General features: G+C 47.0%; 1 protein-coding gene across 1 annotated transcript; it reads right to left on the reverse strand.

The window, feature by feature from the left end:
- Positions 1-54750: 54750 nt before the first annotated feature.
- On the reverse strand, positions 54751-57600 carry MCFD2 (multiple coagulation factor deficiency 2, ER cargo receptor complex subunit; the record flags this gene model as incomplete). The annotated part of the gene is made up of 3 exons (XM_084235655.1): positions 54751-54882; positions 56545-56704; positions 57452-57600. The coding sequence occupies 3 exons, from the start codon at positions 57598-57600 to the stop codon at positions 54751-54753; spliced, it is 441 nt and encodes a 146-aa protein (XP_084091781.1).
- Between the last annotated feature and the right edge of the window lie 14489 nt (positions 57601-72089).

Below are 72089 nucleotides of genomic sequence, written 5' to 3' on the forward strand. Positions count from 1 at the left end.
AGCTAAAGGCAAACAGTGCAGCCAGGTGAGCCTGCCTGGCAGGCCTCAAGTGAGAGGGGTAGATGGAGGCCTCTGGCCCTGTCTTAGAGAACAAAGCTATCCAACACCAAGGAAGACACCAAAGCCCCGCTGGAGGGAGGGGCCAATCCTTGGGCTCTAGAGGACTCATGGGGGCTCCCTCTAACACCTACTCCCCAACACACACAGAGTGGCCCTCAGCTTGACCCAGGGCCAGGTGAGGGGGGAGGGGCGCTGATCGTCCAGCAGTAACAACACAGATGACTGATCTCAGAGCTCTTTCTCCAGTTTGGTCCCTCAACAACTCATTGGAGGAGGTAGGTTGGCAAATTTTGTCCTGGTTTATAGGTGTGGAAACTGAGGCCAGAGAGTTCATATTGTTAGGGGGAAAAGGATGTCCCAAAGCTAATTCCATATAGGCTTTGTGGACTCCACCCCCACCCCAGGCCAAAGCCAAAGACACTGGGACCCACAGCCAGGAACCCGTTTAATATCGGGGCTGCTCTATAACAATATGACTTCCAGGGCAACACAGTGAATGAGGCTCAGGTGCGGGAACTCTGGCTCCTAAACACTGGACTTTTCCACTGTGCCATGCCCACCTCTCCCTGTGTCCACTCTGGCATGATTAACTGGGGGACAGCTGCAGAGGCACAGATGGGAACAAGTAAGCTCATCAAAGGGTGGCAAGGAAAGCAGTCGATTGATGGATGGATGGATGGATGGATGGATGGATGGATGGATGGATGGATGGGTGGAAGTATTGAGACCTCATCTCTCTGAGTCTCCATCAGGCTCTTGCACCTCTCTCCTAAATAATAAACCACTGGGGGATAAGTGGAGCAACCAGGCCAGCCCAGCTTACCCTCTCCGTTGCCTTCCCCTTCGGGGAACCCTTTGAATAGGAGGAGCCCGGATCTGTGCTGTAGTTCCCACCCAGGGCGAGGTTGAAACACTTATGGTTCCTATTTAAAGCCATACCTCATTCATCATTTCAGCACCAAGCAACAATTAAACGTGATTCAATCAAGCACTGACAACTAATTTAAACCGGGCCTTGCACTTGGCCCTGTCACTGGCTATTTAAAACCCTATCCTGGCCTCTGGGGCCCTTCAAAACCAGGACTGTTTGTCCTGCCAAGAGCAAAGCCCCGCCTGCTGCGTCCCAGGACATATGTAGTGTGTAGGGTCTGTTTTAGCGTCTCTGTTCTCCTGTGACCCAGGGCCCTGGCTATCCCTGCCTGCCCAGCCCTGGGTTGCTCCCAGACAGGCCTAAGAGAGGGTTCTTTCAAGGGGTCAGAATGCCAGGAGGAGGGCACAAAGGGAAGAAAAGAAAATGCCAGAATCCCCTTAAGGGGACAAATGTCTGGTGTTTTGTTGGGTTTATTCAGGACACGCACAAATGAGGCCACCAGGGATTATGGACAGCATCAGAGCATGGGGTTGAGTCCTGCTTCTGCAATTGACTAGTCTTGTGACATTGGCTAGGTCTCTTGGCCTTTCTCAGCCTCGCTTTACTCACCAGTATAGTAGGAATACAAAAAGCTCTCCCCTGACCATCTCCCTGGGTATCTAAAAGATTCCTAATAAGCACTTGGAAAATGACAAATCCGAAGATACAGATGTTATGAGTGAAGCAAGCTTGAGTTTGTCCTGGATCTGGTGCTATGGGGGCAGCATGGGATGGTAATAGCCATGCCTGGCATATGCATGATTCTCGAGGATTCCAGGGACACGCCAAAGTTCACCAAGTACAGATTCTGACACCTCCTGGGTGAGGACTCAGTCCAGATGGGTGTAATCAGGGAGGTCTTACTGGAAGTGGTGGACTAGAGCTGAGCATTAAGGGCTGGGCGAGACTCAACTAAGCCCAGAGTAGGAGGGAAGCCAAAGTAGGTACAGTCCCTAAAAGCTGGCAAAGTGTCCCCACAGCCGATTTACTATTTAATCCTCACAACCATCCCCATATTACAGTGAGGCCACTGTATGGACAGCGTCAGAGGTATGATGCCACTAGAGAGATTAAGACAGCCAGGTACTGACTTGCAGCTCCTGGCTCCAGATGCCTGGTCCTATTCTGCCCAACCCACAGAAAAGAGTATAGCAGAGGTGGGAGTGGGGAAACTGAGAGAACAGGAAGGCCGAAGGCCACCCCGCCCCAGGCAGGCTCATTCTTCTAGGATGCCTAGTGCATATCCTTAAAGGAAGAAAAGGACAAAAGATGAAGTCTGGAGACTGAGAGGCTATGGCTAGATTGAGGAGGGGTGCTGGGTCTGTGCTGTGGAGCCTGGGGGCCTGGCACTCCCCCCTCCTTGTCTTGGAGGGGAGTATGAGCTCTCCTGACGGGGGAGAAAGGGCCTTGGGTCTCCAGGTTTTCATGTGTGAGAGGAAACAATAACCTCTTCTCTGGGCCCCTGGGTGGGTGAGGAGCAGTGAGGTTATGTCTGAGGGAAGGGGTAGGGACACAGGATGTGAGCAGGCTCCCAGGGGACTGAGGAGCAGGGCCTTGCAAGCAGCTGCTTCCCTCCCCAAAGTCCCCCTCTGCCTCCGCCCCTGTGTCCCCCGCTTCTCTAGGTTTTGGGCCATAGCCAGAACTGACTCTTCCAGGAATTTTCAGAGGCCTCACACACACAACCAGACTGCAAGCCCCTCAAGGGCAAGTCCACGGTGTTGAACTGTAGTGAAAAGTTCAGCTTTGGAGCAGGACAGTGACCTGAGGCAAACTCCAGTCCCGCTACTCACCAGCTGTGTGATTTTAAGCCTGTCTCTCAAACCTCTTTGAGATTCTCCTGTTCGGTAAAGCTAAAAATAGGGCCTATCTCATGAGGTCGTCATGAAAATTAAATGAGTTCATCAGAGTAAGTGCTTACTAAAAATATCTCCATTTGTTGTGCTCCAGAGGGCTGCACCGGTCCTGATATAGAGCAGGGACTCGCCCGAGACTGGTGCCAGTCAGGACAGCAGCACAGCTCAGGTGAGAGGAACTCTCCGGGCAGCAGCTATCTGGGGGGACTTCTTTCCTGTGAGGACTTGGGAACAGGGCAGTCCCCCACCTCAGTCTTGCCGAGGATCTCAGGCCCCCATTTTCTCAGCAAATCAGGGGCTTCCAGACCTTCCTAGGGTTTCCTTGGGGTCTTGGCCCCTGCCTCCAGGTGGTGGGACAAGGCACCCAGGGACAGAGTCACCCTCCTCTGGCTGCAGCTTGGCAGCCAAACGCTTGGGATGGACTCTGGCTCCTGAAGGGAACAGCGAAGGACAGATCCTCTCATTGACGACCCAGCAGAAGATTAGAAAAGATGCCCCACATCTCTCTCAAGCTTTCTATGAAGGACAGTTTTTAAAATATCTAATCTATCACAGATCCATACTTTTGTAAAATACAACCAAAAAAGGAATTGCTAGGGAAAAAAAGATCATCCATTTGGATACTGTGACCATATCAAATTGCTCTAAAAATGCATATTTATTCTCAATGTTTAGGTTTATCTCATAGAACTGGTGCTCTGCAGCTTGTACTAGAGGACAAATCCACTGCGCTTGGAGCAGACACTGAATAGAGGCAGATGTCCTTTCTTTCCTCCTCCAATCTTACCTCTTCCTTGACTGGATGGGGAGGGGGTTCTGACACCCCTCACCATGTGGTTAGAACCCTCTCCCCATCTTCCCTGGTCATCTCATTTTTCTACGACAGTCCTGATTGTTTATATTCTGTTCGTGACAATGTGTTCTGACTACTTAAAATACTGCCCTACAAAGCTGAGTATAAATTCTGCGTTTGTTGCAAAGGAAGATGAGCAGAAGTGGGCCCTGGGGCAGCAACGCCCTCCCAGGGGCTGAGTGTGGACAGGGTGCCCGTCTCATTGGACATGAGCACTAGCTTCCACTTGTAACTAGAACAGCAGTTTTTTTCTTTGGAGCACCTAAAATTTGCCAGAGCCTGAACTCCATAAGCAATGACAATGCCGCAAGGTAGATGTTATTTTGCCTGATTTCAAATGAGGCATCTTGGCTTGGGAGTTCCCAGAAGGAGCACTGGGGGTGTGACGCAGCCTCAGAGGGTGTTTAAACAGCGCTCCAGATGCCGCTCGGCTGACTGGCTTCAGGGCAGCCTGAGTGGCTTTTTACAAATATACGCTTTCTGGCCCTAGATCCTAGATTCCAAGGACAGAATTCTAGTCTGATGCAGGAAGCCTGGGTGATGCCCAGGGTCCCAAAGATTCTGAGATTCAGACACCAACTTGCCAAGACCTGGAGTCAAGTGGCCACCACAAAGAGCCGCTGTGTTTTAGCCCTTAAAAGTGAAGAATTTGTAACCACATGTTAAGAGAACAAAGCAGGTAACACATGTGTATATATGTATGTGTCTACACACTCACACAAAAAAGTACACGTTAAAAAAATTAGAAGGAAAAATGCAAAATGTTGACTTCATTGATCTCCATATGAAGGGATAACGAGTGATTTAATTTTCTCTACACTTTTATGCAGAGCACATGTTACCTTTATAGACAGAAAAGCAACGGGCACTGTTTGCAAAAGAGAGTCTCCCTGCCGCTGCACCACCCCAACCAGCACAAGTCAACTTCAACATTCTGGGTTTAGCCAGAAAGTGCTGGCATTTTGTTTTCTTCTCCTCTTCTGAGGGCAGGAAATACCTATCCCCCTGGGTTTCCTGTTGGAGATGGAGAAAAATTCTGGTTGAAGACTCACGACAGGTATAAAAGCACAGGACTGGAGAGGCCCTTTGTGAGCGGCGCCTGCGTCTGTCCACAGTCTTGCCTCTCTCCACCCGCTGCTGTGGGAGCCACTTCTGCAAGTACCACTGTTCCTTTGCCTCAAGGCCTTGGCCTTTGCTCTCCTTAAACCTGGAAGCCTCATCCCTATCACCCGCCCCCTCACTGAACAAGCATCTTCAACCATCATCTTAGCTGTCCATGTTCTATGAAGAGCTTCCCTGACCCCCCAAACTGTGTGAAACCCCTCTTGAACACCCTTTCCCTCCCTTATTTTCTGGTTCACAGTACTGTAATTGTGGCTGTAATTGTGGCTTTCCAAATGGCCTTTAAGTTCCGTGAGGGTTGGGGCTCTGTTTTCCCAGCCTGGCACATAGTAAGTACCAAACAAATATTAACTGAATAAATGAAGGAACCCTGCCTTTGAGATCCTGATTGCCGGGTGTCACCCTGGGCAGTACTGGGTATCTGCCTCTCCCAGAGACCCTTGGAGGAAAATTAACCCAAATAGTTTTTTCTGCATAACGTTGTTATGGCTAATGCCGAGCAATTGGCCAAACCGCCTCCTGCACCCACTGCAGAGGCTGGCAGGGGAAGGCCAGCTTCCTCTTGACAGCTTGCCCAGAGGCTCTGCCAGATACGGGACTCTGTATGGGGTGGTGGTGAGCAGACCCATCAGATAACTTGTTGGAAGAGGATCATTGCCCTGAAGTGTTTCCCTGAATTGATGTCCTGGATTTCACTCAGACTTTCCAGGCTGAGCCCCCATCCACCTTCCTGTACCTCGGGATGGAAGACATGTGCATCTGTCTTTACCATGAGTCATAGCAGAGGATGACAGCCATGCTGTGTCTCTCTCTCTGGCTGCTCATTGGCTACCCTTTTGGCCGCTCCTGTAGGGGCTCCTCCTTCTCGAGCCTGGCGAGTAGGGATTGAGGGGTTGGGGTGCTGCTATCTGTGCCAGGGTGCTGGCCCAGGTGGCCTTGCACAGGGTGTGATCTGATGCCCACGAGGCCAAGAAGGCACATTTGCAATTGGTTGATATGTTTAGGGTCCTGCCAGTCTGTCTGCCCAGTCTCCGCCTGCCGGGGAGTGGGGGGAATAGGAAAATGTGACTGCCCCTGCTTCACACAGCGCATCTTGGGACAGGGGGAGGGAAGCATTTGGCACACAGGCTCACTTTGGAGGGTGGAATGAGCTGCACAAGGGAGACTGGGAGAAAAACAGGAAAATGTTGCTGATGCTGCAGAAAATGCTGGGAGCAGGGGTCCAGAGAGGGCGGGTAGGGGGGTAGGGGGTGCCTTCCAGGGTGTGGGGGGAATCGACCCATGCTTGTTGCAGTCAACGACCTTCCTGGGCAGCCCTCAGTGAGTTGGGAATTATGCCAGGTTCCTCTTGTCCCCACCCGCCACCTTCCCCTCCCCCTCTTCAGGGAACCAGTGCCCTCATCCTTCTGGAAGCCACATGTTCAGATTTAAATATTCTCAGTCCCCATCAGACCATGTGTCACTGTGCCGTGTTCCCCAGAGCCTCCTGTCCAGCACAGTGGCTGACACACTCACCCACACCAAGGAGCCGAGGTAACTGGGGCAGAGCATGAGGAATTGGGGGCAAGATTTCAAGGTGTAATTCTACCAAGAAATGAATCTCTTAGACTGGCATGGGCCAGCCAGTCAGGGACACGGAGTACAGGCTCCACTCAGAGGTAGCCGCCCTCTCCGCCCACGCAAGTTGTTTCTCCCACCCTGTCTCTCTCTGACCTGGTTGGCACACTTCTGTCCCATCTGTCTCTCTCTGACCTTCCCTCTCACTCATCATCTTGGGCTTTGTAACCCACTTTGCAGTCATCTTATGAAGAAGAAAAAAGAAACAGCACTGGTTGGCTTTCATCAGAGTGATGAAACCCTGGGGGTCCCCAAGCACAGCTGTGGGGGCTGCCTGCTGCCTGCTGCCACCCTCACTCCACCACCATGGCCTGTGCAAGCAGACCCCCAAGCCCATCTCGCCTGGCTCCTCTCTCAGGCCAGAGCACCATGCATGCACTGAAGGCACAGCCATGCCTGGGGAGAGAGTGGGACCCCACAGGGCCCACCTTTCACAGCCCAGCTCATGACCCACCTCCACCTGAAGGGCCACCATTACTGTTAAGAACAAGCCTCCCTAGAATCCACAGTGCACTTGGAATCCTCACCGTGGAGTTTAGCTCTTGTGGCAGATCCAGCTGTTTGTCCCTCTACAGTCACGTTCCCCTTCTGCCCCAGGAGTAGAACTTCTGAATTTGAGTGGGGCATGTAGGTGAAAGATTGTATTTCCCAGTCTCCATGTGGCTAGATGTAGGCAGGTTCTAGTCAATGAGATAGAAGCAGAATGTCGTATATGACTTTTGGAAGTATTCATAAAAGGAGGGGTGTCCTCTCTAACTCCTGCCAACTGGAATGTGAATATGATGTCTGGAGCTCCAGCAGCCATTTGGGATGGCAGAGTAGCATGACTAATAGAACTTGAGACCCTGATCATCATGCAGCTGCCCTGCCATCCCTGGGCTATTTACTCCTGTGCTTTGTTTATCCGAAGGGAATTTTAATTTCAATGTTATTAATTTTGGTGTTCTCTCACTTCAGCCAAATATGGTCCTTCCTGGTTGAAAAATAGCCACCAACATTTAACTGCAAGTAAGTTCTGTTCTTTGTGCCAAGAACAGAATAAGACAGGACTTTTTTTTTTTTTTTAAAGATTTATTTATTTATTTATACAATCGCTGGGTACAGCCAGAAGCGCGGGAGGGTGAGAGAATTCACCAGGGCCAGAGCGGGGAGCAGAGCAGGCAGAAGGACTGAAGCACACTGCTGAGGGGAGCAGCGGGCGGCAGGAGAGGTCTGCGCACCACGTAGGACCCTCGCTGGTGGCCAGGGATCGACCTGGCGCTGCAGAGGCTGCAGGCAGCTTCACAGCCCAGCGCTCAACCGCTGGGCTACCAGGGGAGGCCCTAAGACAGGACTTTTAAGGCTGTTCTTTGTCATCTGTACAGCAACAGTTAAGTGGGTGTTAATATTAATTAATTTGAGCCCCATGTCCCAAATGGGTTTTGTTCATTCTGCATTCTATCTCCCTCTTACTTCATGGCAGACATTGGGTAAAGCTTCGCCAATTCAGCAGGGAGTAAGACAAACACCTTTCCTTCAAAATATTGACAGTCTAGTGGGGGAGACGTACACATAAATGAAAAATAACAATGTAATGTGATGATAATACTACTATATCATCATTTTAAGATCCCATCAATTGTAAGATACACAGTTTTTTAAATGTACCATCAAGAAAAATAATACTGCCATTAAAGTGAGCCATGATCCCTTAATAATAATCCCATGTGATACACGAACCCGTCACACCAACCTCCCATTGCTTTGAAATTTTTTATTATCTATTCCAAGGGATTTTACATTTTCTCTGGGCTTCCATTACCTTGCTTCAGCTGTGACAGGCCATCTTTTTAGACGTAGCTCAATAATAAAATCTACACAGCTTCCCCTATTTATATCTTCCTTTCCTGCCCCATAAAGCATGTGGTCGTGGCTTTAGAAGAAGCAAGACTCTGGTTATTGCTCTGATGATGAAGAGCTATTTCATTATCACAGTTATATCCTGTCACTCTGTTTCATGTCCTTCCTTAGACTCCCCAAGTTTTCATTTCTTTGCCGAAGCATAGCATTCTTGAAAGCAGTATGAATAGCAATTCAACTCAGCAACTGAAATACCTAAGAATGCACAGAACTCCACTGAAGACCTACGGCCAGGTCTGTGCCCTGCTAGCAGTGACAGCAGTGGGCACCACCTGGGAACCTGGCTATAGGGCGTTTTTTTATGGTGAGTGCCGCTCCATCTCAGGTTGCCTTGCTGAGCTTCATTTTCTTCATCATAAATGGAGATAAAATGCTAACAATTATACGGCCCAAATTTCCCAGCACCATTGTCAGAATTAAATGCTTTGGGGGCAAAGGGAAGAAACCCCTTCCCCCCTTTTTTCTTCTCAGGCTGGAAGAGTAATCAAAACAGCATCAGACAGGTTAGCAAAGGAAAAACAACCAACTTAATGACATGCTACAATGACTATGCTAATCCCAACATTGATTCATGAGAAAGGGGTTTCAATTTTCTGTTGAGGGACCCAAGGCACCCAAGGGGCGTGGGGATAACTTCACCCTTACTCTCTAAGAGTAAAGGAGTATAGGGTAAAGAAAATGTCAGGCTTTTCTGCCCTTCCGCCATCAGGATAGATGATGGATCCTTGTCCTGAATGCATGCCTGATGGCGGGCACCTGGAATAGGGTGTGGGCATAGGTAGATGGGATTCAGCTGAGCTAAGACTGTGCTTTTAAGGGCGGCGTCATGGGGACGCCAGCAGCAGCAGAAGCCGAAAGAGAAGAAGCCTGAAGCAGAAGCAGAGTACACCAGAGAGCCCAGATAGAGTGAAGATTTGCTGGGGGCTGGGAGGACTACCAGCCTCCCAGCCCCCCAGCACCCCTGCCTGCCATGTACCTGCTGAACCCCATTAAAAAACCTGCAAAACCACTGAGGACTGACTCTTCCTTTACCCGGTCTGCATGGGATCAGAAAACCTGCACTGTGTCCATTCCTGCCCTACAAGGAGGTTCTGGAATCAAGAGCACATGTTTACTGATAAATGACAACTGGAGGATACCCCAAACCGCACTGTTCTAGATCATAAAAGGAGCAGTGGTTGCTGTTTGACTAGGAAAAGGGGAGAAGTTTAGGATGTAATGATCTCTTCTTAGATTAGGGAGGGCAAGGACTTCCAGAAGCTTCTCCTCAGTCTCAAAGGATTCCTTTGCTCTTAGGTCAAAATATTCCTCTTGAGGAGACCGGTTCTCAGAATCTTGGGGTGGTCTCACTTGGGCACTTTCCATTTACTGAGTGTGACCCAAGTGGACTGAGTGAATTCATCCAGCTCTCAGACAAGTCTTCAGTGAAGCCTCCTGCACTGCCCAGGGCTGGGGGCCTTGCCCTCAGACAGCTTACCATCTAGTGGGGCAGAGCAGAGTATGCACGTGGCTGAAAACAGAAATGACTGTGACAGCCACAGAGAAGATTCACCAGCGGCCATGCTGCCAAGTCCCATAGGTGGCACAGTGTGGCCTCCATTGGGATTTGGAGGAAAAAATAACCCTGGTTTGGGGCAGCCACTTAGAGGATGTAGGTCTTGGGCAGGAGCTTGAGAGTAGGATTAACTTATAGGTGAAGGACAGGGAAAGAGGAATGAAATCTCTCCTTATGATGTCCCTCTGAAGAAAGCTAGGACAAGCGTGCCCGGTGAACCAAATTATACATTTGTGCCACATGTTTGCGTATTTTAGATCCACAAACCAGCTGGCAAAATAACGCAGGGACTGGTGGTTCTCAGCGTTGGCTGCTCTTTAGAATTACCTGGGTGCTTTAAGAAATACTGATGCAGGGTCCTGCCCAGAGAGACTCCCAAATAATTGGTTTGAAGTTCTGTTTGGACATCAGACTAAAGCATCCCCGGGATTCTAATGTGCAGCCAGGGTCGAAAACCATTGCTAACCTCTCAAAGCAGCATGGCGTCTGTTTAAAAAGAAAAGTTCTAAAAGTGAAAGCAACTTTATTTTTAAATGCCAAACTGCCAGGATGGGGGGAGGGTGTCAGATTTCTGCACCACCTTTGCCTGCCTCCAGCCACTGCCCCCACATTCTTCCAACTGCTCCCATAAAACCAAACTCTTGCTCAGAACGCTTCCTTCCCTTCCTGGAAAATTCTATTCCCAGAAAACTCCCTCCTGACTGCGGGGGCAACTCGATCTTAGTGTTTTGCCATGCTTGTCAAAGAGCTTTGATCCTGCAACATAATTCAGTTTTGCTCAAATATCACCAGATTGCAAGGAATTTTCCAGAAGGGTCATAGGAACCCTTCCTAACTAAGGAGACCACTGCAGCAGCAGAGGCAGAGTGGAAAGCATTCTGGATTTGGGAAGCAGGATCTTTCAGCTCAAGTTCAGACACTTCACTAACTGGCTTCCCCCTCTGGCTGGACCTGAATTTCCACATCTGTGAAATGGGGGTGGCCCAGGTGATCCCAAGTTCCTCCTCACCCTGGCCCTCTGAGACTTGGAAGCTGCTCCGAGTTGAAAACAACTGGGCTTGAGTGTGGCTCCCCTCCAGGCTCTGCTTCCTGGGGCCTCAGCCAAACCCTGGGCTTCCTGATTGGTAAGCCAGGGGCACAAGGGGCCTTCTCAGAGCCTCCCAGTGGTTTTCCTGGGGAGCAGGGACTGGAGGCAGGGAGCCTGGCAGAGCTAACACAAGGCTTCATCTGTGTCCAAGCTGAGGGAGGCGGTACAGACCAGCCCGTGGGGACTCTACCTTGCCTCTGGATTTTTCCATGACCTTTCTCAGAGCCTTTCATTTGGGCATCAAATGACCCCTCAGCAGCCGAGACTGGTAAGGACAATTAGCTCCATTTCACATATGAAGTGGCTGAGTAGCTGAGCTGCAGGGAGGCAAAGAGATGCTGGAGATACCACAATAGTGATGACCATCTAATATTCTGCCATTTAACCTTGTCAAGCCTCAGTTTTTTCACCTGAAAAAAGTAATACTCAACTTGCTCTGTAACTCAACATAGCCCTGCCTATGCTCTGTGATGAGAGAGGCTCAGGGTCACCAGAGGCTTTGAGCACCAGGAAGGACAAGAGGAACGAAATCAGTGTAAAGGCAAAGCCCCAAGAGACTCCTAAGGGGCCATGCATTGTTCTAGAACTTACTATACTTTATCTCTCCTAACATCTTCAAAACACCTGGGCATCCTTTGCCTCATTTTGCAGAGTTCAGGGGTCAAACCAATTTTTTCTGTACTCCTCTGTGCTGCCCCCAACGGGGTTTAGCTCTGAAGAGTTAAAAGGAAAATTCTGATAGCAAGTTCTGTGCTATTCCCTCTCTCCCTATGGAAAAAATGGCAGCAGGCCATGGTCAGACCTGGGGGCTCCAGGCACTAACGCAGGCAAGGAAACCAGGGAAAGGAAATCACTGAGTTGAAGTTTATGCTTTTAAATCATCCCCTCTCTCAAACCAGAGGGATTTTTTTTTTTTTTTGACAGAGAAATTTATAGGGATTAAAAAGTTAGATACTTTTTAAAACCTCGGAAAATTAGACTAGAGACTTAAACATTCATCAAATCTCTGGAGGAAGAGTGTCTTATTAAACTTGGAAATCATCAAAGAAATCACAAAGGAAACATTAGCAGAAAAATGTAAATTTTTTGCATTTGAAAAAATGAGCAAGGGCAAGCAGAGAGAAAGTGGTGGCAAATAGGAAGATCAAAGATATGTTTTTATTTATTTATACTCTGCCTCCTCCCTAAAAAGTTCTGAGGAAGTGATAGTATGTAAACGGCTCTTACAAATTGATCATCTAAAAACACACACCCTTATCTATAAATAGGCAAAGGGCAGGGAAAAGCAATTCACATAAAATAAACTGTAACTAGTAAACAGAATTATACAAAAATGTCCAACCTCGCTAACCACCAAAGAAACAAAATTAAATAGAAAAGTCATTTCAGTTGACAGCTGCAGGTGAGACACCTAACATTCCACCTTATGACTCTAAGGAAGATAAATAATGATATAGATGTTGAAAACTACAGATACTTGTTCTCTAAGAGTCATTTTACTACTGGAGATTTATGCCAAAGATTCTAAAAATGTAGATGCCCAAAGATGCCCATCTCAGCGTTTAAAACAAAACAAAAGCTGAAAATTGAAAAGGACCTAAATGTCTTCAAGTAGAAGAAATGGTTCACTAAAGTCCGCCCTATCCACTCAGCAGAACAAAAGGCAGCTTTGGTAAAAGAAGTTCACAAAGACTGATGGCAAACAGAAACACCTATAACAAAATATTAAGTTTAAAAAGCAAGGTATTTAATAATGTTGTGTGAAAAAATACATACATGTAAGTATGAGAATGCAGGGGTACAGATGGAGAGCACCATAACTTAAATATTGAATAAATAATCCTTATTAAATATGTATGAAATTAATTTAATAAGTCATAATTTAAATTAATATAAATTAAATGTATTACTTTTTAAATTAAAATTTGTTAAATATTAACTTATTAAATATTCAGACTAACAAATTATCAAATAGAATGTGAAATATCTCCTACCTGTGTGTGGTAAAATGTATATTATAATCCCTAGAGCAACCACTAAGAAAATAACTCAACAAATATAGCTTAAAAACAAATTAAAATAATCTGCTAGGAGAATATATAACACAAAAGAAGGCAGTAAAGGAGAAGCAAAGGAACAAAAACAAATAGCAAAATAATAGAGGTAAACCCGATTGTGTCCATAATTACTGTTATAAGCTGAATATTTTACCACCCCACCTCCCATCCCACCCCCACCCCACCCCCAACCCCCCCCCCCCCCCCGCAAATTCATGGTGAATCCCTAACCCCTGTGTGATGGCATTTGGGGGTGGTACCTTTGGGAGGTTATTAGGTTTAGATGAGGTCATGAGAGTAGAGTCCCCATGATGGAATTAGTAGTTTTATTATTTTTACAATTTTTTGATTTGTCTATTGTTTACATAACTGCGTGATTTGGGGAGTACAACTTCACCCCCTCCCTATGAGCACATGCTTCTCTCACCCTCCCCCAGAGCTCTAGTGCCAAGGCCCTGCCTCCTTCCCTCCCCTCTGCTAACCAGTATATTTTTTCAGAGTCTAAGAATTCTTTTTACTGTGCTTTGCTGGTTTGTTTTCTTTGGTTATTTATATTTCAGAAGTGAGTGAAACCATCCAGTAACTGTCTTTCACTTTCCACGTTCTGGCTTATTTTATTTCACACAATCACCTCTAGATCCAGCCATATTATGGGATTAGTATCTTTATGAGAAGAGAAATAGAGTGGTCTGGTCTCTCTGTCCTGTGAGGACACAGCAAGAGGCTGCAGTCTCCAAGCCACGATTGCTGCCACCAGGGACCTAACCTGCCGGCATCTGGGTCTCTGGACTTCTCTGTCTTCAGAACTGTAAGAACTAACCGTTTGTTTTTTAAGCCACCCAGTATATGGTGTTTTGTTATAGCAGTCTAAGCTGACAAAGACAATTACACTGACTCATAGCAGGATTATTCATAATAGCTCCAAACTAGAAATAACCCAAATGTCCATCAACTGGTGAATGCCTAAATAATGGAATACTAGCCAGCAATTAAAAAGGAATGAACTACTGATCTCTGCTATACATGGATGAACTTCAAAAATGTAATGCTTAGTGAAAGAAGCCAGACATTTAAAAAAACACATATTGCATAAACCCTGTCCAAAACAGGCAAATCTATGGTGGCTGGCTTGGACTGGCAATGTAACAGGAATTGACTGCAGAGATTTATTTTGTTTTATTTGTTTATTTTGGAGAGGTTGATGGAAATGTTCTAAAACTAAATTATTATAATGGTTATAATGATGCATAATACTATAAATTTCCTGAAACAACATTGAATAAAGCACTTAAAATGGATGAAATTTATGGTATGCAAATTATACCTCAATAAAACTTTAATATGTGAAAGATAAAAGAAATTGTACTGTAAGTAATACCCTCAATAAAGTGAAAAGACAACCCACAAGATAGGATAAATATTTGCCAGTCAAATATCTGATAAGGGACTGGTATCAGAATATATAAACGACTGATAATTCAGTAATAAAAAGATAAAGAGAGGGGCCTCCCTGGGGGCCCAGGGGTTAAAGACAGTGCTGTCAAGCTATCGCCAGCCACTGCAACATGAGTTCAATCCCCAGCCAGGGAGCTAACCCACATGGTGCAGCAGACCTCTCCTGTCTTTCCTGCTGCTCCCCTCCGCAGTGTATTTCAGTAGATCTGCCTGTTCTGCTCTCCACTGTGTCTCTGATGAATCCTCTTGCCCCCCACACCTCTGGCCTATACCCCAGTTTTTGTATGCTTAAATAAATCTTTTTTTAAAAAAGATAAATAGTCCAATATAAAATGGACAAAATATCAAAACAGATAATTCTCTAAAGGTGATGAGTACTTGAAAAGATGCTCAGTATCATTAATATTATTTGCATTATGGAAATGCAAATCAAAGCCACAAGATACTACTTGATAGCCACTAGGATGGATATGATCAAAGAGACAGGTAACCATGTATGAGCAAAGAAGTGGAACCTCACACACTGCTGGAAGAAATGTAAGACCATATAGTTACTTTGAAAACCCTTTGTTAGTGCCTCAAGTTCTTAAACATAGAGTTCCCATGCAACCCAGCAATTCTACGTGAGTACATACTCAAGGGATCTGGAAGCAGATGGCCAAGGAAAGACTCGTGCATGAATGGTCATAACTGCAATATTCCTAACTACTGCAAAGTGCAAATGACCCAAATGTCCATCAACTGATGAATGGGTAAAAAAGTGTGGTGTGTCTATACCATGGAGTATCACTCACAATAAAAAGGAATGAAGTACTGATATATGTCACAACCTGGGTGAACCTTCAAAACATTGCTACGTGCAGTAGCCAATCACAAAGGATCAAATATTGATCAGGCATATCTCTAGAGATAGAAAGTAGCCTAGGCCTGGGGGGTTTGGAGGACAAGGAGGAGTTTGGAGGACAATGGGGCTGCTAATGAGTGCAGGGTTTTGAAAGTGGCAAAAATGTGAGTGGCAAAAATATGCTAAAATTGATTGCAGGAATGGTACAGAACTCTGTTAACGTACTACGAACTATTGAATTGTATGGTTTAAATAAATGAACTATATGGTATATGAATTATCTCTCAATAAAGGTGTATAGACTGAACAAAACAGGATGCTACTGACACTTCTATCACTGCTATTTTCCCGGAATCCTCATGTCACTCTTTCCTTGGCATCTCCAGTTCTTTCTAGAATGGCCCTTAGTCCCTTGTTCCTGCACCCCACCACCTGTTGTCCAGTCAGGTGTTGGAAGGAACAACGGGCAAAGTCCTTTGGCCAAAGGGCCAAAGGGAAAGTCCTTCAATCTCCTTGGGCCGCAATTGTCATGGCATTCCATATTGATCTGTTTTTTTTATTCATTCAATAGACAGGCTTCACTAATTCATTAAAACTAACATTGCCAAGAGCTTGCCATGCACCAGGGCGCTGCTCTAGGTGCTGAGGATACAGCTGTGAGTGAGGGGTGTTGCTGCTGGAGTTGCTATTGGAGCAGGTGGGAGGAGGCAAAAAAGTACATTGCAGAAAGCTGTGTCTCCTTGAGAAACCAGGCAGCTTCACTCAGCTTAGCTCTCTTCCAGTGCTTTCCCGGCCTCATGCAGGGAGGCACCTACAGATCGCAAGTGACTCGGTGTTTCATGGATCGGTCCTTGGAAACCTCCACCCAAATGACACAGTGAGTCTCCCGCAGTGGGAGGCAGGAGACCCATTCACTCATTCACTCAATTAGTTGTGGAAGCAGATTTTATTAGTTAAAACTTACGGCGGGGGGTTGGGGGGCAGAAATGGGAGCCTAATTTAAACTGGTTTAGGCATAAAGGAAAAGTTGTTAACTAAAGTGACTAAAAAGCACAAGAGTGGCTTGATCCAGATGTGCAGAGAGAATCGCCAAGGATTCCCTCTCAGGCCCACTTTCCTCTGGTTGGCTCCATTCTCCAGGGCTTTCCGCAGTGGAGGCAGACTGGCTGCAGAAAGCGCCAGAATATCAGCTTTTATTTCAACACCCCACAACAGTGACATTTTCCTCTCTAGTCCAGCTTCTTTCTTCAAGGCTCCCTCTGTTTCTTTCCCCCCAAAAGCCCTGTCTGGGCTCCTCCTGGATTGCTGAGTCTAAGCTCAGCCTCGAACCAACCGCTGCAGTCAGGGAATGAGATGTGCTGAGATGGGGGTGCATGGCGGGTGGGGTCAGCCCTGTCCAGGCACCAGGGCTGAGAGCAGGAGGAAGGGTAGTGCCCAAAGGAACAGGGAGTTGTTACCAGACGCGGGATAGCCTTGGCATCCGGGGAACCAAGGGCCACGTCAGGGAGAAGGTAGCATATGAACTGGAGGTTGAAGGATGTGGCATTTTTCATATGTACCTATGAGAAGTGGGGAAAATTATATGATCCAGGCATCGGGGATGCGGACTAATAATGGGGGAAGTTCATGGCTGCACATGGCTGGAACATGGACCCAAGAAGAGAGGCATGGCCTGTGTGGCAGGGAGGCGAGGAGGTCAGTTCCCAGAGGACCTCAGGTGCCTCCGAAGCCAGGAGAAGCGCCTGAATGACAACCTAGAAAAGGGAGGAGAAACCCTGAAGGCGGTGATCATGGTGACGATAGCATCTAGGACATTAACCTGGATTAATTTAACTTAAAAGGGGGAAGAAATGGAACACAGTTGAAAGACTCCAGAAATGGTCTGTGCAAAAAACATAGATAATCAGAATTCTGTACTCACACCCAAGGCAGCGTGTCCAAGATGGAAGAACTGAGGCACGCCCACGTAAGTGCTCCAGCCTCACTAGCTTTGCAGCCCCCTAACTAGCTTTGCAGCCCCTTAACTGATTCTGCGGCACTCCCGCCTGGCTGCACATTCCTCTGCCTCCCTTGGAGAGCCCTGGAGTCTTTGTTCCCCCACCCCCTTGCCAGTGTGGTTCTAAGTTCAATTTTGGCAACAGAGGCACTTGAACAAGATTCAGAAGGTGGAAGACCCCAAGACAGGAGGGCAGAGAAGCCCTCCTCCTCTGACTCCGTGTGGGTGTTGAGAGGTGACCCGACCGCCAGGCAAGTTCCCGCAAGTTACTTACTTTGGTGCTGCGGGCAGCTGGGATGATGTTGGCATTGTCTGGGCAATCCTGGCACTTGCTGATTTGGGGTGGTCTGAGGGTGGCTTCCCCCACTTTCCCTTACCCAGTCCTCCCATCAGTTGTGTAAGCCTCTGCATCATATATATGAAAAATCTGAGAATTGGGGTTTCTACAGTGGATTCTCATTTTCTGACCAAACCCCGACTAGAACAGATAAAGAAACTAATTGATATGAGGAAGATCCTTCCAGAAGTTAAAAGATTTTATATGAAGAGATTTTATATAAAAATCTAGAGATATCAAAAATAAAAGAAGGAGGAAAATAGAATAAGCATTTAAGAAGATTATGAGATCCAGGGAAGTATTGCTTTGTTGGTTGTTTGTCTCTGAGGGATGCTTTTCTATAAAGAGAACCTCACATAAGAAACATAAATGCCCTGAACTGTTGTTTGCTGGGCTTATTTTTGTCTCTTTGTTAGGCAGGAGACATCTTGGGGTGACCTTGGACCCACAAGGGTGACAGCAGCACTGTGCTTAGAGGTGCATCCATGGCAGGAGAGCCCCCATAGCACATCCTTACCCATCACCACAGAGATCAGAGAGGGCCATGGTCAAGGGCAAAAATGTCCTTCCCTCTGCTGATACACGGGAAGACAAAGAAAAGCCAGAAAGAAGTAAAGAGCGACCCAATGGATTCTCTATCTGAAATTCAAGGAAGAAAAAAAGCTTCAATCACCTGATCTTTATTAATAGGGGGAACAAATATTAAGTACAGCTAATCTTTCAAGATAATTTGCAGTTGATATTTTGGATAAATAAATAGGATGGGCTTAATCAAAGCAAACAAACTGGCAAACAAAAATAACTCTCAATCTCTTAAACTACCCTATGCCCTCCAGCTACCATCCAGGCTTACCTTCATGGAATAATTAGTGTCAGTCGTCACTGGCTTGGTGAGGCAGTGTTCTAGTTCTGTGCCTGTGAGAAAGTATCCAGGACTTCCTGGAGCACCCCTGCCACACCCTGGCCATGGGCCCTCTCTATGTATATGGAAGACCAGGCCAGATGGGGAGGACCAAAGGGGACACATGAGAGCTGGTCATTATCTCCTGATACCCTAGATTCCCCGAGCGGAGGCAGGGCCCTCATTTAAAGTGAAGCCAACCCTTTATTCTATCAGGGAGAAAACCAAGGGTCAGAGGAGTGAAGGCAAGAGTCCGCACATTCACCCAGAACCCGCTACCCTTCCCTCTGGCAGCCAGGCCTCCCCAGCCCAGCACACAGCCAGCGCCTCACATGTGATTACAATTACCGTGGGCTTGGCCTGTGCCCAGCCACACCACCCGCACATCCAGGCCTGGTGTCCAGCCAAGTTTCCATTTCAGTAGAAAAATGAAAAGGTTCAAGGGATACATGTTGGTCCCAAATTCACAAGTGGAAAGGAGTGGGGTGAGAGGTGGGGGCCAGCCAGACTCTCAGGGTAATGTCAGTGCACCCAGAGCTCCTGGGGCCCGCCCAGGAGGCAGCATGCCCCCAGCCACCAGGAAATAGGCTGTGTGCCCGCTAGGAGACAAGGAAGGCCCATCTGCCAGACACTGTGGTTCACTGTCCATCTCAGGCCCACTGTGGCAGTAGACCCTGCTGGCTTCTGGGACCAAGATGGAACTCGCTGCTGAGACTTGGCCAGTCATCCCCACAGCAGTGCCCTCTCCTCCCTTGGCACCTTCCTGTGCTAAGCATTTTTCACAGCCTTGCTGCACCTCTCCTTTCTGTCAGCACCACCAGTCCAGCCATAGATAAGGAAACTGAGGCACAGAGATGAAGGCACTGGTGAGAAACCAGGCAGCCACAGAGGAGGAAAATGGGCTAGAACACAGGCATCTGGGCAGCCGGTCTAGCCAACAGCACCTCTTCTCTTCTGCTGTCCTGGGGACAGCCTAGGGTGTGTCTAGGTCTCTCCTGCTTTTCTCCTGCTCAGCATCCATGCCAAGTCTGAAGATTTACTTTACTAACCACTTGGCTTCATCCACCCAACATCTGCTGTATGGCCCTAATGGGGTCCCAAATCCCACCCTGACTGCCAAATTGCACCCCCTCTAATATTGATATCTCACATCCTCCAGTCTTCTGGAAGTGTTTCTCCCGTCCTTTCACCCTCAAAACAAACATTCCTCCTTTTCCTCCCAGAATTGGAACAATCCTGAGTAGCACCCCCTGCCCCAGTTTGTTCAACTCCCAGGAACTCCCATCTGCAAGCTGTGTAGGTTCTGGCCTCAGAGAGGCAAGACGTTTGATTTTCGACCTATGATACGTTTGTAATCCTTCAGAAGGATTATACAGTTTACAAGCCTATTTTATTGCCTTTGGAAGCAAAAGAGTTAACATCTTGCTGGAACTTCATTTTCACCTTGTGATATGCTAAAACCCCTGTGGAATACAGCAGCCATCAATTAAATATCAACTGTCAGGTGGGGCTGGGCTATGACCCCTTGGAGAACAATGGGAAATTTGATTGCTGATGCCCCTGAGGGGATACAATTCCCCAGAAAATCATGTCTGCCTTAGATGAATGTGTTGACTTACACCACCTTCTAGACTGACAGAGGACAGCCCAGGGCCTGTAGCCAGACATCTGAGCAAAGGGGCAAGGTCTGGAGTGCAGCTTCTTGCTGACTCAAAGATTTATAGACTTTCTGGACTGGCCAATCAGCCTGGTTCTGAGGCCAACAGCTGGGACAAGAGGTTGGCCAAGGTTTTCTCAGAGGCTTTGCAAACATTGGGCCCTTGGGATAAATGCCTTTGAAGCAGCAGGGTGTTATCTGGTCTTCTATCTCCTCAAGAGTCAAAGCCACAGCAGGGGCATTTGCCTAACAGGCAGAGGTTGGAGCCGTGGGAGTGGGGCAGGGAGTGGAGGGGGGGTGGTGGTGGCCAGAAATGAAGCATTATTCTCAAAAGGTCATCTCTTTCTTTTTTCCTGCTTTCAAAAGGCCCAAATGTTCGCTTTGTGCTTAAGCCAATCTTGCTTCTTCAAAAGAATGAAAAAAGGAAAAGATGTTCTTCCAGGTCTAATTATAAAAACCATAAGTCTGGAAAGAGGAGAAAAGTAACCCCTGGTTCAGCCTCCACAAGGTACACGCAGAAGCCAGGGGAGGTGCTGGTGTATGAATAACCTGCTGGGGGAGCTCTACTAGCAACCCTGGGGACCCCCCATCTCAAGACATGCCCTCCTTCCCATGTATATTCACAGCCCCACTACCTTGCAATCCTCAAGGAACTGAAAAATAAGAGACTAGAAGAACCAATGATTTGAGTCCTTCTAGAATCTCAGGGAAAAGCAGACTGGCGGTCTCTGTCACGCCAGGGCACCCAGTCCCTGAGACCTGCGCTGTCCCGTGAAAACGCAAGCTATAGCACCAGGGCAGCCCCACAGGCCTTCGTGTGTCCCTCCCCCTGCAGGAACCCGGTCTGAACCGTGCTGCCAGCCAGCGGTCATCTTCCTAAGCAGACAGAGTCAGTCTTCTGGTTGTGCCCTGACCAAGAAAAGCAGAGTGTCCTCAACTGAGGTTTAAAAAAGCCCTGGTGGGGGAAGTTGGTGAATAGAGAAAGCCCCTCATTCTCTCCCCGCTTCTCCTGTCAAAACTACAAATCTTGGCTTCCCCAGGCTGAGGTGGGGCTGCACTGGTGGGGTCCAGGGGTGGCTGGTGTCTGAGAGCCCCTTCAGTTCTAACAAGCTCAGCACTCTGAAACCCACCCTGGGGGATCCGCATCACCCCACAACAGATTCTCCTTGCTCCCACGGCAGCTCCCAGCCCTGGCTGCTCAAGATGACATTTTCTGAACACTGAGACAGAGATAAGAAGCAGAGGGGAAGGGCTAAGGCCTGGGAGCTGGAGACAGGCCCAGGGTGAAAGCAGGCTCCCTGCCGAGAGAGGAGGAGGCACCCAGACCCTTGGAGAAAGGACATGATGGGGAGGAGCCGGCTCCCCTTGCTGTACCACTGCTGAGTCAAGGTCCTGTTTAATGCCAGAGCCTGAGCCCCAACCTGGCCAGTTGCTCAGTGTCGGCACCCCCTCTCCTCCAGGTGGCCCAAGCACCGGCACTGACCCAGGCCCGCAGCTCCTGCAGACCTGCCCAGAAGGGGGGATGGGGAAGCGAATGAAGCACTGTGCACTCTGTTCCCAGGCGGGACAGGGCCTGGCACGTGGCTTTGAGGCACTCTGTAAATAGCTCTGGAAGAAGGACTCGCTGTATTACTCCCCCTGGAGTGAGCTGGGTGTTGATCTGGAATAGATTCCCCAGGGATGGAATTTCAGAGGCAGAAGGGACAACCAGGTATCACCCCGGCAGAAGCAAACTCAGAGGAGCTTGGGTAGGGGTAGGTGGTCTGCACGGGGGATTTGGATGAGCAGAGCTCTGAACCTGCCTGGGGTGTTTTCAGGAAAGCTGACAACAACAATAATAGGCGCTACAGTACGCAGAGTGGGGGCTCTTCAGACAGGGGCTTCAGAAAGTGATTTTAGGGTTATCTCCAGATGCCTAGAAATCTAGAGTAACCATTACAGCCCAACCTGCTTCCCTGCATCCCTGAAACCCAGCAAGCCCTGCAAAGAGGGGGATAGTTTTTGAGTTCTGGGTCAAATACTCATTAAAATCCTTACCCTCTTGAGCTCCTTACCTCCAAAGCCAAACACACCACCCCCACTAAGATGGCACATTTTGAGGGAGAGCTTCATACCCCACACATTCCTGGGTCTGTTTCCATCTCAGCCTGGAGAGAGTGAAATACAGCATCTGGCCCCTTCCCAGCTCGGCAGTGCTGCTATCTCTGGGCAAAAACTTTGAAAGGAACCTCAGCTCAAGCCAAGGAAAACATGAGTCAAGTCTGGCTAGGCCAGGTGGCTTCTTTCTCCCCATCCTCCATTCTCCCCATCTCCTAGAGCCAATGAGCTGTTTGGGTAACCCCAGGACCCCATTCCAACACTGCCTGCAGCCAGCCCATGCATTCAGGCAGGAATCCAGAAACTTGGCCTGGCTATGGGTTGGTAGCTACCCAAGGGGGAGGGACAGCCCACCTCCACCTTCTTGCCTTCTACCTGCCCTGGCCTTCCCTGAGCTGGGACTCCTTTTTGGGTGGGGTGGTTGTCTTCAGAGGGGGATCCCACCCATGCCCCCTACCAGAAGCAGCACGGAGTTCCTTGTCTACAGGTCAAGGAAGACATCTCCTGACCTCTTGCCATGCCACCCAGGGCCTTCTATTCTCCCTCGGGCCTAAGCTCATGCTAAAATGCTGACAATTCCTCCTGTTTCGGGGAGCTGCTTCTGCTGGGCCTTGGAAAAACATTCCCTACTTTAGTAGCTTCTGGCTCAAAAGCTTCCCGCTTTCTCTTCTGCAGATGCAGAGCCCCAGGGACTCACACTGTTCACTCTGGTTCAGCGTTGATTAGCCATTAGAAATCACAAGGCGAGCCATAATGGGAGTCATTGTATGAGATTCATTGTTTTCTAGTGGCCACATTAAAAAATAGAAGTAAAAAGAAACACGCAAAATCTGTTTTATTGATAGATTTTATTTAACTCAATCCATGTACATGAACCCGAATTAGTACAATCATTCCAACCTCTAACATTAAAAAATTATATCGATGAGCTATTTTTACACTTTCTTTCACACTAGGGTTGCCATAACAAATTTACCACAAACTGGGTGGCTTAAAATAGAAACGCCTTCTCTCACAGTTGTGGAGTCTGGAAGTCCACATCAGGTGTGGGCAGGGCATACTCCCTCTTAGGTCCTAGGGAAGAATCCCTCTTTGCCTCATCCCAGCTTCTGTTGGTCTCTAGAAACCCTTGGCGTCCCTTGGCATGTAGCTGCCTCCCTCTCATCTCCCCTCCCCACCACAGGGTCTTCCTCTCTCTGTGTCTCTGAATCTTCCTGAGGCCTTCTTGCCAGGATTCCAGTCCTTGGGTTTAGGGCCCACCCTGCCCAGTAACATTTCATCTTAACTTAACCAATGATACCTGCAAAATTCTGTTTCTAAGTTAAGGCCACATTCTAAGGCTCCAGGCAGGTAGACATGAACTTTCAAGAGACACTACTTGAAAATGTCAAATTCAAATTTACCCATCACCAAGGTCCATGCCATCTAATTTTTGACCCCAGAGATTGTCTGTTCTTCTGTTGTCTTGGAGTTTTAGCTTCATTTTGGTGCTTCTTGGGGTGTCAACAGCTCAGCATGAGTTTATGTCTGAAGGAGAATGGAAGGCCCTCGATGGGATGGTAAGAGGTCAGGAGATGTCTTCCTTGACCTGTGAAAAGGAACTCAAGCTGCTTCCAGCAGGAGTAGCTACATTTCTAAAAAGAAACAGATGAGATTCATTTTAATGACATATTTTATTTAACTCAATGTATTCAAAATACCATCCTATCAACATACAAGCAATATAGAAAGTTAATAATGAGATATTTCACATTCTCATTGACATACCAAGTCTCAAAACCCCACATGGGTTTGACCCTTGCAGCACATCTCAATTCACACTCACCAACTTTAAAGTGCTCCACATATGATAATATATATAGAGAACCCCAAAAACTCCACTGAAAAACTAATTAAACTAATCAATCAGTTTAGTAAAGTGGCAGGATATAAAAATCAACACACAAAAATTAGGAGCTTTCCTATACACAAACAATAAATCTGAAGAAGAAATTAAAAAAAACATCCCTTTTATTATTGAAACAAAAAAATCAAATACTTGTGGAATAAACCTAACAAAAGAGGTAAAGGACTTATACAAAGAAAACTATAAAACACTGTTAAAAGAAATAGAAGAAGACACAAAGAAATGGAAAGACATCCCCTGCTCATGGATTAGAAGAATTACATTATCAAAATGGCCATTCTACCAAAAGCAATTTACAGATTCAATGCTATTCCAATAAATTTCAATGACATTCTTCAAAGAAATAGAACAAATATTGATGAAATTCTTATGGAGACACCAAAAACCCCGAATAGCCAAAGCTCTCCTGAAAAAAAAAAGAAGGGAATGGCGGTATCACACTCCCAGACTTCAAAGTATACTACAAAGCCATAATAATCAAAACTGCATGATATTGGAACAAGAACAGACACATGGACCCATGGAACTGAATAGAAAATCCAGAAATAAATCCACAGATTTACAGTCAACTAATCTTTGACAAAGGAGCAAAGAATATGCAATGGAGCAAAGAAAGTTTGTTCAATAAAAGGTGCTGGGAAAACTGGGTCGCTACATGCAAAAGAATGAAGCTTGACCACTACCTCACACCATGCACAAAAACCAACTCAAATGGATTAAAGAACTAGACATAAGACCTGAAACCATAAAATATTTAGAAGGAAATAAAGGCGAAACACTAGATTACATGCACCTCAAAAACATCTTTACAGACACATCACCCAAAGCAGTGATAGTGAAGGCAAAGATAAACAGCAGGGACTACATCAAATTAAAGAGCTTCTGCACAGCAAAAGAGACAATAACCAATACAAAGAGAAACCCCACCAACTGGGAGAATATTTTTGCACACAACACTAATGATAAAGGACTGATGACAAAAATCTACAAAGAGCTGATGAGACTCAACAAAAACAAAGAAAATAATCCAGTCAAAAAATGGGCAGAAGAGCTAAAAAGAAACTTCTCTGGGCCTCCCCGGTGGCGCAGCGGTTGAGCGCTGGGTTGCGAAGCTGCCCCCAGCCTCTGCAGCGCTGGTTCGATCCCCGGCTGCTCCCCGGCTCCGGAGGAGGGTCCCACATGGCGCGTAGACCTCTCCTGCCGCCCGCTGCTCCCCTCAGCAGTGTACTTTGGTCCTTCTGGCTGCTCTGCTCCCCGCTCTGGTGAATTCTCTCACCCTCCCGCGCTTCTGACTGTACCCAGTGCTTGTATAAATAAATAAAAATAAATCTTTAAAAAAAAAAAAAAAGAAACTTCTCTGAAGAGGAAATGCAAATGGCCAACAGGCATATGAAAAAATGTTCAACATCACTTCTAATTAGGGAAATGCAAATCAAAACTACAATGAGATACTGTCTTACACCAGCGAGAATGGCACATACTAAAACAACTAGCAACAACAAAGGTTGGCGAGGATGTGGAGAAAAAGGAACTCTCCTGCACTGCTGGTGGGAGTGCAAACTGGTCCAACCACTATGGAGAGCTGTGTGGAGATTCCTCGACCTACTAAACATAGAGCTTCCATATGATCCAGCAATTTCACTCCTAGGCATTTACCCAAAGGACACAGAAACATTTATTCAAAAGGGCACCTGCACCCCTATGTTTAGAGCAGCACTATTTACAATAGCTAAGCCATGGAAACAACCCAAATGCCCAAAAATAGATGACTGGATCAAGAAGATGTGGTCCATATACACCATGGACTATTACTCAGCAATCAAAAAAGATAAATTCATGCAATTTGCAGCACCATGGATGGAGCTGGAAGGGATCATGCTCAGCAAAATAAGCCCAGAAAGAAAAAGAAAAATACCGAATGGTCTCACTCACAGCAGGAATTTAGAAAACCTAAATAAGGGACCAGGAAAATGACTAATTATAAAAAAGAAAAAATCAAAATCAACAAGCAACTAGAAACCAGAGACACACTACAGGGAGGCGGGGGAGGAGGAGAGAAGGGATTAGGGTCAAAATAAGGGGAGTGGGAATTGCATAGGGAATATAACCAAAATGAAAATGCATACATTGTGCAAAAATGAAAAATGATGTAAGAATTATATAAAATAAAATAAAAAAAATAAAGTGCTCCACAACCACAACCACGTGTGGCCAGTGGCTACCCACTGGCAGTGGCAGCTCAAAATTGGACAGTGCAGCTCAAAAGTCAGAAGAAAAGGGGTAAAAAGGATGAGGCGATGCTGTGGCAATGCTGGAGACACACTGGGGAGGACAGTGGGAGCCCAAGGGGTGGCATTACCAGATGGCTTCCAAGCTTCCAGATGCTTCCAGGGGCTCTCCTGATTGTCTTTCATCTGTCCTGATGATAGAGAGAGGGAGTCATGTGAGGCCAACTCACAGGACTTTGTGGCAAATCAGGGAAATTTGTTCCTTCACAAGAAAAGCAACACCTGCATTCTTCTAGCCTGTAGCGTCTCCCTTGGCCTGGACACAGTTCTTAGCAAGGCAGAGCTGAGAAGCCTGGAGTCAGAAAACAGGGATGCTCCCCACTGAGTAAGGGGGATTGAAAATTTCAGGCAGCAGCACTCTGAGGCATCCACCTCCTGAGGAGATGGGCTGTGGCCGTGCCCTGGGTCTGGCTGTTTCCCACCTGTCCCCCACCGCCACAGCACACCTAGCACCTTTTGACAGATATCTTTTCCTGCTTGTTGATCCAGCTTATTGATCTAGGGCCTGTTCTCTTTCTCGGATGACTTTGCCTCCGTCAACTCTGACATCTGTGTGATCATCTTCTAGTCAAACTCTCAAAGAGCAACCTCCTTCTCCAGGGAAGAGGCTCTCCTATTTTGTTCCCTGAGTGCCTGTAATTCATCCGTCTCCTGGCCCCTTCTCAACAGCATCCGTGTTTTCCTGAAAGAACCAGAAATAAACAGAACCCAGACCTGGAAGCTGGGCCCAGATATGTCTTGCGGCTCTGTCTCTCAGGGGCCCCCAACCCTAGCCCCAGGATGTGCTCTCTGGGGAGCAGAGCAGGGTGACCCACCTGCACTGTCCTGCCTGTCTTGGGAACCCAGGGACCACCGTGCCTGAGCCCAAGCAGCAGGACAATGGAATCCTCACACCTGCATTGGGGCAAAAGTGTCCCTGTGGATGGAAAACGGGGCAGAGAGAAATGGAGAGAAATGGAGAGCAAGTGCAGGGCCTGAGGACTCTCTGAAGTTAATTCAGAGTTACCGTCAGTCCCTGGGAGCTGAAAATGACATTGTGTACTCTCTTCCTCTCCTTCCCCCCACCCCCACCACTTATCTCGAGAGCCTTCCAATTTTTTTCTGCTATGCACAGACCTCACGAAAAGTGACTCAACCTTACATAAGAATCGGAGGGGCCCAGGAGCACGATGACTCACTGCCTTGAAATTTCCAGTGGGTTACACATGTCTTTTCAGATAATTAAAAAAAATTTTTTTTAATGATTGTCCAAAAAATTAGGTTGGGGGGGATGACTGGAGTGAGGAACCTGCCTCAGGATCTGGGCAAGAAAGAAAGGGTGTGACGGATCGGATGGAAAATCACAGGAGGGCAATGCCGCAGAAGGTTCCGGTGAAAAGCCAATGCTCTCCCCTCAAGACATTTCAAGAAAATTCCATGTCACAGATCACCTCATGTGGCAAGTGCCAGAATTCTGATTGGGGAGTTTCCCCCAACTTCCTTGTCACTGCAGCCTGGAAGCTGCACAAGGCGGCAGGGTCGTGCTTCCTAGCTCTGCATACACTAAAATCCTCTGGAAGGCTTTGTAAAATGTTGCTGCCAGGTTACACCCCAGACCAACTAAATCAGACCCTTTTTGGAGGGGGCATCTGTCTTTGTGTAGGTTTCCCAGGTGATTGTGGTGTGCAGGCAATGATGAAACCTGCTGGTTGGAGGGTCTGGGGCCATTTTATTTATACCTGGTGGATAATTCTAGTTGCTGATACCATGCAGACTCTCAAAGGGGTATTAGTCATTCCCTCAAATTCCAGATAAAATCAGATATGGCTGTCCAGAAAGCATGAGAGTTTCCTACAGAGTTTCTTTACAGTCATGTTGCAAATAAAAAACAAGGAAAACAGTTCCCTCCAAGGCCGATTAGTGGCATCAAAGAGCTAACCAGTGGACACAGCTCAGGGCAGGTGGGCCAGGTGGAGAGAGGGAGCCAGCAGTCCACAGGTAGGCTCAGATCTCCCCAGCCCAACACTAGGCCGTCCCTCCCACCCCATCAAGGTCTGGGATCCAAGTCAGGGCCAGTGCTCCCCACCAGGTCAGTCCAACCTAAACCACCAACAGCTCTCTTGGCCACAGGATAAAATCACAGGCCACATGCTGCACTTAAGGTCATGCCCAGCCTTGTCCCATCATTCCTCTCCTTCTCCCTGATGCATGTGGACTCTGCCCCACCAGGCTGCTCCCTCCTGCCCCAAATGGACTGCCCACTCCTACACCCAGAATTTAGCTCACACCAAAATATCCTTGACCTGCAAGGTAGATAAGGTCTTCAGGCTTCTCCCACAGAAAGCAAGTGCCCCTGGAAGAGAACCCCTTGTCAGCGCACAACTCATCAGGGATCTACTCACCTGCCCCCTTGCTGGTGCTGACAACAGATCCTTAGCCTCAAGGCAGGAAGCTCCCTGGCACAATCCCTCCCACAGGCCTCACCCACATATTCCTAAAGGCTGGCCCTGGCTTTCTGCATGTGGCTGCTTAATGGGTGAATCTGCCTGACCATCACCGTCCCATTCACAAGCACCTCCCCACATCTGTGTCAGAATTTAGCCTACCTTCCAAGAGCTAAAGAAAGGTAGTTGACAACTCAGGGCCCCTCCCTTTCCACTTTCAGTTACATGCTATCTTTCTGCCTAAAAGCAAGAGATTTCATCTTTCTGAGCTTCCATTTCTTTATTTATGAAATGGGATGATCAAAGCACTAGCCACGTAGATTGGTTGTGAGGGTTAAATGAGGTGATATCACTTGATTCCACACCTGTCTGTCAATGCCCTGAGGGCAGATCCTTGCCTACTTGTATGCCGGGTCCCTAGGCAGTGCCTGGCTCCTAGGAGAAACTCAAGGAATGTGATGAATGAATAAGGCATGAGTTATTATCATTTTGTCACTGTTATTGTTCTCATTATCATTACTGCTGTTGTTATAATTCTTATGGGATTCTTTATTAATACCACCAGGTCAGTCCCATAGGTGACAAGATCTGCCAGGTGACTTAAAATTCTGTCCCCGAGGACCCACGGCCAGTCAGCTTTTCCATCCAAGGGTTGAATCATGACTGCAGTGGGACAAGGCTGAGGAGGGCCAGCTTTGTGCTCCACTCAGCTGAGGCACCCTGGAAATGCTTGAACTGAGCACCCAAACCAGTCACTGCCTCCAGTCTTGGTCCACTCCCCACCTTTTCTCTCCATCTCTCTGGAGGGGTTGTCCCTGTTGACAAAAAGAGGACACTTCCCTTGCTGCAGCTCCAGGCCAGTTTGCCTCTGGCAGCCACTTCAGCCCCATCAGTCTGTCTTCCCTGGGCTCCTTGCTGACCTTTCAGGGAGAGGGAGGGGATAGGGTAGGGGAAAGGAAGTTGGTTACAGCTGATGAGTGATTGTGAGCCCACAATGTCCTGTTGGCACTGAGAAAACCTGTCTTAGGCAACATGGGCATGAAAATGGCAGGGTTAAGAGGACCTTCTTCACATCCTTTGTTCTAAAGAGACTGGAAGGGTGAATCTGAGCCCAATTATTTGCATCCCAGCTGTCCCTGTGTCACCTGAACACGATGATGTTAGGTTGCAGGTTAAGTGGGAAATCTAAAACATAACTGACCATTAGTTCAGGATCCATTCTTTAAAAAGAATAGTACGGATCAGTCTAGGAGAGGACAAGGACTTTCTACATTAATTTCTCCACAAAAGATTTACATGTCCCAAATATCCCCAACTTGTTTGGCTGTAGTCTTCAAAATGCAACCTGAAACTAAAGACCTTACCAGAATCTTCTTTAACCTACTTCACATTTTCCTTCTGGGCTTTCTTCTCTATTCCAGGACTGCCATTGTCAAGACTGGGGTGATCTTGTTAATACAGCACTCCAGTTAACCCTTATATTTGTAGCAGTAATTTTCAAAAGATTATAAAGCAATGTTATGGGCTGAATTGTGCTCTCCCTCCACCCCCAAAAGGCATGTTAAAGTCCTAAACCCCAGAATCTCTCAGAATGTGACTATATGGAGATATGGCCTTTATAGCCATGAAGACATTAAGATGAGACCATTAGGGTGGCCCCTAATTCAAACTGCAAGATTCAGCCTGCACCTTGCAGAGCTCCACAGTCGTCACTGTGGGCGGCAGTAGGGCCAGAGTCCTTTTCTCATTTCCCTGTCTCCCTGGGGGTGGTCTGACTTGAGCACTTGACCCCCAGGATAATAAACAGACCTTTTTCTTCTTTAGGACACATTAGTTAAATAGGAGATGCAGCCTGGGAGTTCCCTCAAGCAGTCATGGACTCATCCCTGACCACTGCCTGGCACAACACCTCAGAAATACCCAAGGGATAAGTATTTCAAAGGCCCCAGGCACTGAGGCTTGGAAATGTGTATGTGGGGGTGGGGATGTAGGCCTTTATATTCCTCTTCTTGACACCTGACAGAGTTGAGAGTCCCACACTGACGGGTTCCTCTCCAGGCCAAGAACCAAGAAGGAATCCCACGCCCACATGGGATTCCTCTATTATCTCTTGAAAGTCAGATACCTCCAACAGGCAGCGGTGAGGTTTTAGGTCTTTATCTCATACACATCACCAAGCATAAGATATTTCAAGGTAAAACTAGACAGTGGATGCTTAATTATCCACCAATATTGCCCAACATAGGTTTGCATATAAAATATCTCATAATTCTAATTAAGAGCACATACTGATACAAGGCACCCTTAAGCAGTGAGGGACATTCACCAGACAGGCACTATCCCAAATCATTTTACGTCTGCCTGAGAGAAAAACACAGGGGCCATAATGAGCCCTATCCAGCACTGGAGAGGCAAAGTGAACCCCCATTCTTACCATGGAGGGATGTACTTATACCTGAGGGGTGAGTTCCTATGTGAAAAAAACTAAAAGAGGACCCAACAGAGCTATGGGCCCTCCAACACAGGAAAGAAGACATACTTTTGCCACTTCATTTTTCAGAGAAGCAAGAAGGACCCTTTCAAATACCCTTCAGAGAAACCCAACACAAAGTAGCCTCAAGAATCTCACATAGCAAGAATCACAAGGGAGACTGGCTGCCGCAGTGATGGATCTAGCAGCTTGATGACATCACCAAGGAACCATGTTGTTTCTACCTCTGCTCTGCTTTCCTTGGTTGTGAGCCTTGGGCTAGTAGCTAGATGCTTGCCGTGGCTTCAGGCATAATACTCAGAAGCTTTAATATACCTTTCCTAGAGGTATACCTAACAGACTTCCCCTTTTGATTGGCCAGAATTGGGTCACATTCCTATGCCTAAGCCATTCACAGGCAAGAGGATTGGGACCACAGTGATTACCTGGAACCAATCAGGACCCACATTTTGGGCTGTGGGTGGCCGCAACCTGGACTGGCTAGGGAGAAGTTGATACTTAAACAAAATTAGGTTTTACTAGTGAGAAAGAAGGTAAACCCACAGCTTTGGCATGTAGCAGGCACCAAATATATATCATTTCACTTTAAGTGGTTTGCCAAAGGACACAGTCCTGAGTAGCAGAGGCGGAACTCACATCCAGAGCGGGGAGGAAAGTGCTAAGGATAAACTGGGCTTGGTTCCACCCTGGAGAGTCCCCATGATGAAGGAGCCTCCTTCTCTGGGAAACTGACTCTTTTGTCATCCTGAAAGTGGGGGCCACAGCAATACTTCCTGAGCAGGAGACACACCCCTCATTCCATGTGATCCCCGTGTCCCACCTCTGTCAACATCCAGCCAGCTTAGCTATCACATCAAAACCACATTTTCCACCCCTTCTGTACAAAATAACACCAAACATCTGACACTTTTCCTCCTGCCTATATTTGACTTATGGCTACAATTAGAAGATTTCTCTCACATTGTCAGTGGGCCAACAGATATCTTTTGCAAATCCACAGCACTGCCATCCCAGCTTCTCACTCAAATAGTTAAAATGAGGAACCTTTCCTCCACCTTCCTTGATACCAGCCCTGCCCCCCCCCCCACCCGCCTCCCATTGGCTGGGTCTGGGCTGCCTGGGACAGCTCAGGGTTGCTGGAGAAGTTGGCTGTTCTCTTTCAACAAAGATCCTGAAAAACAGGAGAAGCTACTTACTCTCCCCACCCGAAAAACCACCGGGGAAGATTAGGAGAATGCTGTCCCATCAAGGGAATGGGCTAAGTCCCCAATAAAAGCTTTATTACATGTTGAGAGGGCTCCTCTCTTTAAGAACAGACAGACCTTAACTTTGATAGGTACCCCAGCTTCTTATCCACCCCTTTTTGCTGTGTCTTCCTAAATGAACCACTCTAGTGTCCTGGTCTCTGGGTTCAAATTCTGGCTCTACTTCTTGAACAAGCTCCTCATCACTTTGTGTCTCTCTTCCCTTCTGTCAAAGAGGGGTCCTGGTAGCACCTGTGGCAATAGAACTGTTCTGGGCATTAAACGAAGCCGTTAGTGGTGTGTCTGGCATTAGTAAGTGCTCTCTGAATCATAGTTTTTATTGTGACTATTATTTGTGTGTGTTTATTTAACACCGAGCATTGAATACCACCCGGCACAACCCTGGTGATCTGCATATGGTTCCCCAGTCATCTTCACCACTGCCCCGGAAGACAGCAGCCTCATCTCCATGTAAGCAAACCCAGGCCCATGGAGCCAGGAATATGTCCAAAGTCTCACAGCAGGAAGTAGGAAAATGGAGCTTGCCTCCCAGATCCAGCTGAGTCCAGCGTTGACACTTTTTCCACTACATCGACTGCCTTGCAAATCCATTTCATCTGGGAAAGATTTTTGAAGAACTTCAGGAAATTGGAGAAACCTGAGAGGTGGGAAAGGCTGTCACCCAAGCAAGACACAGGCCCACGACTCCAGGGGTCACCGGACGTCCTGGGACTCGTCCAAGAAGATGGCGCTGTGGAACCCTGGTGTCCTCCCGGGTCTGTGGCTTTTGTTTCTGCTACCTGATTCTCCAGCGTGATCCTAGGAAACCTAGTAAAAAGAGAAATGCCGCAGGATCCCCTCCTGGAAGCAATCTGGGAAGAAAAATCCCACCTGAAACTTACATAATATCATATGCAATGTTACTTGATTTTAAAAAAATCAGGCATGTCAGGGCACTGATTGCCCTCCAGAGGAAAAAAGTTCTCTCTGTCCCTTCCCACTGCCCTCCTGAGCCAATTCAAGGATGTCTACTGGGCCAGTGGGCGAGTGGCTTAGTCTCTGTCCTGGAGCAGCAGCTGTCTCCCCAGCCCTCGTGGTGCTGTCCAGAGAAGGAAGTCCCAGAGATCAGTCTCCCTTAGAACAGACATTTCTCTGTGTGTGTCCCTCCCCCACTTGTTGCCAGTAACGCTGAACACCCCTTCCTTGTGCCTTCATCTGCACCGCTGGGCTCACTCCATTCAGACAAGGCGAGCCTGGGTCTGTTCACAGCAGGCCGCCTGACCATGCAGGTCCACACTTCCAGGCTCCCTCTGCTTGCTGGTGCTGGCCTCTGTTCGCCTGAGAATTGGGTGTGGACCTGACAGGGAAAGGCCCTGCGGTCCAAAGCTCTGGAGCCTAACCAGCTGCGGAAAAAGGTGGTTCGATTCTGTTTCCTAGGTTTGAGGTCAAAGCCCCAGATAGCAGTAAATAAATAAAGTATCCTATTAATTTGCTTTACCTATATTTTTGTTGTAGGGGGTAGGAAGTTAGGGAGAGATGAATCCTTTGGGTCCATCTTAGAGCCATCTCAGCTGCACCATGACATCTAGAGTAGTCTGTGGCACTTTCCTGTCCTGTAGCCCAAGGCAGATTTGACAAACTGCCCGGGTGTCACACAGAAGACCAGAGCCTAGTTTCAGATCTCATGTATTTGGGGCGAGGATGTGATGGACAAGACCAAAGTTTAGCAGACCAGTGGGGATGTGGGGTGGGTCCTCAGGAGGGAGGCTGAAGCCTGGGATGCAGATTTGGAAGCAGAGACTGAACTTGAGTCTGACTCCGTGTGGGTGCGGGAGGGGGGTGGCTGGGACTCTGAAGAGAGAGGGGGGAGGCCTCCGGGAACGTGGTGTTCTCAGGAAACAGCAGTTCCTGTTGTAAATCTTGGCTCCTCGCCTCTGACAAACTTCCTGATTCTGAACTGCATAGCCTCAGTGCTGGCACCCCCCCCTTGCCGAGCAGGAGGGGGACTTGCCTTTGCAAACTTCTACCTTGTGTGCTCTCTGTGGACATTCACCATGACTCCCTTGGGGGTGCTCTGTGTTCCCCTGTGGTGCAGGTAAGCACCAGGAAATGAGGGGCAGAGACTGAGCCCACCCCTCAGTTCATTGGACAGGACTGCACCTGAGGGGTCAGCTTGCTTAGCAAGGTAGCACAGTCCCTGATCTTCCAGTTAGTACATCCAGGAAGTACTAGGAGAGGGCCTCAATTCTTAGGGCCTCAGTTTCCTTGCCTGTAAACAAGAACAGTGGATCTCAGGGTCCCCTTTCAATGTCAAAGTTCTAGAATTCCACTTTTGGAAGCAGATATTGCTGCCTAGATAGCTTGTGGGTCTTTCTGGGTTGGTTTGCACTTGGGTGTCCCACAAGCTCCCATAGTAAGAAAGACAGGTTTTCTCCCCAGCAAGCCAAGACCTATCTGATTAGAGGTTTCTGCCATCCTAACAACTGAATCTCCTGACTCTAAATTCTACTCAACCAACATTGATGGGCGATGCTATATATGCTGACCATCCCTGAGCTCACGGAACCTCCCTCCAGGTATTCTTAGTCTAGCAGGAGGGACAAACAACAGAACTTCAGTGAGGTAAAGATCAGGAAGGGAAACAATTCACTGGGTTAGGGAAAGTTTCACAAAGGAGATGGTTCCTAAACTGGGTTTTGAAGAGTGAATAGGAGTTCAACCAATCAACCAAAGCACACACACAAAAAAAACCTCTAGGCAGAGGAAATAGAATGTGCAAAGGTATGAAATCATGAAACAGCACGGCGAGGCTGTGGGGCGAAAATGTAATGAATTTAAGGAGAGGAATTCCAAGGATAAGGCTGTGAGTGAGGAGGCCTCGTGGGCAGACTAAAGAGTTTAACCTTTATCCTGAGGCTCAAGGGAGCCATTGAAACGTTTTAGATAGACTGTGACACAAAGATTTGTTTCTGAGAAAACACGGCAATATGGTGGACAGATCAGGGGCAGGAGGATGGAGGAGAGAGTAGAGATAGAGTAAGCTATAGGGAGCCATTGCCATTGCCCCCAGTAAGAAGCAAGGAGGGCTAGGGGCAGGTGTGATGATAAGAATGGAAAAAAGGGCATGAAATGAATAGCCGCCCTGGAGAGAAAGGCAGCAGGAGCAGAGACTATCAGTAATGGCTGCGAGGAAGGAGATTCACCAAGGAAGCATTTAGGATTATTTCATATGATAGGTGGGTATCATTTTCCCACACCCGATGAAGCCAGCTGTTCTCAGAGTAAAGTGTCCCATCACCTCCCCTGCATGCACCATCCCTCCTTCTGCTCTCCTGGTGGGAAAGCCAGGGGTCCCACCAGGAGTTAAAACAGTTCTCTGGATCTGTCGGCCCAGAGTGCTGGTTCCCATCACAATAGGCAAGGATGTGGTGAGAGATGAAGTGCCCCACTCGAAATCCCATCAGTCCAGCAACTTCCTGTCACGAGGCTCCACTCATCAGCCGAGAGATTCTCAACAGGGGCAACTCTGTCAAAGGCTGAGATGTTTTTGGCTGCTGTGACAGGGGTGCTACTGGCATCTAAGGGGTAGTGACAGGGGTGTGCTGAACTCCTGCAGTGCCTGAGAGAGCCTCACCACAGTTACCCAGCACCCCCAGAGGTCAAGGGCAGAGCTTGAGGAATCTTTAGGCAGGGTGCCACAGGTGGCCCTGCTCAGGAAGCCAGCAGAGGCGAGATGCTGCAGAAGGGTCCACAGTGATAAGAGTTAATACTAATAACAGCAAGACCTAGAGTCTGAGTGCCCATGTCCCTGATGATGCTCAAGGGACTGTGGGCAGCCTAAGGCCCTCCGAGGGGCAGGGCAAGGCCTGAAGCCTACCTCTCTGACCTCCTAGGCCAACCCTGTTGCCCTGCACAGCCCTCATCAGGCAATATATAAGATTTCTACCCCCGATGTGATCCTTTGACCCATGGCCTCCCTCCCCGGCACATACCATTGGGCCCTCTCCCATCCACTTCACTCCAGGAGAAGTTGTAGCCCATTTCTCTTTCCATCCCTTCTCCCCGCCCCACACAAACCTCTCTCCTATTCCTCATCTCTGCTCGACAGGTCTTGTTTGCCCCCCCAAACCTGACCCTGCAGGAGGCTACCTGTTCTTAGAGTATTGGCCCTGGGGACCACCTCTGCAAGGGAGGGAGAGGACCAGTCTTTAGACCACCCTTGGGGCCTCAACATCAAACCAAGCAATCTTTAGGCCCTGGCTTTTAAATTATCTACTTTTAATGATTCTGTTTTTTAGCACTTTCTTGTCAAAGGGCTCACTTGTTCCTTGCAACATCTTGGCGGTTAGATTTGGCCAAGTTTAAGGCTTCTCTTGTGACTGGCCCTGGCTGGGAGGCATGTGAAGACCAAGCCACCTCTGGCACCTTGGGTTGCTGCCTTCGGCGAATGAATCACTGTGAAGCTTGGGAAACAGGAAAGGGAGGCTTCCCATGTCCCCTTTCGGACCAGGGCTGCCCTGAAGCCATTGCCCGTGGCTATCTCCAAGGGGAAGACTCGCCTCCTCCAAACAGAGCCTGTGAGGGACAAAGCACAGCCACAAACCTGGCCTGACTCTGCCTCTCTGAACTGGCAGCTTCCCGGCACCTAGAGAAGAGGTGGGTGTGGCAGGACTTACACAGTGGCAGGTCCTCTTGGACAGCTGGGCAAGTCTGCTTTCATCTCCTCTCACCCTTATAATGATGTTTATCTTGGAGACATCATGGCCCTTCCAGGCCTCAGGGTCTCAGTCCCAGGGCTACCTGGTACACCTTGGTTTGTTTCAGTAACTTAAACCCTCAGCAAGAAGAGCTCAAGAGCAAATCCTCACTATCTGCAGAGGACAAAGTCTCAAACACAAGTTACTTAGCCACGGCTGCCACCACTGCAGCCACCACCACCATCACCATTTCATCAAGCAACTGGCAAGGCCCTGGTCTCTGGCTATGGGAGAGGGTGACACAGCTCTATGTGCCCACAGGGTGGGAGCCCAGGCCCAGGTGCATCAGAACACCCAGGTACCCCTCGCCCAGAAGCACAGGTGCTGTGGACTTCACCCTGGGTTATCTGGCTGCCCAGAACATTGGAAGCCTACTCTAGAATGCAGCCACATCTTCTCTAAACTGAAATCTGCCCCCACAATGGCAGTCTTTGCCCACACTTCCATCCCGATAAAAATTTGCAGTTCCCCTTGCCTAGACATGCACATGTGCCCTTGGCTCTGGCCACGAGGTGACTCTGACGGGCCCCATGTCCTTGAGCATCGCAGTGTGAATGCCTTGAGCCAGTGTGAATGCCTGACAAACACTTGTGGCAAAGGACTTAATTCTCTGGAACAATCCTCTTAGGCACAGCTGATGGGAATCAAGCTGCCAACAAGGACCAGAGCAGCCTTTCCCCTCAGTCTCCAACCAGGAGAGGAGGAAGGTGAAGGGAAGCCAGAGGGAGCAAAAAGAGAGTGTCAGGGGATCGGCAATATCCCTATGCCCAAGGTGTGGTGGAAGGGACCCCAATGGTCCAAGATCCTCTCTGACCTTTCAAGTAGAAATTCTTCTGTACCTACCCCTCCTCTGCCTCCCCATCCCCATATGCCTCACTCCAAACATTCCAACCTCACTTTGCACAATCAATGAATTCCTGAAAAGAGCCAGGAAATTGGGTTTTGGGAAATCATCCTCTGTTCTGAATACCCAGCGGGGAATGCTCTGTTGAAATACATTTGTAAATCCTTTCATAAAGTAACACACCCTCCCCCTATGCCATTACAGATCAGGTGAGTTGCTCTAGAACCCTCTTTCCACCTCCACAATCAACGAGCTGCCTCACTCCAGGTTCACCTGGGTGAAGGTAGAGGCCAAGTTGGGGAGCCCTCCATCTCAGAGGACATACAGGGCAAATAATGAGACATATGCTCTTTGCTGGCAGGACCTCAGGCCCCCCAGCGCTGTGAGTCACAGGCAGTGAGTCACCCCTGCATTGTTTGTGCGGATGATCTTAGAGGAAGCAGCGGGCAGAAGATGACTTTTCTCATCATGTTCTAAGTTTATGAGTCTGTGTGTATGTGTGCGTGTGTGCATGATGCGTATGTGCGTGGTATGTGTGCGAGGCTGTGCTTGCGTGTGTACGTGCGTATTTGCAAGCTCAGACCCCCTGAGTTCATGGGGGTGGGCAACATGCATCAAGCTCCTGGAAATGACTCTTTCCTGAAACATCTGGATTAAGAATTCCTGCCCTGTGATCCCAAGCTTGTGTGTTAAAGGCTTCAGTCTCTGGGATCAAGCCTCCTTGGTGCAGTGGGGTGCAGGGCCTTCTGTTCAGCATTGCACCCAGCCCACCCCCTTCTCCCAGGGGCCCACCCTCCACACTCATGCCCACTTTGTCTGCCCAGCACACACCCAGCCCCCACATCTGGACATAGTTTACAAGACCAGGGCTGGGCACAGGACCCAGGAGGTGGGAATAGGGGCCAAGATCCAGCCTCAGTGCAAATGACCAGAAGCCATATAAAGTTGGGGTCTTTGGGAAGTCGTTACCCCACTTTGTGGGCTGGAAAACAGAGAAAGCAGCTGCCAGGAGAGAGATGCAGCAGACACCCAGCAGATCTGAGAGAGGAGAGGTTTTCTGAAATACACAGCCCTTCTGTATGCTGCTCCCTGGCCTCTCACCCGCCCCCCCACCCCAGCCTGTCCTCAGCCAAGAGACCTGCTCCTCCTCAGGTAGGCCTTTGCCTACCCACCCCCTCCATCACAGACAAGGTGCTACCTTCCTGCTCCGGGTCATCCCCCTCTCTTCTTACCAGTCACATTGAAGTTGGTTTTGTTTGCTCCCAGACAGAGCTCCTTAAAGGCAAGAGCTGAGACTCATTTACCCTTGTACAGTCAGCACCATGCCAGCAGGTCAATGGCGTTTCCTTAAACCTTCGGAGCTGCTGTTCATCTTGATCCTTTCTGTTCTCTATATAGCGACTAGAGAAGTGTCTCTCCTGCCTCTGTGGAAGCCTGAACTTGCAGTTAGTCTCCTCCGGATGCCTTTCCTGAGTGTATCCTGGGGAAACTGAGGCAGGAAGCCTTCTGTTTTCTGACTGGGAACCCTTCAAGCAGAAGGGCTTGCCTCTGAATTGGTTGTGAAATGGCTGTGAAACCAGCCCTGAGGCTGGTTTCAGGAACCTTAGTTTAGGAATCAATGAGGGTCTTAGAAAACTACTAAAACATTTTCTACACAAATGTGCTTATGTGGAAGTTTTTACGAATATGCCATCAAAGTATACATCCTCTTATAATCTGTTACATCATTCAGCAATATATTACAAACATTTTTTCATGTTAATAAATCTAAACTTAAAACTACTCATTACAAGTGAAACTTCTATGGTAAGGACGTGTCAGAGTTAGAGGCTGGTGCTGGACATTCCTCTTGTCAGTTTTTCATTGAAAACAACACTGAAAATGAATACCGTTGTCTATGGATCTTGACTCATAATTTCCATCAGACCAGTCACTTACAGAAGCATTGCTGGATGAAAGGGTAGGCATTAGGTTTAATAATGGTTTTTGATGCAGAACACCTGGGAGAGCACACACCATCTCACACCTGCCCAACACTGGACCCTATGACTCTGCAAATCCAATAGTTTCAAAGAGTTGGTCAATCTTACGTAAATGTTTCCCATTTATTTAAATAGAGTTGAAAACAGGGTTTCACTGGAGAAAAGCCAAACTCCCTGTGGTGATACTAACACCTAATGAACAGCTTCTACCATGTTCTGGACATGAGGTACTGTCATTCTCATCTGACCCCACCAATCTTCTTCAAAGGGTGGGGAGCTGGTGTAAGCACAGGCCCTGCTACATAATACAATCAGGGATATTTTTTTTCCTATCAGTACTTTATACCAAGGCAGACTGCATTTATTTAATACCTTTTTTATTAAAAACATTTATTGCCAAGATTTTTTTGGAAGGAAAATAAGAGTCACCTCCAGCATTTCCCAGTGTCCCCAAACACACAGACATCTGCCTGCAGTGGCCAGCTATAGGCAGGAGGGAGCAAAGCCTCTCAGGAACATCCCGTGAACATCCAAAGCCACAATGGGAGACTGCGGCCAAGCTTACCCACAGTTGATTTGCCCACCACAAGCTGCTGGCCTCTAAGGATGTCCCAGAGCTACTGCCAGCCTCTCTCCCCTCTAGGAGCCTGACCTCCCACAACTCAGGGCTGTCTCCAGCAGACCCTCAACCAGCCAGGCCCTGGAGAAACAAATGGAACCAACTGAGTCCAGCAGCTGTGGCTAAATGGCCAGTCTTCCAAGACAAGCAAAGGAAAGTTGAGGGAGCCTGCACTGCCAGCATCGACCAAGGAATCAGCAGCAATGGGGAGGCAGCCTAGGAACAGGTGGCTCGGGAGCATCTGGGGCAGCAGTAGGCTGGTCTAAGACAAGGGTACAAAAACTAGGGGATAAAATGGAAGGGGAGGACAAGGACTTCACCACTACCCCCTTATCCACACACATATACCAAAACACACTCTTTCTGGGTCTTTGGCAATATATTTAAAGCTAAGGGAAAATGAAGGATATATTTGGAGGGAGGGAGGGAGGGAGGAAGGGATGGATGGATGGATGGATGGATGGATGGATGGACAGGTAGCTGGATGGGTGGCTAAACAAAGCAATGAGTGCATACACTGATAGATTATGTATGAATGAATTTGGTTCCCCCAGGTGAGTCAAGAATCATAAAGATGCTTCACATTCATTGAGCCCTTAATCCCATTTTTGTGAATTTGCTCTTAATGAAATAATGTAGAGGAAAAATATTGCTCTGGCCCCAAAACAAGGCTGCAGTAGCATAGCTTCTACTACAGTAAACCAGAATGGCCTACATGTCCTTTGGCTGAGGAGTAAATGATGGCAAAATGTTATATTAGGCTGACAGTATAAAACAAGGTAACCATATCTGAAATACTAATAATATCTGCAGGAAAAGAATTTAAGTCTGTAGAAGCTTTGTTAAAACCTGAGTAGAAAGGTATTTGGTGGAAAGAACTCTATAGGCTCAGACATTGAAGATGGCAAGCCCAAACACTTTTGTCTCCTCAGACTCACCTTACAATGTCTTCAGCCTCACTTTCCATATCCCTGAAATGGGGGCATGAGCAAACGCCATCTCCTGGTTGAGGGGGGAGGGGGTTGCTGCATTACCTCTTCTATGTCAGGGTTTTATGGTCTGTAACGCTCAGGTCACATGCTAGTCAATGATATATATGCCAAATTAGTGAAATACAGTGGTAGGGGTAGAACTGTTATTCATGGAAATGCAAATTAAAATCAGTACAATATTTCACCCATATCAGATTGGCTAAGTACCTCCTAACCAGTAAACAAACAAAAAGCACATACAGAATATCCTCAGGGTCTGATTAAATGAAACCGGAACCCTGACTTGGACGGCCTGGGCGTTGCTGCCCACCTTGACCACGTAGAACCGGGTCAGGGACATTGAAAGCGAACTTTGGGAGGGGCACTGTAGGGTAAGTGAATTAATGAGGCCTTTTATGCCACTGGCCTCTGTGGCTATCACCTGTGGCCTTGATCCTGTTAATGCAGAAGGCGCATGGCGCAGGGCAGGCGTGCCTGACTGTGGGCCCCTGTGTGGGTGAGTGCGCATGTGTAGTGTGCACACCTGAGCGTAGAGGCGGGGATAAAAGCAGCGGCAGTGCTGGCAGTGAGAGGAGGATGAGCACTGTGATTACAGAAGAGGGGACACCCCGAGACAACACAATAGAGAACGGCGGAGAGAGCCCAGAGAAAGGATAAAAGATTCGTGAGGGACCAGGGGGCTTAGCAGCCTCCTGAGCCCCCAGACCCCCTGCCTGCCCTGTGCCTGGTCACCCCACTACAGGCACCCAGAGACAAGGTCTCTGTTTTCCCCTGGTCCCTGGAAATGGACTGATACATCAGGCTCACTGAGCTTGGGGTACCTTCCACATATGGATGCTGTGCTGATAGCAGGTCCGCTGATAGCAGACCTTCACTCTGGGCCAGGGATTCTACAAGTGCGCTTTATATATTAATGCAATTTACCCTCAGAACAACCCACGGCTAGAGATCCTGTTGTCCCCACTCCACAGATGAGGACACTGAGGCACAGAGCCTGAGATCTCCACCCCAAAAGTTACAAATCTGTCTCTGGCTGCACTCCACAAGCTTTTTCAGGCAAGCAAAACCTGCTGGCTTATCTGCAGTGAGCCATTTTCTCCTGGTGAGTTTGATCTTTGCTGCACTGCTGCAGCGCACTGGAGCTAGACAAATGCCAAGTTCTCAGACGCATCCTCTCTCTTCCTGGGCAGCTGCCCTGCACCTCTCCAGCCCTTGAAGTTCTGGGTTTTGTACCCTGACCCAGAGAAGGAGATCCCCAACGCCCTCCCTCCAGGATTTGGCTCCCAGGAGACCCCTCCATGGAACACCCTCCTGCCAGTGCGGAGCGTCTGAGCCATAGCCTCGACCGTGGGCAAAGAGCCTAGGAAAATGGTTGGAACAGAGGAAATAGCTTTGTGACCTGGATAACTTTTCTGACCCCAGTTTCTTCATTTGTCAGTGGGAAGAATGATACATTTTGTTTCGAGGAAGGACTACCTCGGAGGGTTGCAGATGAGGAGAGAAGGCTGCCTGGAGTGTTAAGGGGTCATTCAGCCTGACACCCTGGGGACCCCTGGGTCTGGACTGCTCACTAAAGCGAGGACAAGGGCTTCTTGGCAGGTAAAGGAACAGGCCAAAACTCGCCCAACAGTGATACCGCTGGGTTTGGAGCAGTTGCACCTAAGTCACAGCTGTTCAGAATCCAATTCACAAGTATTTGCTCAGCTTCTGCACCAAGTAAAACTGTGTTTGGGACCCTGTGAGAAAAGGACTCTCCCCACCCCACCCCACCCCGTGGAAATGGAAGCAGAAGTCAGGAGGCTCAAACCAACCATCGTCCACTAGGCGTTGGAGTTTACACATTCACAACCTCCTCTGAGGTTCGCAAGAATTTCCCTTCCGTCCTGCGCCATCAAGTACAGTTTGGGTAAATGGAGGGATGGGGGTGGGTGTGGGGGGAGCTTATGTCGGGGGCTCAGCCCACTGAGTCAGCTGGCCTGGAAGTCCACTTCACAGCCTCTTTGTTACTCACTGACCAGACCATGACTTAATTCCCCTTGGGCAATGCTATCAGGCTGATGAGGAAGTGGGTGATGACTGTGACACAGAGTCTAAAAGCCTCAATTACCCTTCATGACAGGAATGTGGGACATTTTTATGAAGAGAGAAATTTTTGCCTAATAAATCGCACTTGTAAGAAATCAGCTCGCACTACTGGTGACCATGGTTACCTCTTCCGCAGCCAAAGGGATCACCCCAGGCCTCACACCTGCTCATTAAGCCCCAGGAAATTGTTCTGAGGGAGTACTTGGGGGGTCAGCCAGAGCAGGTAGCAGGAAGGGCAGGGGCTCGGGTGTATCCCTGGCCCTCTACCTTAGCACCTTGGCAGCTGGATGGTATCAACTGAGAGGGATGGAGACAGGGGAGGGGATTTTAAAGGTCCTTTTCCCCAAATCCCAGAGATTCTGCTTTATGTATGTGTGTGTGTGTTGTGTGTGTGCGTGCATGTGCGCATGTGTATTTATGCATGTAGGTATGTATAATTGATATGGAGTAGACTAGGGTATTTAAAAAACTGGGTTTAAAAAACTGGGTTTGGATCAGTTGCAATTTTTGCTCCCTGAGGTACCAGACCCTGCACCTGGGTCTCCTCCCTGGGTGGTCTCTGCTCAAAGTGCCCAGGTAATTCTGATGTTCCGTGAAGGTGGACCAAACCCCACCTTGCCAATCAAGGAATCAAACAGCAAGCTTTTAGCAAGTGCAAGCTGACGAGGGGAACCAACACAGGACACGGTTTCTGACTCACTTACATGAAGTCATATTGCTGAACACCCCCTTCCTGGCACCCACCCCCCACACACGTGCGGGCAACAGGGACCACCCTGGGAGGAGACCCAGATGCAGGATGTGGTGCCTCAAGGAGCAGAAGTTGTAACTGTTTCAAGCCCAGAAATTGAATCAGTCCTGGGGTTCCCACCAAGGCACAGTACCCTTAGCCCTCCCTGCTGTCCTCATATCATGTGTCCTCATGGTGGATCTGTGTTCTTATTCCACCGTCCTTCACTAAATATGCTCAGTGCAGCAGACCCAGCTGCCCCAGGATCCCCATACATTCAATTATAAACGTTTGCTGATCTCCTCAGGCATGTAGTGAGCGCCCCAACTGTGCTGGACAGTGGGCTAGTACGAAGCAGGGACACTGGAGTCAACAAGTCTCCCTCCAGGACACAGCAACTCTTATCACTTGCCAAGTGGATCTATTCATTTGATGAGCTGTGTAGGGTAAATTAATCAGGATTTTTATGCCAATAACCTCTGTGGCTATCACCTGCAGCCTTGATCATGTTCCTGCAGAGGGTGCTTGGGAGTGTGGGCGTGGGGCACTCATGCCTGATTGTGGACACCTGGAGCATGGGTGCGGGCTTGTGTAAGTGTGCACACCTGAGCCTAGAGACCAGGGCTATTCTAAGAGCAGTGTCACTTGAAGATGAACATCAGCCACAGGAGATGAATGGTGTGGCTATAGACGAGGCCAGACCACGAGACAACATGCCGGAGAGAGGCCAGAGAAAGAGTGTAAAGATTCGTGGGGGCTGGGAGGCTTGGTTTCCTGCCTGCCTCCCAGCCCCCCTCCTGCCTGGCCCTTGCCTGCCTCCTCGAGTGCCAGCCTCCCGGCCCAGTGCGCCTGTGTACCTGGTTTCAGCATTAAAGCCTGAAAAATCCAGAGAGCTCCAGGACTCTCCTTTATTCCTCTGTCCAAAATCATGGTGAACATGCCCTGTGCATGCCGGAACGGCAGCTGCCTCAGGAGGATGCAAGCCCACGGTCAAAAGAACCTCCAGCAATTCATGTTCTTCCCATGAAATTGCAGGCAGCCTCCATAGTATTTCAGTTACTCTTGGGTATTAATGAAGAATCTCATTTTCAATCATTAAAAACTCCCATTGCATTGAATATCAAAGCCCCAAACTCTTATCCTATATAAAACATCTCGCCTCCCTGCTGGAACCAGATCAACCCTGAAGTGACTCATGAACTATGTGTCTGTGGAGTCTCAGATGTGACTGGTGTTACTGGGTTACTGGGAAGATGCTGCATGTTCTTTGGAGGCTTCCCATGGACTTCAATAACATCTCCTATCCTGCAATTGACAAGACTGTAAACCCTGTTCAAACTTAGATCACTTATGCAACGTGCAGACTTCTGTGGATTGTTGATGTTTGTTCTCTGACAGAAGCATTGAAGGATATGAACTTTCAACAGTACAGCTTGTGTTTTCACATTCACATCTATTGTTCTCCCTACCCTTTAATAATAATAAAAGTAATACATGATCATTGTTCTACCACTCACACCACCCTGAAAAGCATTCCTTATTGCATTCAACATGTATTTGTCTAGTGCCTTCCGTATACCTGACATGGTTCTTGGCACCACGGACATACCAAGCAGCACATTAGACACAGACCCTGCACTCAGATCTCACAGCTCACCAGGGCATCAGAGAGAAATTAACAATTAAGACATTCTGTGATGCAGATAAATGAAAAGCACAGGCCAGCCCTCATCTCAAAGCAAAGATTTCCCTGATTCATATTCAGGGCGTGAATCTCCAGGATGGCATTATGAGGGGCATTCATAGCATTATTTGGTGAACAATTTCCCACATCAACAATTATTTTTCAATCAGATTATTTTAGTATTTCAAAATGTAGATGAATCATAAATATCTTAATTGTGGAATCTTTAAAGCTGAAAGAGTTCTGTGGGTGTGTGAAGTGGGTTGTAGAATCAGGAAATGGTGGGAACTATGAATTGCAGTGGGATTCCCCTTGTGGCATGCACATCTTGGGAAGGGAAATTAAAACTCCGCTGGCCAAAGCTATCTGTGGTGTGGTGCACCGCCCGCCCCAATCTTGGGAAGCCCCTGAGAAGCCGTCCCTTCCTGGTGGAGGAGGGTGCAGAGAGCCAGCCTGCTGGGCTCCAGGCAGCCCTGGGCCCTGCATTATTGGAATAATTGTTCCATCTTTCATACAGCACCCAAGGTGGAAGGAATCAACTTTGGAAGCTAGCTTTTTCTCTTTTTAAGGGAAGACACTGTATTCAGAGCTGCAAGACTAGACCCTTTTGCACCTTCTTAATTCAAAGGCTGCATTGGACTCAAACTCTCTTTTCCTTCACAGCAGCCAGACTGCTGCTGAATTTCAACTTTACTTAAACTTTGGAAAGGTCTGATGTGTGTCTTTCATTGGGAGAGGTTTTTTTCCTTCCTTTTAATCAGCTCGTAAGTCAATAAGCAGCTTGGGCAATAAAGTTCATACTTGGAGAAACCAAAAACTAAATCGCCATCCGCATTCACACCCAGGGTGGACGGTCTCAGCTTTCAAGAATTTACTGTTTATCTTGGAGAAAACTGAGAGCCGAACCGTGGCCAAGGGTAAGGGAATGAAACGCCGCCTCGGCCCTGAGCTCTGCTTCTCCTGCAAACACCAAAGCTATGGGAGCGGAAGTCTCCCGAGGCCTCGGATGCTGTGTGGGGAGCCTTGTGCAGGGTTGTTAGTGGGGAGGTTCTGAGACTGTCTTTGCCCTTGAAGTGCTGGTGTAAGGGAATTCACTAAAACACCTGCTGATGGTACCGCCACAAACTTGCTTGGTCGTCATTCCCAGAAGCTTCCCTTGTGGGTATTTTCCCATTAAACATTAAGCATTGGGCAGGAGCCTTGGGCCAGGGGTTTAGTTTCCTTCAATCACTCACCCACACACCCATCTACCCACTCCCCCACCCCAGGGGCTCTACATAGAGGCTCTGCTGTGATGAGAATGGGTGGGAGAGAGGGGAAGTAGGAGGGAGGACATAAAAGTTGTGGTTCCTGCCTCATTTAGAAGCTGCCCCCCGATCCTGTACATGTAGTGTCCATGGCAAGCCTATGAAACAGGCACCAGTTCACCTGCCCTTTACAGAGGAGGTAACTGAGGCCACGTGAGTCATAAGAATTGGTCTGGTCTGAGACTCCTGGCTGCAGCCCACCACCAGCTCCTTGGGCATGTTCAGAAATGCTCCCCAATTCCAGCTGTAGAACACCACCACCTCAGTCTGCTCCCCGAGACTTGACAATAAATAAGCCAGTTTGATTCCTCTCTGGTGTGTTACAAAAAGATGCCACTTGTTAAAGTGAAATTTTCTCACCTCTGTTATGGTTTCTGCTATCCCAGACTTTTTGAAGAAAATGGTGGCAGGAGATTTTCTCAGTTTTGGTAACGTCTGCAGGGCTTGCTGAAATCAAACCTCAAGAATTAATGTCAGAATGTAAGCTATGGGGAGCAGGCATGCACCCCTCAGGGACTGCTCTCTCTATCTTCCCTGCTTTCCAGTTCCAATCAATTCCCTGGCCTTTCCAGCCCCACCCCACTTATCTGGGGTGGCCTGGGTCCCCTGGAAAGCCATCCCAATGAGAGTGTGTAGGGGGGCAGCCTTTTTCCTTAGATCAGCTACCCCCAAGTGGGGATTTTTCAGAAGGTACTTGAATGAGGAAAAGAAATCATGGTAACACAGAAGTTAATAAGGCCTGGATACCTTCCCCAAAGTCTCAGCACAGACTGCTTTGGCAGATTCAGTCTGCAAGTCGATGGCCCCACTGCTGCCTCCACCGCTACAGGAGAGTCCCCCCAAAGTAGCTCAATCTGAGTGTTTTTTTTTTTTTCCCCTCATCAGGTTCTGACTCGTGTTTGAATTTTTGAATGCTTTGTTGTTTTTAGGGTGTGCTAGGGAGAGGGGTGGTATGTGAGTGTGTGTGTGTGTTTTGCATGTGGGTTTCCCAGAGGCTCTTTGATACAGGGAGAAATGACAAGTGAAGCCTTCATTTTGCCTTTGTAAAGGACGGCTAGGAGAGAAGGGAAATCCCATCCAATTAAAGGCACCATGTGATCTGGCTTTGCTGCTCTGGCGTACATGGAAACATTTGATGTCAGCCCACCTGCCTCTTAGATTTAAAGACTAGAAGGTTTTTGTTCCACCTTGAAGCAAACAAAGCAATGGACCCCGTGTGGAAATGCTCTGTGTTCCTGCCAATTTCAGTCACCCAAACACAATCTACAATATAGTCTCTCATTAAAGCTGGCTCGTCTGTGCAATAGGTTTGGGGACTAATTTCAGGTATGCGCCTTAATAGCGTCATTAGAAAAAAAAATTTTTAGATTTATTTTTATTTATGCATACAAGAACTGAGGTATAGGTGAGAGGTGTGGGGGGTGAGAGGATTCACCAGAGACCAAGTGGGGAACAGAACAGGTGGATCCACTGAAATACCCTGCTGAAGGGAGCAGCAGGCAAGACAGCAGAGGTCTGCTGCTCCCTGGCTGGGGATCGCACTCAGGCCACAATGGTGATAGGGCTGAGACTTAACCCCTGCACCTCCAGGGAGACCCCCTCATTAGGAAATATTGTTAATGCTTTTTTGAAATGATACACGAGCTCAATGACAGAGCAGTTTGTATAGACCATCACTCTTCAACAACATCACAACTGCTGATTTCATGTTTGCATGAATGCAAAATTTCAGTTTGAGTTCATGGACATATTTTAGCTTCACTGAAATCATAGAGTCTGTTGTAACTTAAATTTTCCAAGTGGAAGGAAGAACCCAGGGAGAGATGACTGCATATCAGCGCTGGTTCTCCCTCAGCTGCAACTTGGAACCTTGGTCCATTCACCCAAAGACCATAGCTTCTCTCTCTTCACTCTCAGTACACAGCCACACACCTGTGAAGGGGATCCATGTCCGTAAAGCATAGCATTATGTCCGACACATAGTAGGTACTCAGTGAATGCTAGGAGTGCAATTCTCTGTGTATGCCAGTCAATCATTTTGTGTGTGACCTTGGAGAGTCTACACTCTTCCACCCACTCCGCATGGCCTCCTGCTGGAGGAACAAAGTAAAGCAACAATGACTCTGGGAAACCCACCTCCTTGTGGTGTGGTGACATTCATTTGAAGAGTTGTGAACATGTACCCTTAGAACATGTATGGTGTTGTAAACCAACATTACCTCAATAAAAATAAATAACTTTAAAGAGAAAAAAAATAACTTTTAAGGTGAGGGAGGTGAGAAGGGAGCTTGAGCTTGGGTTTTCCAGGATCTAAATAAAACTCTTAAAAAAAAGAACTGGCCGCTGAATGCGCTACCCATAGCTGGGGAAGAACATTCTATGAGACACTGCTGCCATCTAGTGGTGTACATGCAAAATTAATGAATTTTGTATTAAGAGATCCCAGGGCTTCAATAATCAGGATTGATAGTTAAAATCTCAGAAGCTTAAGTTGTTGGCCCTCAAAGAGTCATTACAGACAGAGTGCCAACAAAAGCTGGTTGATGTTCCTTCTGGGCCCAAGCCCTGCCATGCCCTGGAGCTGGGGTGGAGGAGAGCCTGGGGCAGAGAACAGGCTGAAGAGTAAAGGGGACTAGGATCTTATTTTAATACACAACTACTTGGCTCACATTTTTAAAAACACTTATTCTTTTGTTGATTATAATGATCCTATTACATGTCACTTACTGACCATGTGCTCTCTAGGGCAAGGGTTCTTAACCTCAGCTCCATCCTCCCTTCCTGTATATACCTCCAGGGATTCCTGAACCTGGGTGGGAAAAAAATTACATCTTCATTTTTTATGAACTCAAACTGAAATTTAGCATTTTGTTCAATTATAAATTAGGCAACACACTGAGATGATATTAGTGGAAATTGTGATTTCTTCATTTGTAGAAATTATAAAATAGTTTCCTAGTACAGTACAATTGCTGTGGGTTTCTCAGGTCATTGACTCATCACTCCTTTGAAATCACATGGTTATTAGGCCTGCTGCTAGGTCATACTGATGTTATCTAAGATGCACATAAATCATTAAATTGCTCACCCTTTAAATTATTCTGATACCTTTATCTCAATGCCATTGGCTTCTTTGAAATTTTTTATTTCTTCAGTTTATGTATGTGAAAACATTCTGTAAGAGGATCCCATGCGCACAAAATGTTCTGGAGGCTCAGAGAAAAGACAGGTGCCCGTGGGGTGGAATGCGAGAGGGCTTCCCAGTGAAGGGATGGACGTCTTTGCACTTCATTAAAAGCGAGCCCATGGAGAAATTCCCATACAGGGCTTACTGGGGAAGCAGGGCCCAGCTTTGCCAACATGTAAACATGGGCAGTGTCCTGTGACTTCCCCTATGTCCTGCAAATAGTCCCCTATGTCCTATGGATAGAACCCGAGACCTATTTCATATTAAAATTCACATGGCTGAAAATATTTTTAGTTCAGGCAAATTTTCATTTAACAAGACTCAAAGCCTCTGTGAACACAAAAGACTGACCTTCATTCCACTTGCCTTTGACTGTACCCATAGCTGGGGGCAAGGGACACTCTCGGCCTGCTTCAGTCTGTGGGACCCAGCCACCTAGACCAGCCCACATACCCGGTCTCCACTGGGGTACAAGACCTCCTCAAACTTTCTCTGCCCTCCCTGAGCGGGCCTTTTTGCCTGGGCCTTTTAGCGTGACCTATGTGTCCTTCCCCAGCCACCCAGTGGGAAGGCAATTAGACATTCATGGACAGAAAATGCCCAGTGCCGATGTTTCCTTTCGATTCTGGCAGAGCAAAGCAAATTCTCTGAAAGCTTCTGAAAGAAGGCTCTAATTGTGAGCACAGCCAGTACAGTCCTTGGGACTCCAACCCCAACCAATGGGCCCATTCTAACTCTGTCCCCAAGGTCCCAAGTTTAAAATTGCCATTGTTGAGTTGAAAAGACCATGTCTTTCAACAGTTTTTTTTTTTTTTATTAAACTTTCTTCTGAGATCATTGTGGATTCACAAGCAGTTTTAAGAAATAAGAAAGAGATCCTGTGTGTCTTTGACCCAGTTCCCCAATGGTGGCATCTTCCAAACCCATAATGCAATGTCTCAACCACTGATACAGTAGAGTCAAGAGACAGAAGACTTGCTGCCTTTATGGTCACACCTGCCTCCCTGCTGTGCCTGGCCCTGCCTTAATTCTTGGCAGCCACTAATCTGTTCTCCATTTCTGTAATTTTGCCATTTCAAGGAGCCTATACAAAGAGAGACATACAACATGGAAGATCTGGAGATCTCTGAGTACTTTTTCAGTCCCAGCTGCTTCTTCCTTTTCTTCTGGGACTGTGAAGAAGGAGTTAGATTTTCTATGAGTCCCACAGGTCCCTATGGCTCCATGCACTCCCCCACTCCCCTAGTCTCTTCTCTAAGGTCAGATCAGGTAGCATTGTGCCATCTTCCAGTTCATTGATTTTTTTACCTCTGTCCCCTCCATTCTACTGTTCACCTATCACTGAGGTTTACAGTTCAGTTACTATGTTTTTCAGGACTTGATTTTGCATTTGGTTCTTTATCACATCTTCTGTTTCTTTGCTGAACTTTGGATTTTTCATTTGCTTCAATGCAGGTTTGTAATTATTGAAGTATTTATCACAACTGCTTTAAAATCTTTGTCAGATAATTCTAGCATATCCAATTATCTAAGACAATACAGATATCTAACCAAAAATTCTGGCATCCCATCTCTTTTTTGTCTTTGAGATCTTTCTGGTTCTTGGTATGATGAGTTAATTGACGGACCTGAACATTCTTATGCAATGAGATTGGACCTTATTTACTGTCTTAGCTGGTTTTCTAGGACATCATTCCAGCAGAGGAAGGGCCCTGCTCCCCACTGCAGACCCATGGAGAGAGAAGCCCAGACTGTCCACTTGGCTTCCAGAGACCCAGGCCAGGGATTTCTCACTACTGCTGGGTGCAGATGGAAGTTCGGGTTCTTCACACGGTCTCCACTGACACCGCGGTGAGAGTGGCCTTGTTATCTGGGGCCAGTGGAGAGAGAGTTCTGACTGTCCACGCCCGGCAAGAAGGGGAGGGGGGTCTCCTCAACAACAGTTCGGGGTGGGGCTCCAGGCCCAGGTCCCTGTGTGTTCTCTCCTCTGACCCTGTGGACCTGCTTCTCTCCCTCCCCAGCTCCCTTCTTGACTGCACGAACAGTATGAGAGTCCTCCAACGTGAGGCCACTCACGAATCCATCCAGAATGGCAGCACTGGATGTAGGTCTAGTACAGGAATCTTGGGGGTGGGGGAGGGAGGGATGGTAATGGCAACCTCCTTCCCTCCTGCTTTCCAGCTAGTAAAACAAAATATGTCATTTCCAAAAAGCCAGGAGACTGCTTTTTACTTGAACTTGGGATGCCTTCAATAACAGTATCTAATTACATTTTCTGACAAAAATTAGGCACAAGACTCATCAAGAAAACACTATATTTCCCTAAGGTAGAGAATGCTGTTATACTCTGAACTTGGCCAGAAAAAAAAAGGTCCAAAAAGTGATTTCACTGAGAAGGAAAAATGCTAAAAGGGGAAAGTGACTTTGAATACTGGAACCCACCTGACAATAAGAACAGGATCAGGAAGTAGGCACATATAAACATCTGTATTTAATAAAACCCTTCTTGTGATAAAAGCAGCCAAGGTAGATAATATATATCAATTGCTCTTTATTTGGTTACATCAATTTTATTAGTCATACACCCAGAATTCATATATAAATCTTTCAAAATAACTGGTATTACAAGAATAGTTTATAATTCAGCTCTGATTGCACAAATACTTGACACAGGAAACCATTTTTACAAATACACGTTTTCTTATAAGAATACTTTTAATAAAGAAAATAAGTCTCTATACATCTTACAGCAAATTTTATGCAGTTACTTTTCCCACAGACTTTCTATCACAGAAAATCCATCCCATCCAATAAGCCCAATGGCATTTGCTGTTGCTTCTCCTTTTCAACTACTACTTAGATTCACACCACTGAGAGTTTTTAGGCTTTTTCTAATTGGAAAGAATTCACATAAACAGGTCAAAAGAGGTGATTTAAACAATATTCCTTCTAAATGTAATTTGCATCCAGTTAATCACTGTGCTTGGCGAGTGATCTTTCCATTTCTCACTTAGGCTAGACCAGCCAGTAGTTTCACCTCCATATGAAGCAGAAGGGTTAAAATCTTTACGTTCCTAATAGCTTCTAAACTGCAAAAACGAAACCCTAGAAACAAAAGTTAAATATAAGCATTAAGGAGGCTAAAATATTTGTTACTGATTGGATAACACATCTAAATTCAAGGTCTCTCCCAAACTAAAGATGAAATCAAGCATAAGGAATAAGGTATATAGTATACTACATACTTGATTAAAGAAATAAAGCATATGGATGTGGCAGTAGTTTTATAAAACACTGAAAAAGGTTAATCACTTAGGTCAGTGGTGTATCATTTCCAAAGTGCCAGAAGATATAGAAGCTCAGACTCTGCGGCTAGCTCAACTCAACAGCTGACATCCTTCTTAGGCTGTGGCTTTGAAATTGCCTAGTAAACACTCACTTGCCCACAAGTAATCACTTAGGCCAGGAGAACTTTGCAGAATACTGACCACATTTACCTAAAGAGACAGGGCTCACCAGGGGAAGCATTTGGCATTCATCTCATTCTTTCACCGTTACTGAAAAGTATGCCCACTTGGCAAAACATGTCTGACTTTTCAGGCAGCATGAATTAAAAACAAGAGACTAGCAATACTCTACAGTCAAGTTCCTGAGTACTCGGCTCCAATTATCCAATATTCTTGAAAGGATTTTTTTCATCAAGTCCTCGTCCAATAAGAGATTTAACAGTATGTGGGGACTGTGTCCCATTTCCCTTCTATTTCCCTTGATTTCTCTTAGCCCAGTGTAACAAACTGCTACAGGTGTTTACCAAATTACTATAGCAGTAGTTGGAAACGAGACATTTTGTACTACTGAATCACATTATAATGGGTCACATTGGCATGTAACTAGGAGATGGCCAGATATCTCTACTGTAGTGATTTTGCAAATTCGGCATAGTCGATGTATCCATCATTGTTCTTGTCATCGTCTCTCAAAACACCATCTATTAACTTAACCAGTTCATCTTCACTCATCGGTGGGGCATGTTCACTCCCTTCCTACAAAATATAAATTAGACAATGATGAGTTGTAAATTTCACTGGAAGTACTTGGCTAATGTCCAAAAGGTCCATTCTCATGTGGCCAAACCTCCAATGTAGTACATGGCTACTTCTAGGAATCCATTCCCATATGACAGATATAAACTCACCCAATTTAGAAATTCTTTGCCAGTTAAAAGAAAGATTCAACTAAAGTGGTGCTGGCTTACTTGCTTCATAACAGCTTAACATCTGAGTTTCATAGAGTCCACCACCCACAAACCTATCCTAGAGAAACGCTCACAGCTCAAGCCCTCCAGAGGATCAGCTCTGGGCACAATTTGCCCTGACAGGAGGAAACAGTGGCGCTGGTCCCCACCTTGCGGTCAGAACAAGAGGAAGACGGCAATGATGACCCGTAGAACCTGTCAGGATCACTGAAAGAAAAGCATTTCCCCAGTTCCAGAAGCAGGTGCAGCAGGGCTCACTGAGCTAATGCTCTTCACATCCTTGGCTGCTTCTTCCTTTGCCACCTCTCCCACACCCACCCTTTCCTGTCCTACCACCACCTGCTAGGAGATTCCAGTGCCTCTACCTGACACCTGGCTCTCCATACATCCATCACACTGCTTCTGGCAGCAAAGGATCTCCCTGAAACACTATACCAGTCATGCCATTCTCCCGCAAACCCAAATGCACTTCCCACTGCCTTCAAAGCAAACCAAAACCTGTTCTCCTGGCAGCCAATGAGAGTTCACTGCCTTGAAAACTGTGCTTCTCTTCCTTTCTACAGACTTCTGCGTGGCAGAGAGTAAGACAGAAGATTTTGGTTTGTTTCCTTACCTCTAAAGTGGAGGTAGTAACAACGCTTACCCATCTACTCACTGACTGCTGCAAAGATCAAACAAGGGGTCTCCCTGGTGGTGCAAGGGGTTAAGCACTGCACTATGAAGCAATCTGCAGCATGAGTTCAATCCCTGGCCCAACAAGCAGCAACCCACATGGCGAAGCAGACCTCTCCTGCCTCACCCGCTGCTCCCCCCAGCAGTGTATTTCAGTTAGTCTGCCTGTTCTGTTCCCCACTCTGTCTCTGGTGAATCCTGTCAGCCCCCACACCTCTGGCCTGTGTCCCAGCTCTTGTATGCATAAACAAATAAATCTTAAAAAAAAAAAAAAAGATCAAGCAAGATCTCTTACTTGAAAGGGATCTGTAAACTACAGAGCACTGAACAATGTCATATAAACCCTCAATTACTTCCAAGTCCCTCATCCCTTGGTCCCCTGATTCACCATTCTTCTCTAAATAACTAACTTCTCCCTTGCTTTGCATTTTTGAATATGGTCTATCTTTTAAGTGCTGGTTCTCAAACTCTGGTCTGCAGCAGAAATTTTTGGAGCACCTTTTAAAGATACAAGGGCTTGGGGCTCCTGCTTAGCAGGTCACCCCTTGTGAGAAGGGTCGAATGGAATGATGAGCAGAAAAAGAAGCCAAATGGAGTGGTGAACAGAAAGGAAGTAGCAATATTGTTATGTAAGGACCATACAGGTCAAGATCAGGGACTGAATTAACAAACAGAAACCTTTCCAAGAGGCTTCCCACTGAGCCACACCTGACCTACCTCCTTATGAACATGAAGAAACCTTTCCAAGAGGCTTCCCACTGAGCCACACCTGACCTACCTCCTTATGAACATGAGTGATGGCTGTGGAGAGTTCTAGGCCGTCAAGCAAATTATTGCCGTCATAATCATGCATTTTGAAATAATGGAGCTGCAGTTCTTGTGGGGACATCTCTGCCTCTGGTTTGTTGATGACACCTTCTAGATGCTCCATGATATGCCTAAAAACCAATAGTTGGACTCAGACCACATGGTAGTGACACCAAGATCATGCTGAAACCTTGAGGACTGAGAAGTTCAAGATCTTTTTTTTTTTTCTCAAGTTCAAGATCTTAATGTTTAGCCTTTCCAGAAAAACAATCAAGCAGTGGTAGGCCACACCAAGGATGACAGGTATAGGCAGGGGCATAAAAGGAACAGAGGGGAAAAAAGATCACACAGTTTGTCTGTTATGCTGGCCTTGGAGGATGATGAATGCTTTTTCCTCTTTATTATTAGAATGTTGTTATAACACTTTAGGACGTTATGAATTAAAAATTCCATTTTTAAAAGTAATTCAAGGATAACAAATATGTGAAGCTAGTTGTCCCAGGAACAAAGTTGCAACAAACGATTCAATGTTTGAATGTACCAATACAAAAAAGAAAAAGGTCAAAGTCAAACCTCAGCTCTGTTCTGGATTCTGCCGTGTGTGTATGTGTGTGTGTATGTCTCTCTCTCTCTCTCTCTCTCTCTTTCTTTCTCTTTCTCTCTGTTGGAAAGAGACTGAGAGACTGAATTACTTCAGGCACATCATTATTCCAAGATCATCCTTCTGTGCTATGATGATGAAAAGCCTATCTGACTTACAGGTGGCTATAAGGAATAAATATCATCCTTGGAAAATATCAAGGAGTCACACAAACAGAAGGGAAGCTGCAGCTGTGGGTGTTGGGGGCTCTGGACCACAGTCCAAATTGAATACATACTCTTGGTCGTGCACTGTGTTCTTATCCAGGCCGATGCCACCGGGATGGGAGATGCTGGCCCTGGGCTCCTCAGCCCTGGCACCTGGAACACAAAAGGCCCAGAGCAGGCCACACAGGAAGGGGATTCTGAGCAGCCGCAGAGATCTCATGGTCACTGGTACCTGGGGGTGGGGGTGGGGGACAGAACATAAAGGTGAGCATATAGGCGCTAAGATTCTTTCCAGACTTGCCACAGTGAGTCCCTGGGAAACTTGAGGTACAGAACACGTTAAAGTAGGCCCAAGGCCAACTCTGTGAGCAGAGTGTAGGATGACCTTGGACACCCCAGGTTCCTAGCACTCAAATGGGCAGATCCACATTTTCTGAAGCACCTTCTAACGCCAAGCGACTCAGGAGCACTTAAAGGATTAGGAGACTATTCCTGCCTATAAGAAACATAGTTTGGTGAAAAATATTTCTGTCAAGAGCACTAATAAATTAAAAAAAACAGGAAGTGAGGTGTGCTGAAGAAAGCTAAAACCCTCTGAGAGTTCAAAGAAAGACATTTCCTCCATTTTCTCTTGAAAATCAGAGAAGGGTGATTGACAGACATGGGGACACTTCAGCTGGGCCTTGACAGATATGTGCAGGGTCTGAAGGACGAGGGTTATGATGGGAACAACGTGGCAGGGGCAGATAAGTGGGAAAGAAAACTCAAGGGGTGTAGTCAGGCTGGACCCTAGAGGGTATGAAGTACACAGAACAGCGAACAGTAGACAGAAGGCTGCAGTGGTTGAGCAGGCTGACCCAGACGTGGCTTTGCACGCTAGGCCAATGAAGCTGATGTTTCCTAAGGATAAATGAGGAGCCACTGAAGATTCATGAAGGAAATCAAAGTTTGGTTTCAGAATGGTTCATCTGGCAGCATTATGGAAGGTTTTAGTGCAGCAACACTATAGGTAGGAGCAATAGTCCAGGGGAGCTTAAGGGAAGCGATGAGGCAGGTTAGATCAAGGCCCGCATGCAGAACAGGAAGTTAACTTGGCCTCCTTCAGCTCCCAGGGCTGTGATAGAGATAAATAAAGTAACTACTATGAAAGAAGATAGGAAAGGAGAGTTACGTAAAAATTAAGACTCCATTAGGGGGCCTCCCCGGTGGCGCAGAGGTTGAGCGCTGGGTTGCGAGGCTGCCCGCAGCCTCTGCAGCGCTGGTTCGATCCCCGGCTGCTCCCCGGCCACCAGAGGAGGGTCCCACATGGCGCGCAGACCTCTCCTGCCGCCCGCTGCTCCCCTCAGCAGTGTACTTGGCTCCTTCTGCCTGCTCTGCTCCCCGCTCTGGCTCTGGTGAATTCTCTCACCCTCCCGCGCTTCTGACTGTACCCAGTGCATGTATAAACAAAACAAACAAACAAACAAATAAATAAAACATGCCTCTATTAAAAAAAAAAAAGAATTAAAAAAAAAAAAAAGACTCCATTAGGTACTCCCAGGCTCCATTAGGTACTCCCACCCTTTGTTCTCATCAGTATTCCCCACCAAGGCTCAGGTAGGCATTTACTATTTGCTAAACTGAAAGTCCTGGTCCTTCCTGGGGCCTACAGAAAGTGAAGGACAAGCTAGGAGACTTATACAGATTTATACCTGACTTACACATTTACTTCTCAAAAGGCACAGCAGATTCTGCTGGCTAACAACAGTCAGTAATTTCTAAGGGGTGAGCTGTAGCCACAGCCATAAACCTAGAGCAGCAAAATGAAAACATAAGATGCTGGTCATACACACTCTACACACAGAGCTCAGGTCTGGAGCTACAATCTCTCTCCTCTCTGCATCTGAGGCTGGGAACTAAAGGAATGGCAGCTGGTTTCAGCCATCCAAAAAAGTTCTGAGGGGAAGTCCTAAGAGAAGGCCTACCACATTTAGGAAAATTTCCCAAACCCATTTTGCCTATCAGCAGTATCATCTCCCACAGCCCCTCCTAAGGAGACAATAGTCACTGGGTGTGTAAATTCCAGGTGCTAAAAAATAGTGTCTACTCTTACCACTGAATAGGGGTATCATAATACAATGTGTCAATAATAGGAAAATATGTTTAATATATGTCAAATGAAAAAGAGCAGGTTGCAAAAGTCTCATTCACCTTTTTTTTTTAAAGATTTATTTATTTATTTATACTAGGATTGATTGATTGATTTATACAAGTACTGGGTACAGTCAGAAGCACGGGAGGGTGAGAGAATTCACCAGAGCCAGAGTGGGGAGCAGAGCAGGCAGAAGGACCGAAATACACTGCTGAGGGGAGCAGCAGGTGGCAGGAGAGGTCTGCGCGCCATGCAGGACCCTCCCCCAGTGTCCGGGGAGCAGCCGGGGATCAAACCGGCGCTGCAGAGGCAGCGGGCAGCTTCGCAACCCAGCGCTCAACTGCTGCGCCACAGGGGAGGCCCACTCATTCACTTTTGTAAAAGAAACAATGCATATATATATTTCACACAGAACAATACCTGGAAACAATGATTATTTTCTGACTCAAAAGATTAGGAATGATTTTGATTTGTTTTACTTTACTAATGCTTTTAAAATCTCTACTATAAATACTTCCCCCCCCAACAAATACGTACATAATGTACTTTATCCCGTAATTGTTCTAATACAATATGGATGGAGCAAAAAATGGGCTTCCAGTTCATTCTTACCGCTAGAAAATAGTTTAAGAATAGCCCAAAATTACACTTGCAATTTCTCCAAATTAAAGTGTTCAGTCAGTCCCAGATGAGGCCATTGAACCATATCTGTTACCAGAAAGCAAGATCTTAAGTTACGCTCAACAGTAACCGCCCAGGTGAGAGCACAGCAGCTTATTCAGGCCACATATCTTAGAGTTCACAGACAGGAAGGACCAGAGAGGGAAGTCAATTCCTGATGCACCTACCAAACTAGTATACCAAGTCTGGCTTAGGTGTTCTTCCCATATGCTCCCAAGTGCTCAGTTCATCACTGCCGACAGCTATGAACATGATCTTAAACAAGGCTTACCTGTAGGTCCTCAAAAAGCTGGACTGAGCTTTGTGAGGTCAGGGACTGATCGACATGCCCAGCAGTGAGTAAAGTGCCTGGCAGACATTGGTGCTTTTCAGTTTGTGTGCCATATTTCTTGGGGTGAGAGGTGGGAGGATTACCACCCTACAGATCTGCCAATAAGTTTTGGTGTCAATGTAAATGAGGATAAAACTACTTTTTTAGGGGCCTCCCTGGTGGTGTAAGGGTTAAGTCTCATTGCTATCACTGCTGCAGCATGAGTTAAATCCCTAGCCAGGGAGCTAACCCACATGGCACATCAGACCTTTCCTGTTTCGGCCCGCTGCTCCCCTCAGCAGTGTATTTCAGTACATCTGCCTGTTCTGCTCCTCATTCTGTCTCTGGTGAATCCTCTCACCCCCTGCACCTCTGTCCTACACCCCAGTTCTTCTATGCATAAATAAATCTTATCGATCCAATGAGGGATCAATGAACCCAGTGTACCATTTGTAGTTGGAAACTTAGTACATGAAACTGGGATGTATAAAGAGGGGGGAGTTCTAGTCAAATACCACCAAAAAAGCAACCAAGTGATTAGTAACAGTAACTATCCGACCAAATTAACCCGTCTTCCAGGAATAAAGGCCAAGAGCCAAGATTTTGAAAGTGTCCCATTTTGATTCCTGTTGTTGTTGTTGTTGTTAAAGAGAAAGAACAAAAGAACAAAAGTCAAATCTACAAAAGAGGAGAAACTCCCCTTCCCCACCCCTAAGGACTGCAATGAGAATAGGGAACCTGATTGCCACCCAACACATTAAACTGCCACATTCAAAAGGAAACAAGCAACTCTTTCTACCCAAAGAACAAGTTGCATCATCCACAACCAACTAGTTATAGCTCAAGGTCATGTGCAAACATAACCCCCAGATAAACCCTAGGAGAAACTGTAAAAGTCACACTGGGAAAAAAAACGCAAAGAGGGATTTCTGAAAGAGACTTCAGAACACACCCTCGCTTTGAGACATCTTTTTCACAAGGAAAAGCCTCAGTCCTGGGAGGGAAGTGGGGGACTGTGGTCCCTATGTCCCCCACAGTGCCTGGGCTATAACTGGGGTTCCCTTCACTGTTCCAGCAGCCTCTCCCAGTCCCACTGTTTTGATCTGCCCATCCTCTCTCTTCCAGGCCCACTTCAACTGTCACCTCAGGATTCTTTTAGCCAAAATCAATGTCTGACCTCAGTCTGCAGTCTCTCACACTCTTTTGTCTTTACCATATGGCCTGGCATTGTTCTTTTCTGTTTTTCTCTTTACCTCCCTCTGTGAAGGCTGGAACTTACTTTTTTTCTCTCTCTTTAACCTACTGAATTTATCACAAAGTGCTGAGCTGACCTGGGGCATTTTGCCTCCAAAACTGAATTTAGACAGAAAGTCCTGGTTGTTCCTTATCACAGAAGATTTGGCCTAAGTGAAATAGTAACTTTCCCTTGGAGCCCTCCCACCAGCTGTTAGGCCTGACCCACCCTTCCCTCTCATTGTGTTGTTAGTTCTACCAGCACATGAGTTTGGAGGCAGCCTTCCTCTCCTAAGGACCGCAACAGCTGTTAGCAGCTTTTCACCCTTGTTGGGGCACTCAGTTAAGAATTCAAACTCAAAGCAACTGCCCTCACCAACATCCAGACATCCTGCACCAGAGCCAATGCAAAGAAAAATTCTGCCAGGCACTAGCCCACCCCAACTCTCAAGATCCTGGACTGAAGATAAGAAAAAAAAACAAGTTCCTAGGCCAACCTGGGTTGAAGCTGAGCTTTGGTTCTGAAAAATCAGGCATTTAATAAATTGATCTATTCATCTGGGAGGTGTTGCCATGCTTCATTTAGACAAACTAACAGCCTGGCGCAACACAAGACAACTGAGGATAGGCTAGTAACCCAGACAGGTTCTTCTCACACTGACTACAGCCTGGTGGAAAAGAGAAAACGACAGACACCACTGGGTAGTACAGAAGCGCCAACACATACCTGGAGTAAGACATGAAGGGTAGGGAGAATATTGTCAACTAAAGGATAGTATCTCAGACTGAGGGCACATAATGTAACACGTAAGCCTAGAAGGAACTTGGTCCAACACAGGAGGATAGTCAAAAAAACCTACATTTGGTTTAAGACACGGTATAGTGGAGAGACGAGTTAAAGTCAAAAGAAAACAGCTCATGAACAGGCCAGTCATGCAAGTCCCATTTAAGAGCTCGGATGCGCTCTGTGGGAATCCACACAAGGTAGGAAGGGAACAGGGCAGAGAGGCCTGGTGTCTAGATCACATCTGGGACACATGCACTCTCGTGCTTCACAAACTAAGAGAAGCAAGAAAGGATGCAGGGAACCGGGCAGGGGGCGACGAAAGTACTCCCGGAGAGATGACGGCAGCCCGAGCAGAGGATCGGGGCTGGAGCAGCGGGGACGTGGGTGGGAGGGGGTGACAGGACAATGGACACGGGGGAGGGGGCGGCGGGCGGCGCTGGCCCGGCCAGGCAGGGAATACAGGAGAAGCCGGCTCTCCCGCCTCCGGCCCCCGCGCAGTCCAGCCCGGCTGGCCCGGCCGGACAGGACCTGCCCGTGTGCCCGAGGGGCCGGGGCGCCAGCGGGGGGCGAGCAGCGCCCCAGGCCGCGCGCAGGGTCACCCCCGGGCGGAGACCTGCACCGGCCGGACCGCCGGGCTTCTCCGTGCCGGGCGCAGCTGCCCGGAGCGCGGCTCTGCTCCAGCCGGCAGCCCTTCCCGAGGGGCCGGGCCGAGCCCGCAGCCAGGCTGCCGCAGCCGGAGACCCGAGCCCAGGCCCCGAACCCCCAAGAGCCGCCGGAACCCCGCCCTGCTGCGGACCCCTGGCAGCCACCCCGCCGGCCTGCTCCCGCAGGGTCCGGCCACGGGCCTCGGAGGCCGCATCCCGGCCGGCGGCCCCGGCCTCACTCACCCGCGCGACGCCCGCGGCCAGCGCTCCGGGACGCGCAGCGCTCCCGCCTGGGCCTCGCCAGCCCCCGTCCCCGCAGCGCTTTCCCGGCCCCGCCCCCCGCGGCCGCGCCCTGCGCACGCGCGCACTTCTGCCCGCCCATTGGCGCCGCGAGGCCACGCCCCCCGGCGCCGCGGAGGGGGCCGCTGCGGTGCTTCCACGTGGAAGCGGCTCCGGCGCAACGAGGGCCGGTCTGCTGCCCCGCGGGGTGGAACTCGGCTCCGGCCCGGGTTGGGCCACCTGAACCCCCTGAGCCCCGGGGTCCCGGCAGGTTGCTAGGTAACCGCGGACGCCGTCTGGAACTGGCGACCTTGGGACTGGGAAGTTGCAAGGGGAATACTGATGGGGCGGCCTCCAAAGCCGGCTCCCGCCCTGTCTCCACCTACACCTTTGTAGGTGCCTCCACCTTTTTTTTTTTTTTTAAAGATTTATTTATTTATGCATACAAGAGCTGGGATACAGGCCAGAGGTGCAGAAGGTGAGAGGATTCGCCAGAGACAGAGTGGGGAGCAGAACAGGTAGACTGAAATACACTGCTGAGGGGAGCAGCAGGCGAGTCAGGAGAGGTCTGCCGTGCCATGTGGGTATCTCTGCAGCCGGCGGGGATGGAACCGGCGCTGCAGAGGCTGCGGATAGCTTCACAGCGCTGCACTCAACTGCCTGCGCCACTAGGGAGGCCCTGCCTCCACCTTTTTAGGGCCTCAGGCTGCAAGTTGGGAAGAAAGATAACGGGGATCCTAATTCCAAACCTGATGAAATGGCCGGAAGACACTGGAACTGATCTTGGATCCTGTTTTTCCAAGAGTGGTCTACTTCCATCTTGTTTAATTCAGCAAGCTGCATCAGCTTCCATAACCATTTACTCACCTACCAGTCCCTTTGTGACTTTGTAAGGATGCATCAGTTCAAATACCAGCCTATCAGTACAGTGCGTAGTATCAACCGCTTTGAGAAGACAAAGTGCTTCCAAAAAACAGATCTGTAAACAAAAAAAGAAAAGGTTAAAGCCTGCGAAGTCTTCTCCTTGCACAAGACTTCAATATAAGATTGCCTTTCGGTGAATATTTTTTCACAAAATGGGTAAATGAATTTGGGGCTGTCATTTTTTAAAAAGTCCTTCCCCCATTTGTGTCTATAAAGATACATAATCATTTTTTTTTTTTTATGTGCCTGGATACAGAAAGGGAGAGACAGAAGAGTGGTTAAGTAAGTAGATGCTGGGGGAACCCTCTCTGAAGTCTGCTGTAGCAGATCAGTGCCTCAAAAGTTGACCAAGGCAACTGCTCTTGACAGGGCCTAATTCCTTCTCCCATCTTCCTCTGAGTTGGAAATCTGTTAAGCCTGTCCAGGAGAAAAATCCTAGGATCCCAGAACCCTTAAAGAGACCTTTTTAACCCAAGAACGCCTTTCCTTTCTTTACTCTGAAAGCGGCTTAGTTTAATCTACTTCCAACCCTGCATTTGCAGCCCATCCTTTCTTCTATTAGCCTATTTATTCATTAATTCAGTAATATTTCCTGAGGACTAATACGGACTAGTTGTGCTAGGAGCCACAAGTACAAATAAGATATAATCTGTTCCTACAAGAAAGTGTCTCATAGTGTCCTCACTATTTAGCCAATGCTTCCACTTTTTTCTGTAGATTTTATCCTCCCATTGCTCTCTTGATCACCAATTGCTCCATCTCTAGTAGAGGATGGCGGTCATGGAAGCTTGCTTTCTGGGTTTTTTTCCCACCTGTGCTACTGTATCTACATGCAAATATAGTGGTTCCTTCTCTGTTCCTTGTTTTTACTTTCATTCCTCACAATCACCCACTGCTACTTTGAAACACTTTCTTTTGTTTTCTGACACTACACACTTTTTTCCTCCTCCTATCTGACTGGCTTTTTTTTTCTTTTTTTGAGTTATTTTCACTGGTTTCTCATTTTCAACTCAACCTATAAATATCAAAGTTCCCAGAGTTTTATCTGGAGTTCCTTCTCTGCTCTTCACCCTGTGGTTTTACGTAGCATTTCTATGCAGATGACTCCAAAATTTATATCTCTAACGATGAGCTCTCGCCGTAAGTCCTAACTTCTCTAAATAACTGCTTACCTGACCTCCAAGTGTCTGAAACTGACATCTCAAAGTTAACTTGCCCTCTAAAATATTAATTTCACATCCCACTACCCTGCCCCCAGTGGGTACCTCTCTCATTTTGTCCATTTTAGTGACTGGCACTGCCATCCATTTAGTTGCTCAAGCCAAAATTCTAGAAGCTATTCTTTGCACCCTCTCCCCACCCCAAGTCACTGAGATATAACTGACATCCAGGAAGCTATGGTCTGCTCCCTGTATTACTGTGAGGGCTTCCAAACTGGTTCCATGTTTCCACTCTTACCCCACACCAGTCCATGAGTGAGAAGACACATTTGTTTAAGCCATTTATAGGTAGGTTCTGTACCTTATAGTTGAACCCATTCCTCACAGGCAAATAAGTTGGCATCAGACGTAGGACACTAAAATCTGAAGGTAAAGGTAGCAAGAGGTGAAGACTATTCCCAGTTGGAAAGTTAATGACCAACTTGTTAAGCAGTAGTGAAATTCAAACTGCTGTCATTTGCTGGGCCTTGGATACAGATTACATGGCAACCAAAGTTGTATTTATTGTATAAGAAATCTCAGAAACTATACAAAAAAGGTATTCAGTGTTGTTGAATTTTTAAAATTTTTTTTGTTTTGTTTTTGTGACTCTCAGTAGTCCTTCTAGGTAGTGCCAGGATCTGGTTAAGTTTATCAAGATTACATATAACTTATTTGAAGGTAGAAACTAAATCAAATAAGAGAGGAACTTCTTACTTGTAGCTTACAACTTAAATTCGCCAAGTCCCACAACTTGGATCCTTGCTGGGTGGAAATAAACAATTCTGTTTGCCGAAGTTAAGGCAAGCATAGTGGAGTCAGGGAAAAGGCAGCTTTATCAGACGTTAAGATTGAGCTCCAAGGTAGCAAAGGTGGGAAATAGGTGGTATCTCTGCCTGCAGCTGTTACTTTGAATCACCTTAACTGCAGGTGTGCACAAAAGCCAGCCTTAGAAAACTTAAATATTCTAGTACATGCTTTTGCCTGTTTTTCAAAAAGAAACACTTGAAGTATGCACTAGAAGTATGCACTAGAAACTAATAAATGAGGACAGAGGTAAGAATAAGATCTTAACATCTTTTTTATTGCTTTGATTTTTTTTTTAAAAAATCAAGTAAATATATTGCCTGTTGGGAAAAAATTAATGTTTAATTAGAAAACTCTTTACAGCTTCCCTAATAAATTATTTGATTGTGATTATTCATGCCTGGAATTGGCCAGAAGCCTAACAAATAATTGAGGGAATCTTGTCACTAAAATCTCAAGCCTGGTCAACATTGGTCTGTTACTATTTAACCCTGAAGGCAATTCTTGGGCTCCTGACTTCCCTCCAAGAGGGGGTGGGATGCAACAGATTGTTCATTCTGCACAGAGGACAGAATAAGGGAGACACTGCCGGGTTCCCTGACCAAGAGCTCAATACCCTGTCCCCAAAGAGACCCCTGGCTATTTTTATTGATCAGGGTTGTGGCTTACTGAGACAGGTATATTATGTTTCCATTCTCTCCTGTTTTTCTGAAGGAAGATTTTTTTGTTTGTTTTTTTTTTTCACACTGTGTTGTATGTGTTTTTATACATTTTACTGATGCAGAATTGTATAGGAAAGATACCCCCTCCTGTTTACCATTACACTATATGCTGTATACTTCTGACACCAAATGTGTGGGGGTTTTCCCCTACACTAAGCAAGTCTCTGCTACACCTGCTGAGTTTTCCTATAATTCAATTTAATTCTGATACTAACCAAAGTTAGTGCAGGTTAAGGACTCAGTCCTATAAGACTGTTACCCAGTCTAGACATCAGTCACAAATAATAGGTCCCCCGGTTGCCTACATGTGTCCCATGTGACTACCAACTGGAGGTGCACACCACCCCATCTTGGATTCCATCATTTGCTAGAACAGCTCATAGAACTCAGGAAAACACATATGTTTACCAGTTTAGTGTTTAATAAAGGATATCATGAAGAATGTAGATGAACAACCAAATGAAGAAATATATATGGCAAGGTCTGGAAGGGTCCTGATGCAGGAGCTTTTGTCCTCATAGGGTTGGAGTGCCCCACCCTCCTGACACACAGATGTGTTCACCAGTCTGGAAACTCTCTGAACTTGTACTGTTGGGGTTTTTCTGGAGGCTTCCTCCCATCATTGACAATCTCCTTTCCCTCTCTTCTTCCTGGAAGGTGGGGGAGGTAGACTAAAAGTTCTAAATTTCTAATCATGACTTGGTCTTTCTGGTGACCAATTGCCATTCTGAAGTCATCCAGGACTCCACCCAGAGTCCTCTCATGAGAACAAAGGACACTTCTGTCACCTCAGAAATTCCAAGGGATTTTAGGTACTGTGTCAGGAACTAGGATCAAAGATCAAATATTGGAATAAAAGATGCTTCTAGTGCTCTTATCATTTAGGAAATGACAAGGTAGTTTTAGGATTTCTGTGCCAGGAGCCAGAGCAAAAGCCAAAATACACATTTTCAATTATTTGTTACTAGGATACCCAAAGACATATGCACACACAGAAAAGCATGCAGCTCCATAGGTTTTCAGAAATTGAACACATCCACACAATCAGTGCCCAGATCAAGAAATGGAACTTTACCAACACCCTTGTGCTCTCTTCCAAGCACTAACATTACCCCAAAAGGTAATTGCTATTCTGACTTCTAACACCACAGAGCAGTTTTACCCATTTTTTAATTTTCTGTAAGTGGAATCACACAGAACATATGTTTTGTCTTTGATTTCTTTTACTCAACATTATTTTGAGATTCATCCACAGTGTTTGTAGGTTTAGATCACTCTTTTCTGTATGCTGCTTGATCCAACTATTTCTGGACACCTGGGTAGTTCCCAGTTTTAGGCCATTATAAACAATGCTGTTTGAACTTTCTAGAATAGGTCTTGATGCAAACCTCTTCACAGCTCTATTGGGTAATTACCTAGGAGGGGAATTGCTGTCATAGGGAATGCAGATGCTCAGCTTTATTAGGTCCTGCCAAAGTGTTTCCAAGTGATTGCATCCATCTGTATTCCAGGAAGAACATAGGAGAGTTCTGTTGTTCCTCATTCTCCCCAACATTTGGTAGTTTCCATCTTAGAACTTGTCCTTTCACTTCAATCATCAGACCCTGAGAAGCTACATCTGTACCTGAAAGAGGAGCCTGCAACAGTGTACAGAGCACCTGGACTCCAAGCTGGTGCTGAGACTTTAGAATTAGGAGACTTTAGAATTTAGGGACTGGCGGAGACTTTAGAATTCTCTCTTTTATGGAGGAGTGAATGTATTCCGTGGAATATGTGTATATGGGAGAGTGAATTTTAGGTGACCACAGAGCTGTACTAGGCCAACTCTGGGCCATCAGACTGGGTGGCAGGCCAGTTTCCATTTTTGATCTCCTCACTCTTGTTTGTTTCCACAGTAAAGACTAAAAGAACATGAAACACTCACTTTCCTATCATCTTTGCAGCTAAATGGTCACAATAGAGTTGTGGGCAATGAGTCTTAACAGGAATCTTTTGCTTTTCTGACAGAAGAGACAAGTGACTGATGCAGACCTTTCCCTTCTCCCAGCCCTGAGTGGGCAGGTATCACTTCAGCAGTCATCCTCAGCCATGTAGGAAGCAGGGAAAATTTTAGAAAGGCTTCTCAACACTGTGGGGCTGCTGAACCAGGACCTGCAGACCTCCAAATGGCCTGTCATGTGGGGAGAATGCCTATGTATAAATCACTGTAAGACTTGTGATGAAAAGCATTCGTTAGTGGTCAAGAGGTCAAGCAAGATGTGGACTCCAGTGTTTATTGAGTTTGTCAGTGTGGGGGGTGAGAGAACAGTTAATGTGGAATTCTGGGCAGCAGCCAGTCTGTGGTGGGTGATGAGTGGCTAGAAGGTAAGCACTGGCTACCGCAAGTAAGGGCAAGTCTTCAACCAGGGACTGTGAGAGGAAAGGAACTCAAGGGGGTTGCAGGCTCGAGGAAGGGTTGTCTTAAGATGGAGAGTCTTATATATGTTTATAAATCCTTTTGGGAAAGGGCCAGAAAAGATGTGATTGAAGAGATAGCAGAGTGGACGATGGAAAGAATAAGGTTATCGAGGAGTCAGGAGAGAATCTAAACAAGGTTTGGAGGGGGGTTAGCCTGAGAAGGAGGAAGATGGCTGTTTTGTGAGAGAGCACTGATTGTTCAATAGTGAGGTGAAGTTTGAAATCATCATTGTTTTGTGGGGAAAGCAGCTGCCTAAGGAAGACAGAAGACTTCTGACCTGAATTGAAGGCCCAGATGAGAGTGAAGTTCATTTAACATGGTAGAATATGTATAATTATGTGATTATATACAGTGGTTAACGTCTATTTCTTGAACTTTAATTAAAAAACTGTGCACCTAGGTCGCAGATGGATGTGACTAGAAAATAAAATAGAACAGAAAGTTATCTAGCAAAAAACCAAGTTCCTCTCAATCACCAACTGTTCCCCTTCTTGCTAGTGGCTGTTTATGACCACACCAGAGTTGAAAGGAGGATGGATTAGAAAGTGGTAAGGGGAATGAGGAAGTTCTCACTAGACAGGTACAATAAGCTGGCTCTTCCTTGCCCTCTATTTGTCTTGTGTTGAATGCTACCTCATGAGTATTTTTGTGTGGTTCACCTACTGGGGCCCTCACTCAGTTTCCTTGACATGGGCAGCACCTTTTTGTCAGAAGATTCTGGGGCCTCTCTTGATACCTGTTTTCTCTTAGCTCTCACTCCAGCAGACACTCTTTGGGGCAAGAACACTTTAAAAATGATCACAAACTAGTTTAAGAACTCAGGACTCAGGTCAGCTTTGAGAGAAATCCAGGGTAGAGTCCAGTTTTCTTGGTGATTTCCATGAGATGGCAAGTCCTCTGGCTCCCCATGTGGAATGTAAACAGTGGAGAAGCAATACTGAGGGTAACATCTGGGAAGAAAAGCCTGAGAGACTCCTCAAGAAGCTCTTGATCCCTAGCCTGTTTAGGAAAAGGGGACAAGAACTCCCAGGCCTTCCAAGGGAGCCGGGGGTGAGAGCAAAGCATGCCGGATGAGACCTGGTGGACGGGATGAGGAGAATGCAGAGAACCTGGTGATGAGAGGCCCTGGGAGGACTTCAGACATTAGCAGCAGCAGATGCAAAAAGCACAGGACATGGCCTATCCTGGGTGTATTTGCCCTCCGAGCTTTACTCACTCTACTCCCGTTGTGTTGTTTCCCAAGGGGGCTGAGCCCAGTGGGTTGCATTTCCTAGCCTCTCCAGTCAGCTGGCTTCCTGGTGGCTCAGCTATAGAAGGCTCAAGCAAGGGATCAGATGATGGAAGAGTAAAAGATGCTGCTTTTGTAGCAAAGGAGACTTGGTGAGTTTGAGCATTTCCAGGCACTCTGATTCCATCTAGATTTCCCCATTTTAACTCCTAAGTTTCCATGTGTTCTTAGCCAATGCCATAACTTTCTCATAAGTGATGTGATTCATTTGTAGATTCATTTTTTGTAGTATGGTTCACATCATAAACCAGATACTGCATCTAGATTTTTAGCTGCTGAGGTTTAACATCTCTATGGGGGAAAAAAAAAGTTTCTTTCAAGACACTCTGAGTATATGGTTTGAAATGAGGATTTTAAGTTTTAAGTATGTTATTATTATTATTTTTTTTTTTTGGAAAGCTCTCTTATGCTTATAGCCAGCAGAGCTATTTAACTCATCTTATATTCCCATCATGATCCGCCACTGTTCACACAGGACATCCCTAGTAAGACTGTACCTGAAGAGTAGGACATTATAGGGGATGCCCACGCAGTTTTAGAGATTGTTTTCTAGGCCCTCCATTTTCATATGCACTATTGGCTAAAATTGACCTGCCTGACAAAAACCAGTATTAGAGCATAAGGCCACTTCTTTTTCCCCACCTCATCTTTTACCTTTCATCCAACCCACTCCATTCCTCCCTCTTTACACCACAAAATCCCATCTTGAATCTTACTAAGATGCATTCTTCCAGGATATAAAACAGTCAATAAAAGTATACAAGGGACAATTCAGATTTCTGATGTCAATAAAATCTGCTTGAATCAAGACTCTGTGGTAGGGCTTTCTACTTTTCCCTCTTACTCAAGTTTCTGATAACATGATCATGCGCATGGAAAATACTAAAGATTCTACAAAAGAAGCCAATATTGCTATTAAATCATTTTTAGCAAGGTCATAGACTATAAGGTCAATTACAATAATGAATTTTATTTCCATATATTATCAACAAATAAATGGAAAACAAAATGTTAAAATACCATTGCAATAGCAACCACAACACGAAATACTTAGCAATCAGTCTTCAATTACTTTAAGCACACTTTTTCTATAGTCTGATAATTCTATAGAAGTTACTGTGGTCTAGTTTTGCTATTTTGTGTATTTTTTTAGGCTATCAGAGTATACCTTATGCAAATTTTATACACACACACACATTTTTAAAAGAATAGTCATTAGACTTGTCAAAAAAAAAAGATTTATAAG

This window comes from Talpa europaea (genome assembly GCF_964194135.1).
Source record: "Talpa europaea genome assembly, chromosome: 6".
Taxonomy (NCBI): domain Eukaryota; kingdom Metazoa; phylum Chordata; class Mammalia; order Eulipotyphla; family Talpidae; genus Talpa; species Talpa europaea.